This window comes from Gouania willdenowi, chromosome 17, assembly GCF_900634775.1.
Source record: "Gouania willdenowi chromosome 17, fGouWil2.1, whole genome shotgun sequence".
Classification (NCBI taxonomy): Eukaryota; Metazoa; Chordata; class Actinopteri; order Blenniiformes; family Gobiesocidae; genus Gouania; species Gouania willdenowi.
In genome coordinates this window covers 2,538,791-2,593,626 of record NC_041060.1, presented here as the reverse complement: position 1 = coordinate 2,593,626, position 54,836 = coordinate 2,538,791, and the positions used below count along the sequence as shown (strand labels likewise).

Below are 54,836 nucleotides of genomic sequence, written 5' to 3'. Positions count from 1 at the left end.
AACTTTATTATTATTTAGGTATAGTGCATTTTCTGTCACATATTTTGTTATGGAAGACCATTCCTGACAGTTTGCAAAAAAAAGAAAGAAAAACTAGGAAAGGAAAAATAATTTAAAAAAAAAATCTAAGTCATAAATATGAGCTAATCTATTATACTATTTCTTAATTGTCACTTAGTATCTCATATTTATGACTTAGATTTTTTTGTTTTTTTTCCTACAGTTCTAATTATGAGTTACTAACTCATAATTATTATACGTATGATATTGTAGCTCATAATTAAGTCATATTTACAAGATACTAAGTCCTAATTATGTGATAATTAGTATCTCATAATTATCACTTAAATTTTTTGTAATCATTTTACTTTTTCTACTTTTTTTTTTTTTTTACCGTTGGGAATGGTCTTCCATAGTTTGTTGTCAATATATTGCATTGAAAAAAAAAAGATTTTATACATTATTAAAAAGTGATGTAGAAGATCTTTTTGGGTGAAGGTGCATGTGGAAATATTTACAAAAAAAGGAAACAGAATATTTTTTAATTTATTGTTTGTATGTACATTAGAGATCTACTGAGCACATGTGTATATAAATAAAACCCAGTGGTCGCCTTATATTTATGTGGCTGTATGTATCTGTTCTATGTATTTGTTTATACTGGATGTATTTGAACAAATAAAGTGCATGTTGTTCACATCATGTGTGCAGTAGTGGCCTCTGCTGGTGAAGTGGAAACATTACATATGGAGGAAGATGAGAAAAGAAGTGTGATAACTGTGGACAGTATAGAGTAATAACGGTCGTTCACAACAGTGTTTTTTTTTATTTTTATTTTTTAAAGTCAGTTTTCTTTTGTATTTGTAGATTTTACTGCTCACAGATGCTGCTTTTGTTAGCATAGATCTCCAGTGTTTGTTGTTAGAAGTGCTAATGCTAACATGGGGATCACTAAACTGGCTGATTTGATCCGCTCAGACGCTCCTGAGGCTATTTCTCACAAATCGATCACTGACTATGCAGGTAAAACATGTGACTTGACCAGTTAACAAGGATTTAAACGAGGATTATAATTAGATAATGCTAGCTGCTAATGTTAACATGCTAGCACCAGGCTAGTAGCTCTGCTTGCCTTAATTCAGTTTTTATTGTTGTGGTTTTTTTTTGTTTTTTTTTAATTCCAAGTGATTCTTTCTTACATATAAATGCAAACTATGATTATTATTATTATTATCATATTTTTTTTTACGGTCTGAATTAAAACTACAACTGCAGTGAAACAAATGTGCTGTTTAATGCCATAAAAGAAACGAAAACGCAGCAAACGGTGAACAATTTATTTTTATTTTTTCCCTCTGTTTCTGTTATTATTACTGTCGGTGATGACATTTTTACATGTTTGAACACTGCAAACATTAAATAAAGTTTCTAATTAACTAAAGAAAAGTGAACAATTTGACAGTTATTAGTTAATTGTAAACGGTGGGACGATACACTGAGTTCACGATACGATGCAATAGATGATAACGAGCTTTAGATAAAGATACAATATTTTAGAAGAGGAAAAACCCCCAAAACAATTGCAGTTTTTTTAAAACTTTAACTATGAACATAATTACGTACCGGTACTTACTCTAAGTATGAATTGTTCAACTCAATATGAATATTACAAAATATAATAAACCATAACAAACTGTTTAGTCGATCATGAAGTAATTTATTTTTAATTTTAATAATTTGAAATAAATGTAGATTTTTTTTTTTTTTTTTTTACATGACCCCCACTTATTCCTGGCAATACCACTCGTACCCTCAAAAATACATCTTGTGACTTTTTAGTATCACAATATAAAGTCCGATCTTTAGTCATAATTATACTCTATTTGATAAAGTAAAGATGTGTGTGTACAATAACACAAAATTAAAATGCATGTTTGTGCTTAATGACATTTATTCTTCCCACAGAAAAAGTCATTGCGTTTGATGCCGCTATTGTTATGAACCAGTTTAGGGCAGCAACACCATCACTGAGGTAAGTTTTCTGATGTTGTTTCTACTTAATATATTCTTAAACTCTAAATTAGCTCAGTATTTTTAAACTCCCAAACATTCAACATGTGTTTCTCCTTATAAAATGGTCTAATTTTCAAAAGTAAAATTTTTAAAAACGTTTACCATTATTTTATAACAAATAATATTATCATAAAAATACCACAATTTACAGATAACAAGTGTAGACCTTAGTCTGTTGTTTATTTTGTGTGAAATAATAATATATATTTTTTAAATTCCAGCCCTCTGTTAGGACTTTTCTTCCGCACACTCACCTTCCTGGAGCACGACATTAAGCCAGTTTTTGTATTTGATGGAAAACCTCCTGTGGAAAAAACTGCTGTTGTAAGATCTTTTGCATCGTTACTTTTTCACATTTTTGACCTAAATATGTTGTCCTGGCTGCACAAAGTCAGAAAGGTTTGGTGCATTGCATTGTGGGATGTGGAGTCCTTTACTTCATTCTTACTGTGATTTCTTGTGTTTCTTTGCCAGACAAGGAGGACAGTGATTGGTTAGATTCTATTTTTTAGGCCGGGCTATCAGACTCAAAACGCCCTCAGTTTGTTGTTGTTCTGCTTGTTGTTGTTGTTGTGTACACTCGTTAAACTCACGACTCCTCTGTTATTCGTGAACGGATCGGGCTGAAATTTGGTAGGGTGTAATGTAGGGATGTGTACGCATCGACGCTCGGAGCCTAATTTTTGATTTGGGGCCCCGAAAGAAAGAACTAAAGTAATTTGTCATTAATTTGCGAGTCAAATATTACGACTGTTGGTGGTACCGAATCATTGGCACATACCAATATATGAATGGGGCCCATTACTCTGCACGTGTCACGGAGGCCCCAGGGGGGCCCATTTTTCAAATGACTACTCCTTTGTTAGTTCTCGTTAGATCAGAATGCAGTCAGTTTGGTATGAATACTCTATGAATGAATATGATGAGATGCTCGGAGCCCATTTTCTGATATGGGGCCCAGGGGCCCACCCCCCATTTCCAGTAACTTCCAAACTTATGGGAACATAGTCATGTGATATGTCATTTCAAAGGTAATTCAACGTAGATTACGATTATTCCTCGCACAATTTCATATTTGTGAGTCAAATATTGCGACAGTTGGTGGTACCGAATTATTGACACATACCAATATATGAATGGGACCCTTTACTCCTTATTTGCCAAGGAGGCATTTTTCAAATCCTCTGTTAATGCTCGTTGAATCGAGCTGTAATTTGACATGGATATTTTATGAGTGGATGTCAAGAGATGCTCAGAGACCTTTTTTTACTCAGTGGAACCCAGTCATTTGACTGAATTCTCGGGAACGTGGTTCGTGCTATTCAGCACAGAAACGTTTTGCGGGCCTAGGAGGGGACGTGACGTCATGGCACGGGGGGCAGGGGTCATTGAAAAACATGAAAAACACCATATGACTACAGATGTACACCAATGTACACCATATAATTACACAGTACAAATCACATCATACAAGTATTTAATGTTATTCATAGAGTACAGTATAACAGTGTCCTTTACAATTTTTCCATATTTCTATGATTTATATTTTTATAGCTTCTTTTGTATTAAAATACTTGTTTTAGGAGGCATGAAAAGCTCAGTTAGATGAATTTCTGAGTGCGGCCTATCAAAGACTTTCATCTAAACAGAACTCACTCACACGTGCTGTCCTTTATAGGAGAAAAAGCCAAAAGTATCATACATTTGTTAATAAATGTATCTGTGTGGCATTTTTCCTCAGCAAATTTAACCAACAATTGTCTTTCTGGTAAGACTTTATTCAGTTAAAAATATCGAGATTTATATTGTTTATCGGCATTTTGAGAAAAAATATTGAGATATGAGTTTTGTCCCATATCGCCCAGCCCTAGGCCAAACTTTTTTAACAATATCAAGAAGAGAGTGTTTACAGTGGAGATGAAAACTAACTTTGATTTATTGAAGTGTACGGAAACGTATCACTAGACCAGGACTATTGATACGGATGTGTTTTCACCGTGTCAGGATGGCCGAGTGGTTCCTTCCGCTGCCTTGGGTTCGAATTCCGCTTTCGTCATATATATTTTTTCATTTTAACATATTTAACACGCCAAATTCCACCTTTAAAAATACATATACGAAAAAAATTAACAGTTTAGGGTATTTCCTGGGTTAGGGTTAGGACTAAAATAAAAGGGTTAGCGGGATAGCTAAAAATAAATATGTGCTAAAATAAAACTTACGGTACTTTAAGTCACCTGGTGCACCTATCACGTCACCTAAACTGGCCAATGAGGACCGTTACGTATGAATAGACTGGCAGTATATTCATATGTTTCAGTATAAATAGCCACGGCCTTGATTTATTGATCTTCAAGGCCTACACTTTGTCTTTATCTGATTAAAAAATGGTCGTCTTAAGCAATTTTAATAGCGTAAACATTTAAAATGAGGATGTTTCGAGTGATAGACCGTCTATCTGACTGAAAATGTCCTCTGTGCAGCTGGAGAGGCGAGCTGAGGCTATGGGGCGGAGCCCTACAAACAGGACAGGCACACGTACGTTACACAAAAAATGTTCTTTATTAGCGCAGGATTGAGACTTGGTTGTTGTTAGCTAACTGTGCTATGCTCACACCGTAGCATCGTTACTGAGCACAGACTTCGCTCAGCTGCTGACACATCTCGGTGTACCTGTCGTCCAGGTAAAATAAATGTCACTCAACATCATTTAAATACTTTATAGAAATACTACATGTAGTTTTATGTTGCAGGCACCAGGTGATGCTGAGGCGTGTTGTGCCCACCTGGTTAGAGAGCAGACTGTAGACGGCGTGGCCTCAGAGGACATGGACACGCTGCCATTTGGAGGAAATGTTCTCATACGCCACCTGAACGCCAAGAGGGACGGGTACGATCCAATACAGCATGAGTTATTCTTTTGTTTTACATACAAACTGATTAATGGTTGTTGTTTTGTTTTTCACAGTGATATTGTTGAGTATTCCTTACCAAAGCTGTTAGAGAGACTCAACATTCGTCACCAAGAGGTGAGAGTGACATTTTAACCCAGGGGTTCCCATTTCTGCGACGCCTTGATTTGAAGAATAAAAAACTATCAAAACAACACAATTTAAAAAAAGTGTGACCATTTAAAAATAATAATAATAATAATTGGACTATTCTCCTTCAAATATCATAATAATAATAATTTTAGAACAGTAATAAAATAATAAAGAACAAAGAAATTTCTATTTTTATGTTCAAGGTTCATCAAGGACATTCTAACACATACTTTTGCCATTCGGCCACAATTTTGTCAAAAATAACTCCAAGAACACACAAAAGGACAGGCACACACAAAACAAATGGCAGAAATACACAAAATGACTCAAAAAAGATATGGGAAAAATGCAAATAAAGTACAAAAAAAATCTCACAAAACTATAGCAAAAAACACGACAACAACAAATATACACAAAAAAATAACAGAAAACTATACAAAACAACAACAAAAATGCACAATATGACTCCAAAAACACATAAAATGACAACAATAACACACAATGACTCGTAGAATACACAAACCCTGCAAAAATGCAAAAAAACACTCAAAAAAGGATACGTTAGTGCAGAAAAATATATAAAAGTATCACAAAAATACTACCTCTCCCTCCCAAAAAACAGATACAAATGTATGCCAAAATAACAGAAAAAAAAAAAAAACAATGACAAAAATAGTCAAAATGACTTATAACATACAAAACAACAGAAAAATGCACAATAGGACTCCAAAAACACATAAAATACACAATATGACTCCAAGAATACACAACAATCCTTCAGAAATACACAAAATGACACAAAAAAGATACATTATTATGGACAAAAGGATAACAAAAATACACAAAACTACCCTCCCCCCAAAATAAAGAAAAAACTACTATCCCAAAATGAATACAAATCTACACAAAATAACAGAAAATATATATAAAAAACAATGACAAAAATTGCCAAAATAACTAATAATACACAAAACAACAACAAAGATGCCCAATAAACTCCAAAAACACATAAAATTACTAAAATACACAGTAAAAAAAAGACAAAAGGAAACAGTATTACAGAAAAACACATTAAATGACTGCAAAAACACACAAAACTACCTCAAAAACACACTCAGTGACTGAAAATATACAGAAAAATATGAAAATGGCAACAAAAATACACAAAACGACTCAAAAAAGATACATTATTATAGACAAACGGATAACAAAAATACACTAAACTATCTTCCCTTCAAATAAAGAAAATACTACAATCCCAAAATTAATACAAATGTACACAAAAATAACAGAAAATATATTAAAAAAAACAATGACAAAAATGGTCAAAATAACTAATAATACACAAAAACAACAAAATACACAATATTTCCTAGAAATGTATGTTTTAACAATCATGTCACTGAGAGTTCTTGCCATTTGACTCAGGCCTCAGTAATTTTAAAATACAATATATGGAATTAATTTTCCTTCACTTTGAAAATATGTGTATGATTTTTCTTTACTTTTCTAGATAATAGACAACACTGTTAAAATGCTTCACTGTGTATTGATATTTGTTTTATTGATAACATTTACCATTGTCTATTAGCTGGTAGACCTGTGTATTTTACTGGGCTGTGACTACTGCGATAAGATTCCTGGTTTGGGTCCAAGGAGAGCGCTGAGCCTGATCCAGGAGCACCACACTATTGAGAACGTGGTTCTGAACATTAACAGAGAGGTAGAGGATATACTGTATCTTTACACTGTAACTAAATAATACTGTTAGACATTAAGATGTGTTCTCTTTCAGACTCATCCTGTACCAGTTTTCTGGAAGTACAAAGAAGCCAGGAAAATATTCCTAGATGTGCCACAAATCCCAGTTCCACAACTGGTCTGGAAGGAGCCGAATGAGGACGACTTGGTGCGATTCCTCTGTTACAATAAACACAATAAGTACGTATAACACATCTGTGTTTTCCTCACAAAATACAGTAAATCACTAGAGCGTTATCACAGTGGGGGCGGGGGCACAGAAATGTGTCACATGATCAACATTCATGTCATCATTTAGAATAATGACCAATCAGAGCGTTAAGACAGGAACCAGCAAAGAGTTTGTGTGTTTTTGTGGTTATTTTGTGTGTAAATGGAGTCATGCTGTGTATTTGTGTGGCTGTTTTGTGTTTTGGGACACCATTTTGTGTTTCTTCGTTGTCTTTTTGTGTATTTGTCTCTCATTTTTTGTGTTTTTTTAAGTCATTTTGTATTTTTATGTTGTTTCTTTGTGTTTTTAGAGTCATTTTTGTGTTATTTTTCTGTTATTTTGTGTATTTTGGGAGTCATTATGTGCATTTATGTTGTTATTATGTGTATTTTTCTGTAATTTTGTTTTTTTTGGAATAATTTTTGTGTGTTTTGTTGTCTTGTGTCTATTTTTCTGCCACATCTTGTGTTTTTGGAATCATGTTTGTACATTTTGCATATTTATGTTGTTGATTTTGGAGATATTTAGATTCTTTTATGTCTTATTTTGTATTTTTTTTTGGTCATTTTGTGAGTTTCTGGAGTAAATTTTGCACATTTTTGTTGTCCTTTTTTGTATTTGTCATTTCTGTGGGTTTTTGGAGTAATTCTTATGCATTGTAGGGAAGCGAGGGTTCGTCATCGACTGCAGACGTTCCGTGAGACACAGAGAAATAGGCGGGAGGAGAGGAAGAAGGAGAGAGCAGAAGGACGAACCAGGCAGACTCGCATGGAGGAATTCTGGATGGTTACCAGAAAGAGAGAGCAGGTGCACAACACAGACGCACATTCAAGTTAAATTTAGTACAACAGGAATGGAACATTTACCTGCTTTGTACATTTTTCCTTTTGTTTTCCAGTCTGTGGAACCTAAAGAACCTTTGGGCAGCGAAAAAAAAAAAAAAAAAAGTCGATGAGTAACCCACTGATTCCATCTTCACCAGAAAACAAACAATAATGTCTTTTGTTCTTATCTTCCTGTTGAGATAATAGGGGATAAACGAACGATCATTTATTTCAAAATAGAATTCCAATTATGTACAGAATTCCAATTATGTACAGAATTCCAATAAACAATCATAAACTTTTGTAAATAACAAGATTTGTCTATTTTCTTACTTCACCTGTCATTTCAAAACTTCTAAAGTACACTTAATAGCGTAACACATATGTTGTCATTTTGTGTGTTTTTGGAATCACTTTTGGTTTTGGGAGTCATTGTTTCAATATTGTTGTCCTTTTGTGTATTTTTTTTTTTCATTTTGTGTGTTTTGGAAGTCTTTGTGTATTTATGTTGATTGTGTTATGTATTTTTATGCCACATTGTGTAGTTTTGGAATCATTTTTGTGTCTTTGTGTTGTTTCTGGTTTTAGGAGTCCTTTTTTCTTTTTTAAATGTCTTTTTGTGTATTTTTCTTTCATTTTGTGTGTTTTGAGAGTCATTTTGTGTATTTATGTATTTTTATGCCACATTGGGTGTTTTTGGAATCATTTTTGTGTATTTGGATTGTTGTTTCTGATTTTTGGAGTCCTTTTTAAAAGAAAAAAATATTTAAAGTATTTTTCTGTCATTTTGTGTGTTTTGGGAGTCATTTCGTGTTTTTATGTTGGTTATTTTATGTATTTTTATGCCACATTGTGTTGTTTTGTAATCATCATTCTTTTTGGTGTATTTTTGTTGTTGGTTTTGGGAGTCATGTTTATTTCTGTTGTTATTATACACACTTAATAGCATAACATACAGGGTTTTAAACAACGCTGTCTAATTCGTGAGACACTTTGTCTGAGCGTCCAACAGTGCAGTAAAAAAAAGTGGATGAAGGCAGAGGAGGAAGAGGAGGAGTGTGGCCATGAAAGAGAACACTGTGATCGTTGTCTTGGAGGAAGTCTCATCACCAGACAGTCAATGAGCACCTGTTCTATTCTGCAAAGGAAGCCAACGCTGATGCCAAAGACTTGAATTTAAAACATGCAAAGGGCAGACAACGTGGTAAAAAGGGTAATGTCATTTAAAAAGTAGGAACAATTAGTTTAAACTGGCAAATAATTGGCATGCCAAATCATGAATGTGGTTAAATTGACAAAATATAACCATGAAATATCATGAAAAAAGGATAAAGTGGCAGTAATTGTTCAACATATGCGACATTAGGTGGAAAGGTTTTATTAGTGCCAAAATTGTCTTAAAAGTGGGGGAAAAATGTGCAGAAAATGCATTGAAATGTGATGAGAAGTGGGAGTAATGCCGCAAAAATGCATTAAAAGGAGCAAAAATATGGCAAGAAAGAGTGATGAAAATGACAAGTTTGGTGTAATTGCAGAAAAAGTGTAAAAATAAGCAAAAATGGGCTGAAAATGTTTAGAAATATATTCTTAGTTTCTTGAAATTGGCAAAAAAAAAAAAAATAAGCATGGCATATGGTGGAAAGAGATTAAAAATGACTAATAGGTCAACACGTGTGACATTAGGTGGAAAAAGTGGTGGAAAGAGTTTATAAGTGCTAAAAATGTCTTGAAAGTAGAAATAATATACAGAAAGACATTGGAGAGGCAAAAACGGGCTTAAATTGTTAAAAATATATATTTTTTCTTAGTTTTTTGAAGGCATCTGGGACCCTCTACTAGTGTCCCGCGATCCCAAATAGGGTCCTGACCCCAAGGTTGACAACCTAAAGCAAGAAAACAGTAATCGTGTTGTCTGACCGACAGGAGGCGCTGTAGTCTATGGAGCTGGTGGCTTTGCGGGTATTACTTGTCGAAGAAGCAGTTTGAGAGCAACCCTATCTGGACTCTCCCAGTGCTCCCAGTGAGGTGGTGTCTCCCCGTCCATAAGACCCCCACCCTACCCCCAGGCCCCCGTCCTCCCCGACTGTGTGCTCTTATCCCCGGCGTCAGCGGCGACTGTTCGGGGCCATGGCGACCAGCGCGAAGCGAAAGCAGGAGGAGACCCATCTGAAGATGCTCCGGGAAATGACTAGCTTACCCGCCAATAGGAAATGCTTCGACTGCGACCAGCGCGGCCCGACCTACGTCAACATGACGGTGGGGTCGTTCGTGTGCACCACCTGCTCCGGGATCCTGTGAGTCTCACTCTGGGCTTCTTTAACCCGGGGTTTTATCACACTGTTCAGCTCTCTGAGGAGCTTTACCACCGCTATGAATCAGCGGTTACCGTTAGCCTGTTAGCTAGGGGCGTCTCAGCCCCCCGGACAGACAGGTAACGTAGACGGTTCCTCGGGCTGGGTCTGGTACTCATTAACAGTTAGATAGTGAGTTAGCTTGGTTGGCCTACTTTAGTGTGTTGCTCACCGGTTACACACACATTTGGTCTATGGTGAAACAACTTATTTCACAAAGACTGGAAACAGATTCCCACACCGGGAATACAGTCCTACTACACCCTGTGTAACCTAGCAACCGAGAAAAGTAGTGCGCTGCAGCTTCATGAATGTTAAATGTTGTACCGGTATTTTACTCAAAAGTTGATTTTTTACTGGATTTTTTTTTTTTTTTTTTTGTCATTTTATGTGTTTTTGATGTGTTTATGGAGTAATTTCACGAGTTTTCGTTGTCCTTTTATGTGTTTTTCTGTTATTTTGAGTATTTTTGTGTGTTTTTGTTGCTGTTTTTTGTATGTATTTTTGTCGGTTTTTGTGTTTCAATTTTTTTTGTGTTCTGGTTGCTCTTTTATGTATTTTTGTGTCATTGTTGTCCTGTGTTTTTGTCATTTTGTGTATTTTTCTTAAATGTTGTTTTTTGTGCTGTTATTTTGTGTTTATAAAGTTGATTTATGTATTTTTGTTGTCTTTTTGTGTATTTCTGACGTTATTTTCTATGTTTTTGTAGTAATTTTGTGAATTTGAGTAATTTTGCGTATCTATGATATCATTGTTGTCTTTATTTTTGTTGTCATTTTGTATGTTTTTCTCAAACTTTGTGTGTTTTGGTTGCTCTTTTATATATTTTCTGTCATATTGTGTTTTTAGTGTCATTGTTGTCTTGCATTTTTTGTTGTCATTTTCTCAAATGTTTTTGTTGTCATTTTATGTGTTTTTGTTGTTATTTTGTATATTTAATTTTTTTTAATTTTATATTTTGTACATATTGTTTTTTACTGTAACTATAGTACTTCTCTATATTTTTGTTGCTGTATTTTGGTTGTTCTGTGTATTTCTGTTGTCATTTTGTGTTTTTCTCAGATTTTGTGTGTTTGTTTTATGTTTTCAAATTTTGTGTGTTCTGGTTGCTCTCTTATTCTATTTTTCTGTCATCTTGTGTGTTTTTAGTGTCATTGTTGTCATGTATTTTTGTTTTTTAATGTATTTTTGGTTGTCATTTTGTATTTTTTGTTTTTATACTTATTTTTTAGATACTAAAAAGTATATCATAAACTATTTCAACATGTCTTTATCTTTTGTCTGTTGACCTGCTTCATATGAGCACATAAAGCAACATCTAAGGCTTTTTCAGAGGTTTCGTTTTTGGGGATTTTATTGTGGCTTTCGTTAGAGCCGACATTATGAACTTGTGCTTCATGAATACAGCCAATAATGTTCTTTACTGTGAGCTGGTATGCTGCAAGCACAGTCACGTACTAATAGTGTTTAAAGACACCTGGGTGAATGAAATGTTTGGGTAAAAATGTTTATTTACTTGTGGAGCTACTTTCTATGGCTCGCTGGTTTAGAACATGGACTGCTATTACTGATGCTATGTTCTTTGTGTTGCCTTTTTACACTTGGGACACATTAGAATACACCTCTATTTACACTCCTGTCCTGTTCCAGTGGTTGTTAACCTTTGTGAGCTGGGACCCCCAATGTACAAAGCAGCCCGGGGCCCATTCAAATATAAACATGGTAGTAGTTCATGTAACTGATCTCACCTTTACATTTAGAATTACAAAATCAAGTCCACTTGTAGCAGTGGATCTCAGTTTTACCAATTTGAAGAGGAACATTTTTGAAAAAATATAACCTTTATTGAAAAATTGGTAAAAAATTTGATTATTATTTGTCAAGTCATTTAAAATCATAGCATGTGCAACCACATATACCATAACAGCAATGATACCTTACTCAAATGTTTGTATTTTTTTACTGTCATTTTTGGGGTCATTTTGTGTTTATGGAGTCATTTCATGTTTTTTCGTTGTCCTTTTGTGTATTTTTCTGTCATTTTGATTATTTTGAGTAATTTTGTGTGTTTTGGTTGCTATATTTTTGTAGTCATAGTGCACATTTTTCTCACTCTTTTATACATGCTTCTGTCATCTTGTCTGTTTTTAGTATAATTGTTGTCATGTATTTTTATTTCATTATGTATTTTTATTGTTTTAATGTGTTTTTGTTGTCATTTTGTATATTTTTCTGAAATTTTGTTGTTTTTGTTGTCATTTTTTGAGTCATATTGTGAGTTTTTGTTACTGTATTTCTTTTGTTTTGTGCATTTGTCATTTTATATATATCTTTCAAATGTTGTGTTTTTGTGAGTTATTTTATGTATTTTCATTCTGCTTTTGTGTATTTTCTGTGTTTTTGTTGCTGCATTTTTGTAGTTTTTTGTATTTTTGCATGTTTTTCTAAAATTTTGTATGTTCTTGTAGCTCTTTCATCTATTTTTCTGTCATCTTTTGTGTTTCCACTATCATTGTCGTGTATTTTTATTTTGTATGTATTTTTTTGTCATTTTGTATATTTTTCTCAAATATTGTTTTTGCTGTCATTTTTTGAGTCATATTGTGTATTTTAGTTGCTGTATTTGTGTTGTTGTGTGTATTTGTAATTTTGTATATTTTTCTCAAAAATTGTGTTTTTGTTGTCATTCTTTGGGTCATTTTATGCATTTTTGTTGTCCTTTTGTGTATTTTTCTGTCATTTTGTGTGTTTTTGGAATCAGTTTGTGCGTTTTTTGTTTGGTTGCCGCAGATAATTAGTCCGAGACCCTCATCATAACAGTTAGTGACGCAGCCCTTGTTTTGTAATTTCTCTGTGAAAAGCAGCTGTGGTGTTTTCATGGGTGGTTGTTTGTTTTCTGTGGTTTTTTAGCTAACATGTAGCTCCTCCACCCACAGGCGAGGGTTGAACCCCCCACACAGAGTGAAGTCCATCTCGATGACCACGTTCACGCAGCAGGAAATCGAGTTCCTACAAAAACACAGCAACGAGGTACGACACAAAGGTTTCTGCACAGAATGGATGATGTTTTCAAATCTGCTTGAAGTGGCATTTTTCTTTTCTTGGCCCCGTTCAGTCACTTTTTTTACTCTCGTTTCTCACCCACCCTTCCCCCTCCTTTTCTTGTCTTTACTATGTTCTACCTCTCTTTCCCGGCTGTGCCACCCCACCCTCCCCCTACCCCGTGTCTGTCTTTGCCTCCCACTTCTCTCATTCCTGTGCCCCCCCCCCCACCCACCCCTGCAGGTCTGTAAACACATCTGGTTGGGCCTCTATGACGACCGAACGTCAGTCGTTCCAGATTTTCGAGAACCACAGAAAGTAAAAGAATTCCTCCAAGAAAAATATGAAAAGAAACGATGGTAATGAAAAACAACGCTTTCTTTTTTTTCTGAGTTTATAAAAGATTCAAAATTGTAATTGATTATGTCAAAACATCAGTTACTGTACAAATGGGTCAAATTTCCATTTGGGGGAAAGTGTGTGTTGCTCAATTAAGCAAAAAAAAAATCTTAGCTTTCTAGTTTTACAACTTTTTTTGTAATGCTGGTTTGATAAATGATTTTCAGCACTTTTCCTTTTCCTTTCCACTTCGTTATCATCAACCGTATCCATGGAAACCCAAGGACAACTTTTTTATGTCAGTTTTTAAAAAGGCGTATTCCAGATGAAAGGTGGGTCCTTAAAAAGTCCTAAATATTTGTCTTAAATTCATATCAGATTGGTCTTAAATGTGCTTTAGTCACGTGACCACGAGAATTTCTGTTGAGCACGCACTGAACGCTCTTCTTATTCCTTTCCATCTCGCTCCGTCATTTAGATTACGTGACTCAATAAGTCTGCTGCCTCCTTGCTCGCTAACCCGTCCTTTTTGGTTGCTCCAAATGGGAAAATGTCGATTTAGTGACAAGTGGCTTGAAAACCCAGTTTAATTATTTACATTTTCTTAGAAGGCCTTATTATAGATCAGTGTTGCACATATGGAATTACATGGTTTTTGGTGTTTGCTTTGCTCACAGGTTCCAGTCAAGTTTGGTTTCTGGGACGTTATTGTTCACTGATATTAAATGTTTCATAAATAATAAAATTCAATTTAGGACAATGTTGATATCTTTGTTCTCTTTCCACATCAATAAACACATTTGAAGAATGTTCTTGAACAACTGATTTATTTTAATTTTTCCTTATTGTACATTATTAACTGACATCAATGCCTTTAATTGTGAAATAATATATTTTCCTTTTGGTTTGTATTTCCATCGTACGTTTGGGCTTAAATTTTCTTTAAGGTAGTATTAAAAACTCTTATATATAACTTGTTCCTACATGTAGTCACCCTGTTCCTGGAGATAAGATTAGATACGTTTATACTTCTTCCTACTCCTCGTTCACGTAAACTGAGTTACGTAAGAATTTGGATATGCAAATGTTTTATTTCTTGATGTTAATTTATTTTAATTGTATTTTAAACTGTTTTTAAGTCATTTACATAATCTAAATAAATAAATCAATCAAATCAAATACTTGCTAATTTGCATCATAATTACAACTCAAACTGATGCTTTTATTTATTTTTTAATGAATACCTGCAGGTATGTTCCTCCTGACCAAGTGAGGGCAGTAGTGAGCGTACAGGCCTCGGTTTCTGGCTCCTCAGCGAGCAGCACTGGCAGCACCCCGGAAGTCCAACCCCTGAAAACCCTTCACCTCAACAAGACCCCGCTGCGCCAGGTGAGACGGACAGGGTTGGGGTCAATTACAATTGTAATCGCCTCATTTATAATTAATTGCAGTTATGGTATAGTTATATTTGTAATTTAAAAAAAAATGTTGCTGTTTTAATCAAAATTGAACTGTAATTGACTTCAGATAATTGACTTTGTAATTGTTATAGAAATTATATATAAAAACTGTATTATATATTGATTAAACGCAAACATGTGTCTCTAGGTTACAGTTCTATATCGTACAGATATGTAGGTAATAAATATTAAAAGATGTTTCATATCAACTTTCCCATTACCTGGCAGTTCTCTTGAGGATAATTTTTAGTATTTAAAAAAAATGTATAAATCAAGGGGTAAGGCTCAGACGCCCACACCAAAAATATGAATACCAATATTTTAATTGATTAGGAAGTCTAACAATGAAACCAAGAGATGGAAAAACAAATATATTATTGTAATAAATATAAGATAATGATAATATTTTTATTATTCTGTTTTCTATTGTAAAGTGTCCTTGGGTGACCTGAAATGTGCTTTTAAGTTAAATGTATTATTATTATTATTATTATTATTAATAATAATATAATTTTTTTGTGTATTTTACATATGATTTAAGACAGTGGTTTCCAATCTTTTCACAGTCCCGTACCCCTTCAGACATTTAACCTGAAGCCATATACCCCCTACTCCTGCACACTTAAAAAACATAAAGTATAATGTCATATACAATGTAGCCCTACGGTTAATTTTACGTATCCTGTTAAGGAATAATATATAATAATCATGATAACTAGATGCAGGATGCAGATGCTGGCCCGTGTCGCACTGCATTAGCTTATCATTGGCATTAGCGAGCATTAGCATTAACCTTAATTGTAATCTTACTTGTATCTGTTGTAATTAAAGACGTAATTGAAAAATGTAATTGAGCACATTCCCCCACCCCTCCACCCATCACACGTCACAGTGTTTGTATCTGGTTGATAAAACTCATCCCTATGTTTGCGTCCAGTCTCCAGGGCTTTCTCGCTCCCAGGCTCACGCCACCGCTCAAGAAAAGAAGTTTGATCTGCTTTCAGACCTGGGCGGAGACATCTTTGCTGCTCCGTCCTCACAAACTGCCAGTGCTACCAATTTTGCCAACTTTGCACAATTTCCAGGCCAATCAGGTATTGTTTTTTTTCCATTTTTTTTTCAACCATTATTGATTATAAAAAGCAGAATGTCCTCCTGTATGGAAGTAAATCTATTAGGGATGTAACGATTCACCCAACTCCCGATACGATTCGATTCACGATACTGGGTTCAGGATACGATTCTCTCACGATTTATTCTACAAAATGGGACTGTAGACAAATATTCCTTTATTTTTTTGCGGAAAAAAACTAGAAAATACTGTACTATTTTCCTTTTATGTTTAATTGTCAAAAGAATCCCTTGATAAACTATTCAAAACAATGCAGTTTAACTAAAAATAAATCTTGAATGAAATTAAGGAATAATACAAATGAAGAAGAAGCCTATTAATTTAAATTCTGGTTCTATAGTAAACAATGCAAAACTCCATAATAGTTCCTTTTCTTTTTAAAAGTGCAACTGAAAATGTATGTTGTGCCTTAATAATTGGACTTAAAAAGAAAAGAAGAAAAAAAACAGTCCGCTGTATTTACGTCAGATATTTGTTTGGACCAGCAGAGGGCGCTGGTAACCCAGTGGTCGGTTGGCATGCAGATATTATTGCAGTGAAGAAGAGATACTACGCGCTAGCAGACAGAGCTAATAGAAAAACGTGACTTTTACAGATATTCTTTCGGTGCTAAAGGGGTAAGGAATCATTTATGAACATGTTTAAGAGTAGATGGCGGCCAAAAAGAAAGTAGTAGGATATTCCGCCCGCCGCCTCCACTTTTAGACGAGAACGATATATAGCGCCCTCTGCTGTTTATAAAAGTACTGCGATTGAATTTTCAGATGTGAACCGTGATACCTATGAATCGATTTTTAACTGCCTTACAATTAATCGTTCCATCCCTAAAATCTGTATCATTGGATTTTGAGTTTGAATTTCTAGCAGTTAATTTTTTTACATCAAATTTTTTTTGCACTAAATCAGACTTTTAATTTTAAAAACCATTGAATATCTAGCACTGAATTTATTTCTTCCATTGGTCATGTGACGGTGGGGTGCGTTATACACTACTGTATCATATATTGAATGTAAAGTTACGTGGGACACATAATATTAGGTCAATGAAAGTGCACAGCATGAATCTCTGTGTAAGACACGTCTTCTTCATGATGTTCAAAGTGTTTAATGTCATTTCACTTGCTTAACTTTTACCACTGATACATTCAAGTCAATGTACAAACAATGAAATCACATCTCATAATCATGTTTAGTCAGATGTACTCAAATTCAATGTAAAAAAAAAAAAAATCAGTGCTAAAAATTTGAAATCATAATGTGATGGCACAGATTTACTTCCATACTCCTGACCTCATCATGACCCCACCTTTCCTTTTCATTGTTCCACCTGAGCACGTCACCTCCCTCAAAGTCCTTTCCATCAGGTAGCTCCTTCATACCTTTGTTCACGTGTCCAGCCTTCTTCACATAACCCTCACCTCACTTTATGTTCCTGTGTCCATCCGTTTTCATCAATGATTAGATTATTATTTATTGTGGTCTGTGTTCAGACAGGTAATAATTATTTGGATGAATATTGTTAAAGGAAGGAAACGATCGGTCCCAAAATGCTTTAACCAGAGACTGTGGGTGGCTTCTTGAAGTCAATGGACAAAACGGCAAAAATACACAAAATTACTCAACAAGTACACTTAAAATTATCATAAAAAATACACGAAACACACAAAATGACAACATAAATGGATAAAATGAGAGTAAAAAAACTCAAAATGGGAACAAAAATAAAGAAACTATAAGAAAAATCTGCAAAATGACTCCAAATATACACTTTATTATGGAAAACTACTCAAAAGGATGATGAAAAATATTCAACACACACACAATGACAAAACATGACTCCCAAAACACACAAAATAGACAACAAAAATATGCAAGGAAATTACAAAAATAAACTCCAAAAACACACAAAATGGCTACAAAAATACACTATTTTTCTTCTCCTTTTGTTTAATTTACTCTCATATAAACTAAACCTTGAGAAGAATATACAAAACAACAAGAAAACAGAGAATATTACTCCAATGTACACTGAATTACACAACAATACTTTAAAGGATGATGAAAATATACAAAATGACAACAAAAATGCATAATGTGTGAGAAAAATTTACAGAATGACTCCAAAATGGCAATAAACACACATTAAATTACAGTAAAATAGACAAAATGAGAACAAAATTTTACAAATTTGGGGAAAAAACGATAACAAAAAAAAGAATATTACTATAATGTACAATGAATTACAGAATAATACTCAAAATGACGATGAAAATATACAAAACACAAAATGACAACATAAATGGACAAAATGAGAGTAAAAAACAAAATGAGAACAAAAATAAAGAAACTAAAGGAAAAATACACAAAATGACTCCAAATATACACTTAATTGTGGAAAACTACTCGCTTGGATGATTAAAAATACACAAACCACACAAAATGATGATAAAATTGGAAAAAATGACTCCACAAATACACAAAATGGACAACAAAAATACATAAGATGCGAGGAAAATATGCAAATAGACTCCAAAAACAAACAAAATGGCAGCAAAAACACACAATGTGAGAGCAAAATAAACAAAATTAGAACAAAAATAAACTAAACCTCGAGAAAAATATTCAAAACAACAAGAAAACTGAGAATATTACTCCAATGTACACTGAATTACAGAAGAACACTCTAAAGGATGATGAAAATATATAAAATGACAACAAAAACACATAACATGTGAGAAATATATACAGAATGACTCCAAAATGGCAATAAAAACACACAAAATGACAGTAAAATAGACAAAATGAGAAAAAAAAAAATTAACAAACGTGGGGGAAAAACATACAAAATGACTACTAAAAAAGTATATTACTACAATGTACACTGAATTATGGAAGAATACTCAAAATGACAATGAAAATACATGAAACACACAAGATGACAACAAGAATAGACAAAATAAATCCAAAAACAAAAAAGAAAAAGAAAATGCGCAAATTGCGAGAAAAATATAGAAAAAAGTAAACCACACAAACCTTTTTTTTCCTTTCCTGTATTAAAGCTCTGATTGGTCAGTATTCTAAAGAATTTCATAAGTGTTGATCATGTGACCTTCACATCAGATACAATCACGTCTCCCATTGTGATCAAACTGTGTCTGTGTGCGTGTGCGTGTGTGAAAGGCTGTTGGTGTTCTGTCTTTTTTTAATTAAATATAATTCCATTGAAAGGAGGCATCCCTATACCATCACTGTCCAGTTCGACTGCTGCCCATTCCCATTCCCATTCCCATTCTGGGAGCAGCGCACAGGACCGCTACGCTGCACTGGCTGAACTGGACAACGAGCTCAGCACTTCAGCCTCCTCGGTTAGCAGCGTGCAAGGGTAAGACATACACACACGTGCACACACACGCGCACACACACAGGAGGAAAATATAATAAAATCAGATTGTGTAAATACATTTTATCGGTTCATTTATGTTGAAATGAAAACAACAAACAAAACAAATGTCAAATATATTTCTTTATTTTTATAATTTATATAATTTATAACAAGGAGAAGCTTTGGTGTTTCAGTATAGTGGAATAAGATTCTGGAACAATTTGCCAATGGAAAGTAAATATCAAGCAATTTGAAAGAAAATATCTTCATATTGTCTGACAATTTTCAAAGCGTGTATTATATATTTTTTTGTGTGTATTACAATCAAAAGCATACAAAGATGAGACAATATTAATTAACAGCAGCAATGGTTAGAAAACAGAATGCTGAATATTAGAATATTTGTTTACTGTAATGTAGGAAAAGGTATGTGTATGCAGTAATATATGTAATTATTGTTTTTTTTTTGTGCTTTTTTCTGGAGGGAAGCCATCTGCATCAAATCTTTTGTGTATTGTAATACTGCATTTGCAATTTGTTTATTATACTTTTTTATTTTGTGCGTTTTCGGAGATATTTTGCATATTTTTCTCACATCTTATGCATTATTGTTGTTTGTGTTTTGTAGTGATTTTGTTTTTTTGTGTTGTCATTTTATGTATTTTTTTATCAACCTTTTGAGTATTTTTCCATAATTCCGTGTACATTAAAGTAATATTCTCTTTTTTCGTTTTAGTTTTGTTCTGATTTTGTTTATTTCACTCTCATTTTGTATGTTTTTTGTTATTTTTTTCTCAATTTGTGTATTTATTTTCTAGAGTCATTTTGTCTCTGCACATTTGATTATTTGTTTACTGTAATGTTGGAAAACACCAAAAGTATGTGTATGCTGTAATATACAGTATGTAATTATTGTGTTTTTTTGTGTATTTTTCAGTATTTCAGTGTATATTTGAGTAATATTCTTTGTTTTTGTTGTTGTTTCATACATTTTCCCTAAGTTTGTTTATTTTTGTTCTCATTTTGTTGATTTTACTCGAATATAGTGTGTTTTTATGGCCATTTTGTGTGTGTTTCTGTTGTAATTTTGTGTGTTTTTTGTTATTTTTCTCACAATGTGTGTATTTTTTTTTTCATTTTGTGTTTTCTGAGTTATTTTGCACATTTTTCTTACATGTTTTTGTTGTATATTTGTGTGTTTTTGCAGTAATGTTTTCTATTTGTGTTGTCATTTTGTGTATTTTTATCGACCTTTTGAGTATTTTTCCATAATTCAGTGTACATTGGAGTAAAATTGTTGTCAATTTGTATGTTTTTCCCCACGTTTGTTTAGTTTTGTTCTCATATTGTTTATTTCACTCACTTAGTGTATTTTTATTGCCATTTTGTGTTATTTCTCTCTCAATTTGTGGATTTTTTTTAATTTTGTATTATTTTGGAGTCATTTTGTCTCTGAAAATGTAATTATTTGTTTACTGTAATGTTGGAAAACACAAAAAGTATGTTTATGCAGTAATATATGAAGTTATTGTTTTGTTTTTCTGGTAAATATTTTGTTAATTGTAATGTAGCATTTGCATTTTTTTTTCGAAATAAACAGTATAATCAATGATTTATAGATTCACGATTATTAATCCAATCCTTTTCTCTACAGGAACATATTTGGGCCAGCGCTGGGCTCGTCCCCAGCCCATAACACGTCCGTGTTACCCAGCATGCAGCCTGGCTTTGGAGGTGGCGAGTTGCATTCACTGTCTATCAGCATTTTTGCACGACTTCTGTTTTTTTTTTTTTTTTTTTTTTTAATGCCCTGAAGGTTGACTTTTTTATTTTGTTTGTTTGTTTGTCTTGATTTGGTTCAGCCGTTCCCTCCACAAACCCTTTTGTTGCTGCAGCCGTCCCCCCAGACATGGCAACAAACCCTTTCCAAACTAATGGCAGAGCCCCCCCTGCAGGTGAGAAGGCTGTAGTGTCGGTTGCTTTTTGTGTTGCTCAGATGTGTGTAGCAGCTCTGTGCATTATTAGCAGGGTTGGGGTCAATTACATTTTTCAATTACAGTTACTTTTTAAATTATCCATTTTCAATCACAACTCAATTACAATTACAGTGACCAACATTTTTTTCATTCACAATTAAAATTATTTTTTCCCCCTTCAAAGTCAATTACAATTATGTTCTCAATTTCTAAAGTTCAAATTCAATTAATGCCTGAAATAAATAAGCCCCAAAATGTTCACCATATTTTTGTGTTAGCTTCCTGTTAGCATCGCTAATGATAACGGATCAGTTTTGACCCATGTCTTAAATCAGCTGTAAAATACACAAAAAAATATTATTTATCATCAAAAATATTCAAAACAACAAGAAAACTGAGAATATTACTCCAATGTACACTGAATTACAGAAGAGTACTCTAAAGGATGATGAAAATATACAAAATGACAACAAAAACGCATAACATGTGAGAATAATATACAGAATGACTCCAAAATGGCAATAAAAACACACTGTCACAAAATGACACACAAATACACAATACGAGTCCAAAAAACATATATTTTACAGGAAAAATACACAAAAGGACAACAGAAATGCACAAAATGCTTCACAATGAGCAAGACAACAACAAAAATACACAGAATGAGAGAAAAACACACAAAATTACTGTAAAAACTCTTTCTTTCCTGTATTAATGCTCAGATAGCTCATTATTCTAAATCCTGACATGATTGTTGATCATGTGACCCTCTTCGATCAAACAAACACATTTTATTTCGGACCTGCTGAACTGTAACATGATTCCACTGTTTTGTGTTTAATAAATTGTAATTAACCGTTTTTGTAGAATTTCCATGAAATTCCATAGAAATTTTCATAGACTTAGAATTACAAAGTCATTTAAAGCTGCAGGCAGCATTGGACGAGCCTTCGCTACCACACGCATGTCAGTGCGTGGCACACATTGAGGTGTGTTGCATGTCGGTGTGTGGCAGAAATGTTAAAGTGTTGAGACGTAGCTGAACATTTTCAAGGATTATATCACAAACTTTCCTACAATGTTCTGTGCAAACATAATGTCTATGATTTCCTTTTACCAATAGGTGGCGCTATGACACTATGATTGACGGTTGGGTTAAACAATAACTCATTTTTTTGGGCAAACTCTTAATAACTACCAAAAGAGTCGCACTCACTCGTGCTCCACACGATCCCCTTATGCTGAAAAAAACTCCCGGTGAGAACCTTGTTGTGGTCGAAAGAAATAACAGAACTTACCCAGATCAGGGAAATCCTCAGTGTACTGAAGTAATAGTTCTTCAGTACACTGAAGAATTCTGACATCATCACTCTCTACAATTACAAGTAGAATTATGCCATAATTGTAGTTAATGATCAATTACTCAATTATAATTGACCCCAACGCTGATTTTGTGTGTGTGTGTGCGTGTGCGTGTGTGCGTGTGCGTGTGTGTGTGCGTGTGCGTGCGCGTGTGTAGCCTCCTTTGGTACTGGCTCTATGAGCATGCCTGCAGGCTTTGGGAATGCCTCCTCCTTCTGCCTCCCGACCAGTTTCAGCGGAAACTTCCAGCAGCAGTTTCCTGGTCAGACCCCCGTCCCTTACTCTCAGCCTGGGGTCTACCACCCTCAGTCCAATGGTTAGTGGTCCCTCCCCCTCTTTCCTTTTGCACATGTGCAGTACCTGCTCCTATTTCTGGCATGGTTTGCTTGTAATTTTTTTCCTCTATGATGATGATCTTCTTTATTCCTGCATAAATTCTAACGTCAGTGGCAGTTACTGCACAGTGATGTGGGATTACATTCAGGATTACATTTCCTATCTGGTTTTTTCCTACTTTTACTAAAGTTCTACCTAATCCTGAATGCAATCCGTCTTTACTAGACAGCTAACAGTCTCTTTTTGTATATTTTTCACACATCTTATGTGTTTTTGTTCTCTATTTGAATGTTTTTGGAGACATTTTGTGTGTTTTAAGAGTTATTTTGTTGGTTTTTGGATATTTTCAGTGTACATTGGAGTCATATTTTCTTTTTTTTGTCTTAATTGTCTTTATTTTACTCTCATTTAGTGTGTTTTTATTGTTATTTTGTGTGTTCTTGGTTATTTTTCTCTCAATTTGTTTATTCGTTTTTTTCATTTTGTGCGTTTCTGGAATTATTTTGTATTTTGTATTATTTGTTTGTTATCTAGTGTTGTATTGTTGCTATTTTGTGTTTTCTTAGTCATTTTGAGTTATTTTATATATTTTTCTCACATCTTATGCATTTGTGTGTTTTTAGAGTCGTTTTGTTGTCGTTTTGTATATTTTCCCCCAAGTTAGTTTTTTTTCCCTTGTTTTGTTTATTTTACTGTCATTTAGTGTGTTTTTATAGCCATTTTGTGTGTTTTTGGAGTCATTTTGTTTATTTTTGTCATTAGTTTGTGTGTTTTGTGTATTTTTTATCATCCTTTTGAGTATTTCTCTGTATTTCAGTGTATATTTGGAGTAATATTGTTCAGTATTGTTTTTTGCTTATGTAAATTTGGTTACAATAATTATTATTTATTTATTTTATACTCATTTTAATTATTATTATTTTATTATTATTAATTTTACTACAGCTATTGTTATTATTATTTAGTTTATTTATTTATTTTTAACTTAAAAAACCGCAAATTTTCTGTAATATTCTCTGCACTTTAAAATGTAATAGAATAATCAATATCTTGTTAAATTATTATTATTTTTTGATAAATATCCAAAGGCAATCAGTTACTGTTCATGCAAAGTTACTGAAAACAATAAAACCTTAAAATACGCCAACTTTCGCAGCAATTTCATACATAAAAAAAGTTTCAAAATCAGCCGTTTTAGGCGGCGACGATCAAACAAAGTGGGCGTGATATTGTGGAGGAACTGACCTTTGACCTTTGATGTGGTGATGTCACACACACAGGCCCAGCGTTCCCAGTCTACGCTCAAAACAAACCTTCAGTCGCTCCCTTCGGGCAGCCTGTGGCCATCCCCGGTATGACCAATAATCCCTTCATGGTGAGCATTACAACGCTGTAAAGCAGTGTTTTTCAATCTTGGGGTCGTGACCCCTGAAATTTAAATAGGGTCGCCTGAAATGTCTAGTAATCGATAAAAAAAAAAGACTGATTAAAATATTTTTTATTGCTTAATTCTTATTATATTATTTTCCAAATTAAAACAGACAATTTTAAACACTGTATATTATAACTGTATAAATACAAAAACACTGTGGAAGGTTTGTGTCAAAATGATTCAATCAACAACAACAAAAAATAGCTTTTATTCTTTGAAGTGTATAAACGCCATTCTTTTGGGGGCTCAAATTTTCTTTTGAATGATTTTTTTTGATTGAATTTTTTTTTTAATTGAAATTTAAAGACACAAATGTACTAACATAATATGGCCCAAATACAAAAAATATCTAAAGATAACCCAAACCTTTTCAATCAAAGAAAAAACGAGTACAAATGCAATTATTTGGGTCTCAACATTTTTTTTCTTTGCATTTGAACACTTTTTTCTTTGATTGAAAATGTTTATTTTTGATTGAAATATTCTTTTTTTAATTTTTTTTTTTGAATAATATAGACACAAATGTACTATCTATAATATGGCCCAAATACAAAAATTACCAAAAAAAAACCTTTTTAATCAAAGAAACAAATACTTTTTTTTTTTTTTTTGCATTTAAACATGATTAAATGTTTTTTAATTGAAATTTTCTTTTTTTTTTTTTGATTTAAATGTAAAATTTTTTTATTGAATGCAATTATTTGGTTCTCAAATATTTGTTTGCATAAATATGAATAAATGTTTATTTTTGATTGAAAATAGTTTTTTGATTGAAATGTTTTATTCGTTTTTATTGAATAATAGAGACGAATGTACTACCCATAATATGGCCCACATACAAGATAAGAAAAAAAAAACATTTTCAATCAAAGAAAAATGTGTTAAAATGCAATTATTTATGTCTCAAATCCTTTTTGCATTTAAACACTTTTTTCTTTGATTGAAATGTTTTTATTGAATAATGGACACAAATATACTACCCATACTATGGCCAAAATACAAAAAAAAAAAATCCCAGAAAAAGTATTCAATTTTTTAAAACTTTTTCTTTGATTGAAAATATTTACTTTTGATTGAAATAAACTTTGTTTTGATTGAAATATTTTTTTTTTAATTAAATGATAAAGACACAAACCTTCCTTCATACAAATACAAATATATATCTAGTTCAAATTTGTCACTAATTCTGTATTTGTTAAATAAAATGTGATCAAATTTGTCTGAAAATTGTGATATTGAAATGGGGTCACGATCCACTGCTACAAATGCTGATAAATACCTGCGTTCAGTCAGATATTTATTGATTGTTGTGCTTCTACGTCAGGCTGGAGCCCCAGCCGGGTCGTTTCCCTCTGGAGCTTCTTCCACCAACCCTTTCCTGTAGCACAGCTTCCACTCTGTGACCACTAGAGGGCAGCATGCAGGTCATATTTAACGCATCATCGTTTACGTCACAAGCAAACACACGCACACACACACACAGACTTTAATCTTTTTTTTTTTCTTACAAAGTTTACAACATTATGAAGGAGTGCAAGAGTTTTATGTGAAGACTGGGTCAGTTTATGGCAGTAAATGTACTGCTTGGACTATATATACAAACACATTAATATTATTATTATTATATGCTTTTAAAATATATATACATACACATATATATATTTGTTTATGACTGTAAGATCTGTGCATAAAACAGTTTGTAATCTCAGTTAATGTCAGTACACATTTAAGGACTGAATGAACATGTTTGATTGTAATTTTACACACACACACGCACACACACACACGTGAAAATAAAACCACTACAGTTGCTTTTTCTAAGCTGATGAACAGAGTTTCATCTACTCAGAGGTCTTTCATTTCAAAAGGGATCTAATTTGTCATTTCAGCATATTTTTTTTTATATACTTCATCATTGTCACTAATTAATTTAAAGTGCAAACATTTCCTGAACTAAAACCCAAAGCTTCTGTTTATATATGTGTGTATATGAAAAGCCTCGTGGTTTATACTTATTATTGGTTTGAAGCACGTCTGACAGAGCACAAATATCAGAAATACAGTGGCTGTGCTGTAAATGTCACACTAACGTACGAATAAACACTACAAACTCAATGAGTATTGTATATACTGTCTACCAGGGTTGGGCTCAATTATATTAAAATTTAAATTATTATTTTTCCACTGAAAGTCACAATTACTGAGCCTTTAATAAATAAGCCCATAAAACTTCCTCTTGTGTTAGCTTTCTGTTAGCATCTCAAATCAGCTGTAAAATACACTAACAAATATTATCTTTCATCCAATTTTTCTCTCATCTCTTGGTTTCCTTGTTAGGCTTCCTAATCAATGAAAATATTGGTATTATTAATATTTATCAAAGCTTTTTTTTTCTGTCAGTATACCTTTTCAGTTTAAATTTATTTAAAAAAAAAAAAAAAATTAAGAAGAAGGGACAGGTATTGGGAAAATAAGATATGAAACGTATATTTTAATAATTAACTACATATGTGTAATCCATACAACTCTAACAGGGTTTTTTTATTGTAATTTTTATAGAATTTTCATGCCGACATTTTTAATTACAAAGTCAATTATTTGTACTCAATTATAATTCAGTTATTACAATAGCAACAGATGTTTTCAGTTGAAATAATTATAATTAATTATAAATTATGTGATTACAATTATAATTGACCACACCCCTGCTGTCTACTATATACTATAAGTATGATTGGGATGATGAGCATTCCCACTGAAGTATACTTCCAAGCAGGGGCGGGTCTAGGAAATCTTGTGTATGGGGGGCCTGCAGGAGTGGCTCACTAAATTTCAAATAATAATAAAACAACCAAATAAAATCCCAGTTAATAATACTGTTATATATTTGCAAAATGGGCATTTCCCTTATATGTTGAAGCAACAAAACGTGTTAAACATCTAAAGAAAAAAATACATGACATGTAGTTAATGTTATAAAATATAAGGTCTGGATCAAATGCCTGCTCCCAAACTTGCTACCCAGTATAAAGGTTTAAATCTCCACCAGATTAGAGTAATAAATGCATGACTATTTATTTTAAAAGCATAAAAATAGTTTATTCTGACAAAAAAAAAATATATATATGTATATATATATATAGAGAGAGAGAGTTGTGGTTGTAAATGTATCACTATTTCCATTTTTTTTTTTAATTTACAAGCTACAAATTAATTTGTTTTATGTAAATCTGGATTTTTGGCCCCGCCCATGCTTTTAAGTTTCTTAAGAGGCATTTGGAACCTATAACAACAAAACCCTTGTTCACACTGAGACTAAATATCTGTCGGTTCTTCACCTTTGAAAGTTCTGAAAGCATTAGAAATGAGAAAGTGACCAAGTAGAATATCAACATGTGCTCATTTGATCCATAAAACTCACGTAGACACATTTAATTCTGAAATTTTGGAGATTCCCGCCATTATGTTACTGAGGAAACTTCTGGTTAATTTCAAAACAAGAGCCCTATTTACAAAAAGTGTTAAAAAAAACTAATGGAAGACGAGAAGAGATGCCTTTGTTTTGAAAAGCGGATGTTTGATTTTTTTTTTTTTTTTTTTACTGAAGCCGATCTGGGCCCATTTTGATGGAGAAAATAATTTTGAGCAAATCCAGAATAAAGTCAAAATGTCAAGATTAAAGTAGAAATTTAATTTAATATTTAAATTACAACATCGTGATAAAAGTCGAAGGTCCTCGTCAGCTTCCATAGATTTGACTTTATTAGCAAACCATTGATTATGTATTACGGTTTATTTTCGAAATATCGACCTTAATCTCGTCTTTTCAACAAAAATCTCCACATTAAATTTTGACTTTTTCTCGACTTTTTGACTTTAATCTGAAATTATTTTCTCCATCAAAATTGTCCCTAATTCGCATACGTGATTTTTTTTTTTTTATTTTGAAGCCGGTCCAAGGACCATTTTACGTTCCACTCGCAATGCATCATGGGATTGTTGAGTATGACTAAGCGTGCACATCCGGGTATTTCTCACATACTTTTCATACTATCTAATGTGAACACACTACTGCTATTAATTAGTCAGACTTAGTGTGAGTAGTACGTTAGTGTGACATTTACAACGAGCTCAAATAATGGTAAAAACTGTTCCGTATACTATAGTAACCTTATATTTGTTAGGTGAGCATATTTCAAATATTCACTGTATTGTTATGACTTTAGCATAATAACAAATATAAGACTGTTAATGAATGCTTTGAGGATTGGGGGGTGGGGGGGGGGGGGGGTTCTCTGACGCTCTTCTTAACTTTATCCTTGTTATTGAAAACATGTGATCAGCAGGAATGTTTAACTACGTTTGTTTTTAAAATCAGGCAAAGAGAGAAAAAAAAAAACAGCGATTTCAGGGATTTGAACCAGAACACTCTGGATATCTGTTGTTGTGCCACCTCAGACTAACAATGAATTTGACTAAAATGTTTGTTTGTTTGTTTGTTTGTTATTTCAAGAAAAAGGGTAACTGAATGTGTACATATATAAATATATATACATATAAATATATAAATAAATTAAAAGATTTTTAACTACGGTTGGACTCGGTGTTTCACTGGTGTGACATTCATTAACGTTTAATCCAACAAACACCTCACCATGGGGAATATACTTCATGTGCCCAGAAATATAAAAATGAACACGCAACACATCAAACATACTATATCTATAGCAGATCAAAGATCTAGTAAAAAAATAGGATTTAAAAGTATCCGGAGAAAGGTCATTTCCATTTATAAACCCATTTTTTTACACACTCGTTTTTACCTCCAAGTGCAGTATTACAGTGGGTTTTCATTGAATCATTTGCAATTAATTTGTGAAATTGATTTATTCGACTCATTAAGGCCCAACAAGCATGTCTTTGGCCAGGTGGAGGGACATGGAGCAATCCAGAGAACATGCAAACTCCTCAGAAAGGTCATTTAGTTTAAAATTTATATTTTTCAAGGTCAGTTTTTGCGTATATTTGTAGTCACTTTTTGTGTTTTTTAGGGGTAGTTTTGTGTATTTTTGGACTCTTGTTGTTTACTCAGTATATTGTTTTTTTTTTATGTGTACATTTGTTGTCATTTTGTGTGCTTTTGGGGTAGTTTTGTATTTATATTTTAGTCATTTTGTGTGTTTTTGGACTCATATTGTGTATTTTTCTACAAGAAAATACACAAGACAACAACAAAAATACAAAACATAACTCCAAAAATTACATTTCAACAACAAAAATTCACTAAATGACAACAAATGTACACATGAACAGAATAATATACAAAACAACAAGAAATTTGTTTTGTATATTCTGTTTATGCGTACATTTGTTGTCATATTGTGTGTGTTTTTAGGGGTACATTTGTATATATTTTTTTGATCATTTTGTGTGTTTTTGGACTCATTGTGTATTTTTCTTGTTGTTCTGTCAACAAAAATACACAAAATTATAACAAAAATACAAAATTATGATTCCAAAAAATACAATTCCACAACAAAAATTCACAAATTGGCAATGACAAAATATACAAAACCAGAAGAAAATCAGACTAAGCCCTTTTATGTTTCCTGTATCAATGCGCATTGGTTTTGATGTAGTTGTACCCACTGTTCTTATATTTAAATGTATTCACATACTATTTCATTACATTCCCACACTTCCCACAGGAAGGTTTTCCACCTCTGGTCTGGGTTTGGGGTTGAGAAAGGCCGTATACGAGGATTGTATCCGACCACTTAATGGAGCTTGTGGAGAGAGGATGAGAACGCTCTGCTCATCCTAACCCGTACGACTCCTCCTACTCATTTAATCATGTCTAGGTTAAAGGAACAGGTGGTTCACAAAATAAATCTTAGAGTTAAAGAAGATAAAAACACCAAACGATGAGAAATAATGAAGAGTTATGGAGCAATTTTCCACATGTTGAAGGCTTCATGTCAGAGCAGTTCTTTTTACCCTCCTATTATCCTTGGGGTCAATTTGACCCCATTCAGTGTTTTTTATTTAAAATATTATAGTTGACCTAATTTTTTATTTACTAGTGTAGTGCCCGTAGTAAGTATGTATTGCTATAGAAAAGTGGGAGGTTTAATATTTAGCACTGTAATATGGGCTAGCATACATCTGCAGCTTGTTGAGAGAGAGGGGTGTGTGTGTGCGCACATGCGCGCGGCTGGCTAGCGGCTAGTTGACTAAATGAACTGTGCGGAGCACAATTTTTAGGACTGTAATATAGGCTACATATACTGTATATAGTGAATGCCTATTTTTATTTTTTTTATTATTATTACCTTAGTTACGAACGTTGCTCACTGGTCAATATTTACGGGGTGTTTTTTTAGGCCATGGCTTTTCACACAAAAACGTAAGAATAGCCTGCCAATCTATCCGTACACAACACCCCTCATTGGCCAGTTTAGGTGACGTGATAGGTGCACCACGTGGCTTAAAGTACCATCAGTTTTATTTTAGCTCATATTTATTTTTAGCTACCCCGCTAACCCTTTTATTTTAGCCCTAACCCAGAGAATACCCTAAAATGTAATTTTGTTCATATGTGTTTTTAAAGGTGGATTTTGGAGCGTTAAATATGTAAAAATGAAAAAATGTATATGACAAAAGCGGGACTTAAACCCAAGGCAGCGGAAGTACGAATTCTTGAGTCAAGCGCTTAGAACACTCAACCATCCTGACACAGTGAAAACACACAGGCACATTACACTTATGCAGAAAAGATCCGGAAAAACGTACATTTCCGTATCAATAGTAATTTTTTTTAAGGTTATTAGACACACTTTAGTCGTTTTTAAAAGCCCTTTCTGCAGTCACTCCTGTAGATTCTACGCAGTTATCCTGAGTTACCATGACTACCTGTCAACATTGAGCTGTTCTGCAAAGCGTCAGATTGACCCAAAGGGTAAAATGTGTTAGCTTAAGAAACGTAACAATTCCACACGCACAAGCATCAAAGGAAAACGACAACAAAAATGACTCGACAAACACAAAGGGCCTATACTACTGATCTAGATTAGATTCATCTACGTTAGCTGGCTTCAACTAACCAAACATTCCGTCAGACAGGAGCTGTACTACGAAATCACCTATGATCACAACATGCTAATTTAAGCCAAGTGATTACAGCCTCGCTACGTGCGCGACGCTTGCACATGAAAGGGGTGGAGTTTGCAGCGTTTGACCAATCAATGGAGAGATGATCTTAAATAAATATAATGAATATAAATTCATGATGACAGTGAAGAGCCAGTGTTAGTGCAGTGCACACCAGGAGGCGGAGCTTTTATACTTGCTAAGATCTGATCCACTTCATAACTTGGTACCGACCAGGTTGCTGAAGTTTAAAATGATGAATAATTAAAATCCATAATTCAGACCAAAGACAACACTGTTGTTACAGAAAAGGCAGGAATGAGAGAACTCAGACAGGAAGCTGCTGATACTGTTAATGCGTAAAAGCGTGAGATTATTTATGATATTAATCCATTGGATGATAAACGGGCTCTGCAGTTAAACTTTATTACAGCACACACATGTTTCTATTCAAGTAGACCTCTATCACACACTGGGATGAGAACACATTGTGCATTTTCCTGCTGATAATTTCAGTCCCAGAGTATGAATTAATGACTTCAGCCATCCACGCACACGGATTGACACACAGGCTTCATCAGCTGACTGTAGATCATTCCATTAGATATGAATCTATATCTGTCCTAAAGGATGTCATCGGTAAATGAAAAGATCACATTTATAATTAATAATCCTGTTTCCTAAACTCAGCTGTTAGATCTGCACCATTCAGGATCATCTAACAATGGGCGGGTTGTTTTCTAAGAAATCTGATTGGTCAGGAGGCGGGGCTTTAGGACTTGCCAACATCCAAGACAGAGAAAACCTGGTCGGGACCAGGTTAGCTGTTCAGCATTAGTTGCCATAGTGATTAAGCTCCAGCAAATTTTGTAGTCCAGCACACACTGATTAAATCCCGGAAGTTAGCGTGATAAAAGGTCATCTAGTTTCATAGCTTACCCCCCAAAAGACAACAAAAATACACAATATTTCTCCGAAAACCCACAAGACAACTACAAAAATAACCCGACAAACACAAAATGACAACAAAAATACACTATTCAATTTAATTTAATTCAACTTTACACACAGTGCTAATCTTGAAGCGCTCATCACAAAATATAAAATTGTGAAGAAAAAAAACAGTGTAATATTTGAGTATAAACTTATTCCCACAATGATCTATTGGTTTTATAGCTGTAGTCAGAATAGAAGTTTTAACTAGTGTTTTCTCGCTCATGATGACACCACTGATGGAAGATCCTTAGTGGAGTAAAAGTAGACCCTCCCAGTGACGTGTGAGCTCCCAGCTTAGCTCCTGTGTTGCTCCCTGACCTGGTAAAGATGAGACCCTAGAGCCTTTTCATCCTCTCAGGAGGATTAAGGGCTTCACGGTCGCTATGATCCATTTACAATATGATTGACTTTTGACTTGTTCCATATTCCTGGCTGTTGTCTTAGTGACTTTGCTAATCTTTTTTTAACATCATTCTTAAATGGTAAATAAGATGTCACAACAGTTAAACCTTTTTAAAATTGGGTATTCTTTCTCTAATAGTCAAAGTCAACTGGTGGTCCGGGTGCCACATGCAGCACTTGGTAAAAATTTTGCACGGCCGTCAAAGTAACTGAACGAATACAGAAATGTACAATATTTCTCCAAAAACCCAAAAAATAATTACACAAATACAGAAAAATGACTCGACAAACACAAATTGACTACAGAAATACACAAAATGACAATAAAAATACACAATTTAATTCAAGTCAACTCAACTTTATTTATACAACGGTAATTACAACAATAAATTATCCAAAAACACTCATCACAAAATAAAAAATGATTAAGAAACACAAACAAAAATGACTGGACAAACACAAAATGACAACAAAAACACTAGAAAATACACAAAAATACGTGAAATACACAATATTTCTCCAAAAACCTACAAGACAAAATGACAATAAAAATACACAAATTAATTACATTCAACTCAACTTTATTTCTAACGCATTTCATTTCGAAGCGCTCGTCACAAAATGTAAACTTGATAAGAATAAATCCATAACATGGACAAAAATGACTGGACAAACACAAAATGACAACAAAAATACACAAAAGCACAACAAAAATATGTAAACGGAAAGCTAAAATAACAATATTTCTCTAAAAACCCATTAGACAACTATACAAATGCTCAAAAATGACTTGACAAACACAAAATGACCTCAACAATGACAATAAAATACACAATTTAATTATATTCAACTGAACTTTAATTATACAGCGCTAATTTCAACAAAAATTCATCTCAAAGCACTCAGCGTAAAATATAAAATTGTTAAGAAAAAATCCAACATGAACAAACATCAAAGAAAAATGACTGAACCAACACAAAATGACAACAAAAATAAGGAAAAATACACAAATAAACAACAAAAATACATAAACTGACAGCTAAAATACAAAATATTTTTCCCAAAACCCACAAGACAACTACAAAAATTATGCACAAATGACTCAACATACACAAAAGGACAACAAAAACACACAAAAGCAAAACTAAAATATACAATATAACAAAATAAGTTACACAGAATGTTAACAAAAACACAGAAATGCTTTGTTTGTTTCTTGTATTAATGCTCAGATTGATAAAATTTGCTTACCTCTGCTCTAGAATGAAACACATACAGATCTTTATTATTTTACACACAAAATCAATTCTTCCTTCTTTTGTGTTCTTTTGCAAATCAGAAGTTTAAAATGGAGCGTTAAACCTTGATCTTGTTAGTTAAGAAACAATTAACCAATCATGTTGTCGGTGTCTAGCGTACTTCTTATTTAGCTCATATATTCACTCAGCTGAATGCTAGGCTCACTGCCAACGGCAACAAAGCTAATTGAGCTAACAGTGCTAACAGAGCTAAAGGCTACAGCGGTGAAAATGTTTGCAAGCTGTTTCTTTAGTACAGCCTAATTCCCCCAAATAACTTGAGTAAGAGAAAAGAACAGATTAACACTGGTAGTAATGTCGCTCAATTAGAAGAATATCTTTGGCTTTTCTTTACTTGTCCATAGTGTCACTGTCAGGTATCAAGAGTCAGTTTAAAGTCAGTCTGTCACATGATCCAGGTCAACACTCCCTGGGCTTTTTAGAAACGGGCCAGTAAAAAATAATCTCTGCTGCCTTAGTATGTGTGTTGAGTCTAGACACAAGTACGCAAGACAATGTGTCTTTAAACTAATAAATAAACCGTGTCTGTTTTTGCTTTTGCAAATCAAAGTTTTGATAAATACATTTGTATGATATTCTTATCTAGATTAATCAAAAACCATGTGTTTGTATAAATTATTGCACTAAAGTTGTATTTTTCAATACTCCATTTTTTATAGTTTGAACTGTTTTTAATCTCAGTTGTGACTTTTCTCAACAATTCATGACAATGTGAGAAAGCAAGAGCAGAAAATGAAAGGGACGGATTAGCAGTCATGTCACTGAGATAGGCAGCCCGGAGATATAGGGTTGTACTATTATCACCAACGTTTATTTGTTTGTCTGTTAGCAGGAACGTCAAAAGTTACTACCTAAAGTCAGACCTTATGTCATGAAAGATTCCATTAAATTTTGGAGGGGATCCGGATCAATATACTGTTTTCAAAACTGAAAAATCCCTATCTCTCGTCATTGACGAAATTTAAAAAATTGCTATTGATACTTTCTCTTTTAACATTGACACTTGCTGCTGATTTTTTTTTTTTTACCTCTTGCCTCCTGGTCGTCACTAGATGTGTAGCCACAGGTTTCACTTCTTCACTATTAGACTACTGAACTCTGAACAAATTTAGAGGAGCACAAAGCTTCTTACCCCAGAGCCTGCTTACGATTCCCTTTCCGTGCACAGCATCCTTGAATAAACCACACAAAGATCCTTAAGCTAAAATCCCTCCCTGGTATTTAATTCTAAATGAGTAATTACTGGGTGTGTCAGTGTGTCTTACTTTTGCAGGTAGGGTGGGTGAGGGAGCTTATTCGCAAGCTGGCTTTAGAAGAAATTGCATTCCCGCACACAGACGCATTGAGCGGGTGAGAACGTATCCCTCAGCAGGCGCTGAAGAACCCAGTCACGTAGCGGGGAGAGAACACATACAGCCGCCAAGATGTGTGACATGGGGGGACTGGACAACCTGGTGGCCAACACGGCCTACCTGAAAGCCCAGGGTGGCGACGACAAGGAGATGAAAAAGCGCCGTCGTAGCTTGTCTCTTCCCAAGCCGGAACAATGTGCCGCGGTGCGAGGCACGGTCCAAAAGGACTTCACGATGATGTGCGAAAGGGAGCCAATTGGGAAAAAGATTTTTCGTGAGTTCCTGGCAAATACTCCAGATTTCAAGAACGCTGCTGACTTCTTGGATGACTTGTACGACTGGGATCTCGCTGAAGGTCCAGCGAAAGACAAGGCACGCAAAAGTATCCTCACCAAATACTGCAAAGCCGATGCTGCGACCTTCCTGTCTTTTCTCACTGGAGAGGCAGCTGATAAATGCAAGTCGGTTACTGATGCCACCTTTGATGAAGTGATGAAAAGCAAGGTCCAGGTAGGCGTGCACGACTATCTGAAAGGAAAACCCTTTACAGACTACCAGGCCAGTCCATTCTTTGATAAATACCTCCAGTGGAAAGAGTATGAGAAGCAGCCCATCAGCGACAAATACTTCTATGAGTTCAGGACTCTGGGAAAGGGAGGCTTTGGAGAGGTAAGCATGAATATATTTATAGCATGGATGTTCAGAAATCTACTGGTTTTATTCTGACTCTCAGACTGAATATAGTTATTTTATTTTAGACATGTTGCAGTACAAAGTAACAGTAAAACCTCATTGATATTAACCACCAAGCATGGGAAATTATGTAATAATCTCAAGGTGACCACAAAGTTCAGTGGCGTACAGTCAGGCTGCTTAAGAACTCAGTAACTTTACAGCAGCTAAGAATAAACAGGCCGTCTGTTTGAAAGTGTGACTGAATGATTGGGATGTGAGGGAGTGGGGAATTTTGCAAAGTGGAGAAAATAAATAATACAATCTAGTCAGTAAAGGCATGCTAAAAGGAAATCTGAGATGTACGTACATCGTGCAAATAGCACAGACAGGCTAGCTTTGTATCTGCTCGTCTGTGGCCTGTGTGTCCTGTTGACATCACCTGGTCCTGCCTCTAAGGAAGAGAGGATGTGACAAGTAGATGTTTACTTAACGATCTGAGAGAGACAGGTGGCAAAATTGGTGCCAAGTCACAGCTGGCATAGGTCAAGTCGGGGTGACATCTTGAACCAATTTTCTTAAGGCTCTTATACCCTTTCACTGATTCTGAATCAATGTTGTGTTAGCAAGATGATGAACATTTGTTTGTATGATATGCTATGTGTTTATTATGAATACAAAATCAACAATTCACATTTGCTTTAGGACTCTATGTGCATTGATACTAGTTGCAAACCTTTTATCCAAGATGAAAAAGGTTTTTACAAACACTCGTCCTTCCTTCAGGTATGTGCCGTTCAGGTGAAGAACACGGGTCAGATGTACGCCTGCAAGAAGCTGTGTAAAAAGCGCCTGAAGAAGAAGGGAGGCGAGAAAATGGCGTTGCTGGAGAAGAAAATCTTAGAGAAGGTCAACAGCCTGTTTCTGGTCAACTTGGGATACGCTTACGAAAGCAAGACCCACTTGTGCCTTGTCATGACCTTGATGAACGGAGGCGACCTGAAATACCACATTTACAACATTGGCTACGACGGAAAGGGCGTGGATAAGGGCATCGAGATGAAGCGCATCATCCACTACACGGCACAGATCACCACCGGTATCTTGCACCTCCACGCCATGGATATTGTATATCGCGACATGAAGCCGGAGAACGTACTACTGGATAGCCAGGGTCAGTGCCGACTCTCTGACTTGGGTTTGGCCATCGAAATCGCACCTGGCAAGACCGTCACCCAGATGGTAAGTGGAGGCACACACAAGGACAGCACATGCTCGTTGATTCATCCCATACAAATTGGAGCGACGTCAAACTTTGTACAAAGATGTCCATCAAGTGACAATGGAATATCTTTGGCATTTCACAACCAAATACATCCAACGTCCCTGCGTCCGTTAAGCACATCCCCAATCAACCTTCCCCCTCCCCCTCCCCCTCCATCGTCTACATCCACACAGATGATGATGATGAGGCTGTAGCTAAAAACTGACCTTATGTTCTGAACCACTATCAGACTAAGTTGGTGTGTACTTCTTTAAATCCGGACAGGGATTACTAGATTGCTTCAAAGAACTGTTCAATTTCAGCTGAGAAGCCATTATGTAACACTTTTGATCCTTTAGCAGTCAGATTATGGCTCGGCCATTTATAGGTAACTTCGGAAACCATGCAGCTGTCAGTCAAATGTAGGGTTTTGTTAGCAAAAAAGGTCACGGCTCAGCTACGTTTAGCTATTTTTACCTTCCCCTAGCTTTTCTGTGGCTTATGGACTTCATTCTTCGTCCTTGCTTCATTTCATCTTAACACTACACTTTTCTCTAACATCAAGTATTCATTGATAAGTTTTATTTTAAGAACAACAGATAGATCTTCATGTAGCTGTACATACACAATCATCAGCTAATGGGAAAAGAAACAAACATGGCAGTTTGAAGTCAAAGGTACAAAGGTCACCATTTTTACTGAACTTAGAAAACTGTGGTCTTTTTAAATCACTGTGAATATGACGTACAGACAAAAGGAACAGCGAGAATCATTTGTCTTCTTTTAGAATAGTTTTTGTTTATTCAGACAAAGTTTTTCAGGACTTTTTGTTAAAATTTTTTTTTTGAAAAATCTTGTTTCAATAAATGAAACCTCAACTCAATATATTAGTCAAAAGGAAGTTGTTTGCAGAAGCAAAGCGTAAGCTCTCGGCTCTATGAAAGTCCACTAAGCTCATTATCATGCACTCTGATGCTCCCCGGCTCGCCAAAGTGACTGGACTAACCTCGTACAGCCAGGACTTGCTTTGGTTTCCTAATCCTCTTAGTGGGCATTACACAAGTCTGCCTCTAATTAGATTGACGGATTCAGGTAAAAGTTACACAGAATAAATTTGGAGCCGATAGTTTACAAACAAAGTGGCTCAAAGATGGGCTGCAAGTTAGCAACGACATTAGCTTAGATGTTAATGCACTGAAAGGTCTAGTTTTCCTAGTTGTTGCAGTGATTCATGCTTCTTTAAGGTTTGTTTGCTTTATGAGTAACTTCAGCACAATATTATAGTTGCATTTCCATCATGTTTGATAGAATGAGGCCCTTCCTTCTGGGTAATATGTAGAAAACTCAGGGCTCGTACAAAGTTCCTCACTGAGTAATTTTGATCCATCAGAAGCATGGCTGTATGTAGGCTGGATCTTTATACAAGATCTCGGTCGACTCTGGCCACGAGTAGACGCATACAACTCTTAACAGGCAGCAGGCTTAGCATTAGGATTAAGTTCCTGCTCCGAGGTTGCAGGTGAGGTCGCACAGGGGTAGAAAATAGCTGAGACGTTGTGAAACAGAAGAGAGGGAGAAAGTGAAGCGACCGCTCAAGCAGTAAAGTCTACCAAATGCGTAGATGCATGGTTTTAATTCGTAGTCGTTGAAAGTTTGAAAAACATGTAAACGTCACCTTGTACAGATTGGGCTAACTTCTTCTTCTTCCTCTAGGCTGGCACTGGAGCATACATGGCTCCTGAGATCTTGACCAAAACCCCCTACAGGACATCCGTGGACTGGTGGGCCCTGGGCTGCAGTATCTATGAGATGGTGGCTGGCTACACGCCTTTCAAGGGCCCAGACAGCAAGAAGGAGAAGGTGGAGAAGGAGGAGGTGCAGCGTCGAATTCAAAACGAGGAGCCAAAGTGGGAGCACAAGTGCTTTGATGCAACCACCAAAGACCTCATTCAGCAGTTCCTCAAGAAGAAGATAGAAGAGCGCCTGGGCATGAAGTAAGATGTTCCTCTGTGAGATGTTGTATGTTGTAGTGTAGTGGAGGTTCTCGGTGCATCACTTTGCCTGTTTTCCAGGAATAACATAGAGGATCCCAGGAAACATGAGTGGTTCAAGACCATCAACTTCCCCCGGCTCGAGGCAGGCCTTGTGGACCCTCCATGGGTCCCCAAGCCCAACGTGGTCTACGCCAAGGACACCGGCGACATCGCTGAGTTCTCCGAGATCAAGGGCATCGAGTTCGACGCCAAGGACAATAAATTCTTCAAGGAGTTTAGCACAGGCGCCGTGCCAATCCAGTGGCAGCAAGAAATGATTGAGAGTGGACTGTTTGATGAGCTCAATGATCCCAACAGGAAAGAGGGTGGAGGAGGCGGTGATGACGATAAGAAGTCAGGCACGTGTATAGTCCTGTGAACGGCCACGCATGGCAATAAAGTCCAACTATTTCATCTTTTCTCAGTCACAAAACCAGCGATGCAAACAGGAAGTAAAGATCAGGCTTTTTTCGAGGGACGAGTGTTTACACAGAGAATGACGTACCGTCCTCTGGTGTCTGGAAAGCGCAGCCGAGTCTAGAGATCCGCTGCTCTTTAGCCAAGTTGGGAAATATATTAAAGGATGGAAGATTTCTGTTCAGCGTCCTCTGTCGGCTGAAACATAAATGTAATATTTTAGAGTTTGAATGATGAGCATAAATGATTGCTAGGAGTAAGATTTACCAATTCTGAGTTAGAAAATGAGGAGTTCAGGGCGTTGGGGCCAGACAATGTTACTGTGAAAATGACTAAACAGAAAACAATACCTCAGTAGAAGAAAAACCATGTGTACGATTGATAACGTGAGTGATGATTATATAGATTTCCAAAATGGTTTTCGTAGCACTTGCCATTCCGTCAACGTGACCACGATGAGTCTGCACTTTCCCCAAGATGGAATATCCCCATTAGCCACTGGACGGCAAATGTTATCAGAATCCGCTCTGATTTCTGTATTTATTATGTATAAATATAAATATAAATATATATGCAAGGAAATCGGGGAGGGAGGGTGTATAGTTAAGAAAAAAGAGTCCCTAACATCTCCTCACTGAGTCTCTCTACTGTTGGTGCTACGAGGCTCCACTTACGATGGAATGGCCACGTCTACAGACAGCGACGCACTGCTGCGCGTTCACTGGAACACTCAGAGGAGTCGGGCGATAAATTCCTGTACCAGGAATGCACAGGTTGCTCTGAAACACGCTCTTAGTTTTTGGGATGAATGTAAATAACAACACGAGTCTATACTGTAGACTTTGGTTAGTTCAGAGAAAGATCTTATTGTAGGTTTTTTAATGTCCAGATTCTGACAGATATGAGTTTTTACAGTATTGTGAATATACCTGCAGAAGAATGACTTTGATAGAAATATCCAACATTTAGCAGGACATTCCATAAATTATGACTTATTGGAATTAAAGGTGATGTTTTGAGATGGATGTGTGCGTCTGTTTATTTCATTGTTGCCTCGCGCTTTAAAAACAAGATCTGGTCGTGATCCTGATCATGGTTCCATAATTGTTCACACTTTAAGAGCTTGGAATAATTTTCTATTCCCATTAATAACGATACAGTAGGTCCAAATACGGAAGAGGATTAGGGCCACTGGGGAAAAAAACAGATCCAGTAGTGGAAGAATAAAAAAAATCAATTGTAGAACAGATTTTTATCCTTTTTTTTTTTTTTTCTAGTGATATTTGTTTTTTTTTCTTTCATTTTCATTTGTTACTATTTTGGGAGGCCTAGATGCTCCTCCCACACAAACCACAGTTGGAGGTAGGCAGTGGTCTTCTGAGCGGCTAGAGGAAGAAACTAGCTAGGCCTCCAGAAATAGTAACAAATAAAAATGTAAACAAAGTAAAGACCAAATAAAACCCAGACAAAAAAAAGACTAAAAGAAAAACAAAATCAAGACAAAAAAAAAGATAACCATATAATTTAAAAAAGTGTTCTTCCACTACTGGATCAGTTTTTTTTTTTTTGTTCTTTTTCCAATGGCTGTGTTATTTTGTTTTGTTTTGTTCTTTTTGTCAGTGGACCTAATCTTCTTTCGTATCCCAAATGCATGGGCAGTGGCACACCCAAACTCGTTAGGGTAATTTAGAAACCAACCCGACATAAGTGAGTCAAATTTCATAAAGGTCCACTCAATTACGAAATGAGATATTGTTTTTTAATTTCACCAATGCTGAGTGATGTTTTTGAACTGATCCAGACTCAATATATGGATTCAAAACCTTCATAATGTAATGGCGATGAAAATATTACCTTCTCGGTGGAGACTTTTGCATTTCACAGCTCACGATATGAGACGCAGACGTGCCTTCACTGAGGGTCAAGGAGTCGAATTTTAAAAATGTCTTCTGCTTTAATCCCCTCAGGATGCTGACAGCCAGCCTGTGCTCTAGGCCACTGCAAATTGGCAGCTCCAACCTTTAGCTGATAAGGCGATAACCAGCGTTATCCTTGTGCCTTCTTTGCTTAAATCAACTTCAAATCCCTGCAGGTTTAGAGGCATCACCATGTTAAGGCAGCCAGGCAAAGATTCTGAAGTGAAAAGTATCTTTAGACATACAGAGGAAAGCGAAGGGTTATTATAGTAACAGGAATTCTACGAAACTTTTTTATTTCCATTTTGACTAAATAGTTGTGAAAAACTTCTAGAACCCAAGGGTTAATGTCGTTAAAATTAGTCCCTGGATGCTGGAGAAATGAGAAGAATTCAGGATCGGCTCGTGCCGAATGTAAAATCTCTCACTTTTTCCTCGTCGACATACATTGAACATTTTGCTAATATTTCTTTCATTTGAGGCAGAAATTAATGTATGTACTATATCACTGTTAAAATGTTAAAATTTAAATATAAACATAAATGTACATATTGATTATAAATATAAATGCAAATGTTAAACATAAATCTAAATGTTGTATAATTTCTAAACATTTTCTTGAACATTTGACTAATTTTTCTTTCATTTGAGACAGAAATTCATGTAAAACAACATGTTCTATATCATTGTTAAAAATGTGAAAAATACATCTAAATGTATTTATTAAATATAAATGTTAAATCTAAATATAAATGGTAAATGTAAATCTGAATGTTATATCTAAATTTTAAATGTAAATCTAAATGTATAATTTCTGAAAATGTTTTGAACATTTTGCCCATTTTTCTTTCATTTGAGATAGAAAATCATGTAAAACAGTTAAAATGTGTACACATGAAAAATGAATCTAAATGTAAATATAAATTATAAATCTAAATGTTGAATCTAAATGTAAATGTTGAATATAAATGTAAATGATAAATCTATTTGTTGTATAATTTCTAAAAAAATGTTTTAACATTTGGCTCATTTTTTTCATTTGAGACAGACATTCATATAAATATAAATGTTAAGTCTGAATGTAAATGTTAAATATAAATCAAAATGTTAAATATAAATTTTAAATGTAAATGTTAAATCTAAATGTAAATGTTGAATATAAATGTAAATGTTAAATATAAATCTATAAATCTGAATGTAAATGTTGTATAATTTCTAAACATTCTTTTTACATTTAGCTAATTTTTTTCTTTTGAGACAGAAATTCATGTAAAAGAGCATGTTCTATATCATTGTTAAAATGTGAACACATGAAAAATAAATCTAAATGTAAATATTAAATATAGATATAAATGTTAAATCTAAATGTAAATGTTGAATATAACAATAAATATTAAATCTAAACGTTAAACAAATCTAAATGTTGGATAATTTCTCAACATTTTCTTGAACATTTGGTTCATTTTTCTTTAATTTGAAACGGAAATTCATGTAAAACAGCATGATCTGTATCATTGTTAAAAATGTGCACACATGAAAAATACATGTAAATGTTAAATGTAAATTATGAATATAAATGTTTAATATAAATCTAAATGTATAATTTATAAACATTTTCTTGAACAATTGGCTTATTTTTATTTTATTTTAAACAGAAATTCATGTAAAACAGCATGTTTTATATCATTGTTAAAATGTGTACACATGAAAAATACATCTAAATGTAAGCCCCCCACCACCACCACCACCCGGCTCCTGTTTTTGGTTTTCTCTTGTGTCCGTAGATGTGTACTGCATGAAAGCAGACAACACAACATCAAAGTCAAGCACGGTTGTTTCCATTCCAGTCTCACAATTCTACAAACTGCAGCTTTATGTGGCTTTTCTTCCACAGTTTGGTTAATTCGAGGCTCTAAAATGTCAGTAGGAGTGATTTTCTGTGTGAGATTTAATCAAACAAGACCCAAAAACGTCCTCGCTTTTTTTTTTTTTCTTCAAAATCACTTTTATTCCACAATTTTTTTTTTCATCAGGTCTTAAGGCACCCTGAAGAGATGTTACAAGTTGTTCTTTCAAACGCGGGTTCCTTTTAAGACTGTGTAAACATAGCTTTTTGAATAAGATAATTTTCCTGTAAATTTTTGCTTAAATTATTTCTTTACAGTGCACAGACATTTGTGTTTTTTGACAAAAATACAGTGTGAAGTAAATATGGTAGATAGTGTATATATATATACATTGAAGAAGAGTAATATATTGGCAGACAATCAGATCAACAGGCTGAAGAAGAAGAAGAAGAAGAAGAAGAGAGAGAAAACTAACAAACAATCTTTGAGAGACCCCAGATAGATATACAGATCACGTAGAGATATACAGTACATAGTTACAGTGAACTCTTTATTCCATTTTGTACACTTTCCCTCAGAGAGTGTCGCCTCCTGCACCATGGTGGAGAGGCTCCACGTTTTTCCTATAGTCCTGAACGCCTCACCCACATGTTGGCTATTGCAGTGGAGAGTAAACAGGAAGACGAGTAGACAGACAGACAGACATGCAGACAGACGAACAGACAGACAGCACGAGACTCAGGTTGTGGCCACACAGATCTATCTATAACTCCCTAAATATGAGAAGGATCACCATGTATTTATTTATAGTAGAAAGGGACTTTTGTAGTTGGCATTTCATATACAAGGGTACAGTGGCTATACTTGATTATCAAGATACGGAAAGTTCGTTTTTGTCGTCTTTTTGAAATAATATGTCATGGTTTCATAAATTCAGACAATGTTTTTCCAGGTAGTGTACTTTGATCTCTAGATATGTTTCGACTGTCAACTGTCAGTTTTCCACAGAGGCATCTGCTAATCGCTTTGATGTGTCCTTATGGAAGAAATAACTCATAAGGACATGTCAGCAGACATCAAAGCGTCTACTGATAGCCTTGATGTGTCCTTATATAAGAAAAAATAACTCAAAGCAAACACATCAGCAGACATCCAAGCGTCTGCTGATCGCTTTGATGTGTCCTTATGAAAGGAAAAACTATTAACGACACATTAAAGCGGAAAGTAATAAAATAAAACATGGTGGCGATATGCACCTATTCAATGTGTCGTTATGAGTTTTTTCTTTCATAATGACACATCAAAGAGATCAGCAAATGCCTCTGAGGAAGACTGGCAGCTGACAGTCAAAACATGTCAGGAGATCAAAGTAAAATTTCCTGAAAAACAGTTGTGTGAATAAATTAAACCTTAACATATTATCAAGACACGTTCCTATGGAGTCTTCGTGAAATGCGATGTGCGCGGTGTGAATACTCGGCAATGGTTCAATAACACTCTCAGTTATACTAGACAGCAAAAAGGTAAAAATCTCTCAGCGGCGGCGGCGGCCTCCGTAACGCCAAGAAAGAGATGAAAGCAGCTCAAACAGCTTGCTCTTTTCTAACGCCCACCAACGAAATCACTTTCAAAAACAAGCCGCGTCAGCATTTACAGCTTGGAAAGGCTTTCACTGCAATGGCTATAACTTACTCCAATCACATCAGTCTATGACAAAATGAAAAAACGAGCTAAGTAAAGGGTGAGCAGTGCAACGAGTGGATGGATGGATGATGTATGGATGATGGATGGATGGATGGATGGATGGATGAGGAGCAGAGCCTGCGTTCTGTTCCGATGGATCTTTGAGGAGGTCACTAAGGAATCAGGAAGGAAAGAAGGGTCAGAAAAGTCATCAAAGAAGCATCTAACTCTCGCCACCACGACCGGCCCCTCGTTAAAAATGGGCGGAGTCTAAACTCGCTCAGACACGCCTTTTCCACTAAAAAAGCCCTCTTTGCGACCATTTCAATGACACTTCCTTCCTTTGTTTTTGTTTTTTTTTTCTAATTCTTAAACATAAATCCTTAGCAAACGTCGGCAGCCTCGTGGAGTTTTCCTTTGGGGGGGGGGGGGTTGCCTAGCCTTTTTACACTTCGACCTTGACCCTGAAGGTGACGCGGCCCAGGAACTTGTCCCTCTCGTCGTTGTTGCGCAGGTTGGATCCTTCTACCCTGCACTCCACCGTCAGCTCTTTGTTGTAGTCCTCCTTGGAGATCAGCAGCTTCACGGCCACCAGGGGCTGCACGTAGGTCTCCTGGGGGGCGGAGCCACAACCAGGGTTGGGGTTAAGTACATTTTTACATGAAAATTAAATCTTCAATTATCCATGTTTAATTACAACTCAATTATGATTAAGGTGACCAGCATTTTTTCCAATTAAAATTACAATTAAAATTACAATTATTATTTTCCCCCTGCAAGCCAGTTACTAAATTAATTACTAAAGTTCAATTACAGTTAATCACAATTACTGAGCCTTTATTAACCCTCGGGACACCTTTGAAAAAAATTTGTCCAAATTGGTCCCGAACTCAAAGAATATCGGTACATTTTATATCTCCTGTTCTATACATCTTGCAATAAAAGTGATCATGTTATGAACATGATATTCAAAGAAAACTCCTAGTCAATGTTCATAAAATCAGTTTTTGAACTGCATGAGATATTGAGAATTAAAAAAATGAATAAACATAATTTACACTTCTGGAAGAAAGAACTCATAAGGACACATCAAAGCATCTGCTGATCGCTTTGATGAAAGAGTTTTTTTCTTTTTTATGAAAGAAAAAGTTCATAAGGACACATCAGCAGACATCAGAGGGTCTGCTTATCGCTTTGATTTGTCCTCATGAAAAGAAAACCTTGTAAGAACATATCAAAGCAAACAGCAAATGCTTTGATGTGGCCTAATGAGTTTTTTCTTTCATAAGGACACATCAAAGTGTCTGCTGATTGCTTTGATGAAAGAGATATTTCTTTATTATCAAAGAAAAAACTCATTAGGACACATCAGCAGGCATCAAAGCGTTTGATGATCGCTTTGATGTGTCCTTATGAAAGAGAAAAACTCATCAGCAGACATCAAAGCGTCTGCTTTGATGTCATAAAATGTAACCTTCCTGTTGTGTCAGCTTTCTGCTACCATCTCCAATGATACCTGGTCAGAATTGAAATGGATACTCACGTGGGCTTTCTTGCCGTAGTAGGGGAAATACATTTTATCAAAGCGTCCCTCACTGGGGAAATAATGCATGGAGATGGGGTTGTCCTTCTGCAATAAAAACGCACAAAGAAAGACGTGAGCGTGTGAAGATATCAGCATTTCTATGTAAATTAAGTGTCAAACTGTACATGTTTACACAACCACATGAGACACGACAGAAAAAAACACAAACACAAAGACTCTCAGGGGTTAGGGAAGACATTTAAATAAAGCAGAATACACTGAATCAGAGATGGGCAACTTTTATCACAGGGGGCGGGGCCACAAAACTGTAATTGTATCTGATCTGAGTGTCACATGATCAACGCTCGTGTTAGCATTTAGAATAAAAACCAATCAGGTAAATTAATACAGGAAAAGATGTGTTTTTGTTGTTGTTTTGTATATTTTCTTCACATTTTGTGTTTTTGGTCATCTTTTGCGCTTTGCGAGTGATTTTGGGCATTTCTTTGTCGTTTTGTTATTTTTTCTGTTATTTTGGGTATGTTTTGTGGTTTTATTTTTTCTTTAGTAATTGTATACATTTTTTCAGTACTTTGTGGTCATTTTGTATATTGGAGTCAGTTTTGTTGTTGTTTATTTTGTGTCATTTCATGTTTTTTTGAGTAATTTTGTGTATATCTTCTGGTCTTTTTGTTGTCATTTTTATTTTGGAGGCAGTTTTTTGTCATTTTATTTATTGTTCTGTTATTTTGTGTATTTTTGTAGTCATATCATGTTTTTTGAGTAATTTTGTGTATATCTAGTTTTTTTTGTGTTTTTGTTGTAACTTTTTTTTTGTCATTTTATTATTTATTTTTCTGTTATTTTGTGTATATACTGTATGTTTTGTGCTTTTTTTGTAATTGTGAATATATTGTGGGTGTTTATTCTGGGGTGTGTTTTTGAGTCATTTTGTGCATTTATTTTGGGAGGCCGCACAAAAAACAAACCGAGGGACATGTGGTGACCCCCTGGCCGCCAGTTGCCCATGTCTGCAGTATTAGTTAAAAAAAAAAGGATATTTCTACACTTAATTTATTGGATTTTTTGAGGTGTGATTCCTGTTTCATCATCATAAACATGTAAACACACTTCCTATAGGCTTTATCCTTAGTAGTGGCGTATTCATCTTACCCTAAAGCCGTCAGTGACAGCATGCAGAAAGATACGAGACACAAAACATACAAAAAGAAGGAAAAAATGAACACGAGATAGACAGAAAGAAAACATCATGGTCATCATTGCTTCTCATGGAGTGAAGATAAAATAAAATACACATAAAAAAGGGCAGGCAACGCGTGTGCAGAGGAGTGTTTACTTTGATGGTGCAGTTGATGTAGGGATCACCGAGTGGCTTCAGACCAATGATCTACGACGGCAGAGAAAAAACACACTAACATTAATATCTGAAAGACTCAATGGGAAACAAACTAATTTTTCTACAAGGAACATACAAACCCAATATTTATACAGCAAAAAAGTTATTAAAAGTTCATAATTTGGTAGAATACAACATTTAAAAAAAAAACATGTACAAAGCTCATTTAAAAAATGTTACGCACAAATATATATATATATTAAGAGAGAAAGTAATTAGAACTTAAGCTGCAAAGAATAGAGATTTTCGAAAAACCCAAATTGAGAACAGTGGCAAAAGAAAGGTGCATTTCAGACTATGGAACAATCTAATTGATGACATTAAATTATTAAGATCACTTAATATGTTCAAAAAGAATGTGAAATGAATTATGTTGAAGAAATATGAGCGTAAAATGTAACTGTATTGTTGTTTCAAATGAGTAGTAACCAGTTGTAAACGTAGCGGACTGGACCAGCCCACTTTTGGGTCGATGGCCAGTCCACCCCTGGTTGTGACAATAACTGTGTTGTAGTTTGTCTTTGTTTAATGTAATTATTTCTTAAAGTGGGGGCAGATATTATTAGTTTTACTTCTTTCTGCTTCTTTTCATTCATCTTTTCTTTCTATTTTTCCGTTGTGGAAGAGAAAGAAATTAGTTTTAATGTCTTGAATGAAATAAACAAACAAACACAAGTGTTTTAGAAAATGTGGGCGTTACCCGATTCATCTTTAGCAGAACACACGGTTTTCCTTCGTGATAGCCGAAGTTTGTGTCGGAGAGGCCGGAGCAGACGCTCAGCGAGGCTCTCTTAAAGCGACACGCCTTCTTGCTCATGTCGCTGCTGTCGTCCTGCATGAAATACTCCCCTGGATTGCACTCCTCGTTCTGCTCCTGTTGGGAGTCATTGTATCCTGACGGGACACAGAAAACCCTCAGATTTACAGTCGACACCAGTGAAGGACAAATAAAAAGATCTGGGAGTAGGTGGAGTGGAGTGCCATTCATTTGATTAGAGCCATTTATTAAAGTGTTGTGAGAGATGAAGAAGTGCTCTTACTTTGCAGGAACGCCTCCAGCTCGTCAACAAATGGCTTGTACTTCAATGGCTCGGATATGTTGAACGTGATATCCAGAGAACGCGGACGAATCACCAGCCCTGCAACCAGAAACCAAAACAAACACGTGCCATCCCATTAACCTGCACCAATATTTGTACTTCAGCAAACAACTTCCAGCGCTGATAGCACCAAAGAGTTCAAAACAGATCGATACAAAAAGCAGCTGTAATGTAGCACTTTATTGTGACAGCGGCTCATTGGGGAGAGTATGAATAATGGATGCTTGGAAGAGGAAAGAAGGGCTGCCAGTTACAGTTAAAGGAGAAGAACTTTCCATTTGGTACGGCAGTGGTTCTCAACCCTTTTTTGCCTGCGACCCCCAAAATAGAGGTGCCAGAGACAGGGGACCCCCACTCTAAGGGGGAATAAAGGGGAGAGCTTTTTGGGGCCCATCCATGAAGTCAGCAAAATGATTGTTCATCGTTCTATGAATCTGTGATAACCACATTTATTTATTTATTGATCTGAATAATATCCACTGATATCCAGGAGGTTTAGTTATATTTGGGCCATAGTATATAGTCATCTTAAAGATGTAAATCCATGTTTCAATCAGAACTAAAATGGGTTAAAAGTGACAAAACAAATGGTGGAAAAGGTGGTGAAATGGGATTTTAACAAATTCAGATGAACTACCCCCGGGCCCGCGGAACGTCTCCGCGCCGAATAGCACGTACCACGTTCCCGAGAATTCAGTCAAATGACTTGGTTCCACCGAGTAAAAAAATCCGCTCATAGAAAATTCATGTCAAATTACAGCTCATACGTTAATTACAGTATTAACGTAGGAGTTGTCATTTGAAAAATGGGGCCCCCTAGCGTCCCCGTGGCACATACGGAGTAATGGGCCCCATTCACAATAAGTAATAATAGTAATCGTACTCTACGTCGAATTATCTTTGAAACGATATATCACACGACTATGTTCCCATAAATTTGGAAATTACCGGAAATGGAGCTTCCGAGCCCCATTTTAAAAAAAATGGCTCCGAGCGTCTCATCGTATTCATTCATAGAGTATTCAAACCAAGCTGCATTCCGATTTAACGAGACCTAAAGGATGGAGTAGTCATTTCAAAAATGGGGCCTCCTGGTGTCCCTGTGGAACGCACGGGGTAATGGGCCCCATTCATATGTTGGTATGTGCCAATGATTCGGTACCACCAAATGTCGTAATATTTGACTCACAAATAAATGAGAAAACGATTTTAATGGAAATTGCTGAAAAAAGGGGGCCCTCTAGCTCCTAATCAAATTGTGCGAGGCATAATCGTAATGAGAAATTGACTTTGGTTTTTTTCACCGAGCACCGAGCATTGATGCGTACACATCTATAGATTAAACCTACCAAATGTCAGCCCAATCCGTTCATGAATAACAGAGGAGTAGTGATTTTAATTAGTGTACACAACAACAAGAAGAACAACAACAAGTGAGGGGCGTTTTCAGTCCGGTAGCCTAAATGGTAAAAAGGGTTCAGTTTCAATATTGGCTTAAAAGTGGCAGAAAAAGTAAGAACAATTAGACTGGCAAATGGGTAAATTAGCTAAAATATGGTTAATATAGAGGTTAAAAGTGACAATAATTGCGACGTTAGGTGGGAAAAATGGTGCAAAGGGTTTGTAAAAGTACTGAAAATGTCTTGAAAGTGGAAAAAAAATGTGCAGAAAAGGCATTGAAATTTAATGAAGAAGTGGCAGAAATGGGAAAAATTCAGCAAAAATCCATTAAATGGAGCAAAAATATGGCAAGAAAAAGTAGTGAAAATAGGTTGAAATATGGCAAGTTTGGTGTAGTTGAATTAGTGAAATAAAATTTCAAAAATCACAGAAATTTGTTAAAAGCTGCAAATGAAAATGGCCAAAAGTGATGAGAATGGTTCAAAGTGATGTTAGAACGATTAGAACCCCTGCCTCACGATACAGGGAGAGACTATAGAGAGACTGACCTGGAGTGGGAACGCGGTCCCTGTACCTCGGAACGTAGTCGTCCAGCGTTAGCAGCATCACCCACATGGTCAGGGCGAACATCCCGGCCAGGAAACAGTAGAAGACCAGGTAGAAGAGCAGGATGAGAGCTGGATGGAGCAGGAGGAGAAACGCATCAAACACATGTTACACTTGGTTTTATATTTCATCTGTATACTAAACCTCAAGTAACCCGAACCCTAAAATAAAAATTTCAACAATATTTTGAAGTTTTCTTTTATTGAGACGATTGAAATGTACTTTGATCCCTTGATATGTTTTGACTTCCTCAGAGGCATCTGCTGATTGCTTTATTGTGTCCACATGAGTTATTTCTGGGCGTGGCCAACTTGTCAGTTGACAGACGAACCATCTCAGGACAGCAAAGTATATATGTCAATATAGGTGATGTCTCCAATGTTATTAATATGATTAGGGCCCGAGCACAACGGTGCGTAGGACCCTATTGCACCTCTTTTTTTATTATTATTTTAAAGAGGTGATTGCATTTTTGAGGGCCTAAACACATTCACAAACTCATGAAATTTTGAACGCATATTAGGAGTGGCAAAAAATTAGATATTTTGGGGGAATTAGACATGTGAATGGCAAAATGACTCAATGGCGCCACCTTGAAATTTGTATTTGCTCCCAGCTGGCAGTGATGACATCATCACTGTGGAACTTCTGCAAAATTCTGACATCATCTCTTTCTACAGATGACATCATCATCACAGACAGACGCGATACGTCTTGCATCCAACAATGCACTGTTAACGTACTTCACACATTCATATTTTTATTTTAAACATACGTGTTTATTTGGTTGTGTTATAAAACAATCTTGATAATAAAGTTGAATGTTTATAGATATAAATATTCCTCTTAGCAGCCTGTTCACTAGGATGATGTGCTACACTTATGGAAGGTATGAAGAGTTTGTAGAGCTAAGTAGATGCTAATTAATTATAGTAGCTTTCATTTGTATGCCAAAAAAATGAGTTATGGTTTAACCCAACCGTCATTCATAGTCATAGCGCCACCTATTGGTAAAAAGGAAATCATAGACATTATATTTGCACGGATCAATGCAGAAACGTTTATGATATAATCCTTGAAAATGTTCAGGTACGTCTCAACATTTTAATATTTCTGCCACAGCCCGACATGCAACTGGCAGTTTTTTGTAGTTTTATTTTGTGTGTCTTTGTTGTCATTTCTTGTTTTTTGAGTAATTGTGTGTACTTTTATTGTCATTTTGTATTTTTGAGTTAATTTTATTGTCATTTTATTGTCATTTTTCTGTTATTTTGTGTATATTTGTAGTCATTTTAGCAAACACTTTTGCTGCAAATACAGCAGAGAAACATGAAATTAAAGACAATAGTTAACTCAATTAACCATATTAAAATATTATGGCTAATATTGAGAAAATTACTTTTGCATTGAACCAGAAGATGAGTAAATGTTATGTTACTTGGGAAAAATGTATTTTGTATGTAACCTTGATAAATAATCGTTGAGCCATTTATGTACGAACTGACTTACTGTATATTTCCTTTTGTTTTTCTACTTTCATAATTACAAATGGATGACCAAATGTATGTTGTGAAATGAAAATAAAGTTAAAAATGTACATTAATAACCGTATTGAGCATGTTTGGCACAATTTGAGGAAGTTAAGAAGACAGTTGTGTCATCTGATTGGGGAAAGACAAAACTGAAAAAGGTAAACTCACGTGGAAATGGGTGAACTCTGAAATTAAATTCTGGAATTTTTAAAATGTTAAATCAGAGACTCAATATGCCCAAAATTTTCATTAAGGGCACATTTGGGATGTTGAAAATCATGGAATTTAAAGGTTGCAGTAGATCACTTAATATTCCATGTTAGCAGTGCTGAATTCTTCCTAATTGTTGTGTAAAATGGGGTTGAATGATGAAGGTCTTTCCACTCCGTTACCACAAAAAAGTAACAGGAAAGTTGGTCACACACTGAGCTACAACTCAATAGTTCCTGTTCTAATGCCTAATATCCTTCATTGCCCTTTTAAAGATTTACATCAAAAAGTTGTTCTCGGGTTTCCATGGTTACAGTTGATGGTAACGGACTAGAAAGGAAAAGGAAAAGTGCTGAAAATCGTCAATCGAACCTGCATTACAAAAAAAGACGAGCAGAACTAGAAAGCTGGAATTTTTTTTTTTTACTCGGCATTAAGTGGGTAAAAACTTTACTGAAAAAATAGATTAAAAAGTATCATTTTTTACCCAAATGCGGCTCCAATCAAAATTTCGCCCTTATCGTAAATACTATCTCAGTCAGCCATTTCTCAGAGATATTTTGACGTGCTGGAATTCTGGAACACAGACAGGATTTTGAACTTGGAAATTCCCATTTGCCAGACTTGTATTAAATGCAGCATAGTTTTAGGCTGAGGCTGTCAAACACATTTCAGTTCAGGGGGCCAAATACGACCAATTCGGTTTCAGGTTTGCCACACATTTTAGGCCAGAAAACCAGCAATTTTAACGTTAATGTGCCCTTGTTTGTACCTCCACGTATAAATGATAAATGGGTCAAAGACGAATAAGGATTTTCACTGCATGGTATTTCATTAAAATTGTCACCATCGGGCAAGGTTTGCATGAATATTATGATGGAAATAAAAATGCATAAACAGAAAAACATTAAACGTTGAGCGTAAATGACCAAATAATACACAAGTTTAATTAAACTCCACAAAATGTGCAGGACTCACAGTTTTTCCATGAAAAACCAGCAATTTTACCACAAATTATTCTACCAAATTTCCCTAAATCAAATAAAAATTGGTATATTGTCGGCGCCTTACATACTTAACATATTTTTTATTTCATCATCAGGCAAGGTCTACATGAATATTATGATGGAAATGAAAATAAAAACACTTTGTAACCTTTACAGGACTATAATATAATTAAAATAGGGCAGAAAATAATAATTTTTAAGATTTTTTCAAGATATTTGAAGGATTCTTATGCTTACATCATATGATATAAGCATCATTT

At 35.1% G+C, this 54,836-nt stretch overlaps 4 protein-coding genes across 5 annotated transcripts in view; 3 read left to right on the top strand and 1 right to left on the bottom strand.

Annotated features, from left to right (window-relative positions):
• The first annotated feature begins 724 nt into the window (after positions 1-724).
• On the top strand, positions 725-8,127 carry LOC114479302 (probable flap endonuclease 1 homolog). Its single transcript, XM_028472911.1, has 11 exons — positions 725-1,023; positions 1,966-2,032; positions 2,295-2,397; positions 4,557-4,611; positions 4,696-4,757; positions 4,827-4,963; positions 5,042-5,102; positions 6,709-6,840; positions 6,913-7,058; positions 7,752-7,896; positions 7,988-8,127. The coding sequence occupies exons 1-11, from the start codon at positions 942-944 to the stop codon at positions 8,042-8,044; spliced, it is 1,047 nt and encodes a 348-aa protein (XP_028328712.1). The 5' UTR covers positions 725-941; the 3' UTR covers positions 8,045-8,127.
• A 1,757-nt stretch (positions 8,128-9,884) lies between these two features.
• Positions 9,885-28,295, top strand: agfg1b (ArfGAP with FG repeats 1b). Of its 2 annotated transcripts, XM_028472680.1 has the most exons (11): positions 9,885-10,207; positions 13,201-13,294; positions 13,550-13,665; positions 14,896-15,034; positions 16,043-16,199; positions 19,466-19,619; positions 21,274-21,353; positions 21,482-21,574; positions 23,118-23,276; positions 24,577-24,671; positions 26,053-28,295. In XM_028472680.1, the coding sequence occupies exons 1-11, from the start codon at positions 10,041-10,043 to the stop codon at positions 26,110-26,112; spliced, it is 1,314 nt and encodes a 437-aa protein (XP_028328481.1). In that variant the 5' UTR covers positions 9,885-10,040; the 3' UTR covers positions 26,113-28,295. The 2 variants fall into 2 exon arrangements, with proteins under 2 accessions (XP_028328481.1, XP_028328482.1); XM_028472681.1 differs by lacking the exon at positions 23,118-23,276 and having other exon boundaries at positions 10,041-10,207.
• A 7,723-nt stretch (positions 28,296-36,018) lies between these two features.
• On the top strand, positions 36,019-41,351 carry grk7a (G protein-coupled receptor kinase 7a). The gene is made up of 4 exons (XM_028472363.1): positions 36,019-36,615; positions 37,405-37,860; positions 39,596-39,876; positions 39,955-41,351. Exons 1-4 carry the CDS (start codon positions 36,019-36,021, stop codon positions 40,292-40,294), a joined length of 1,674 nt encoding a protein of 557 aa, XP_028328164.1. The 3' UTR covers positions 40,295-41,351.
• A 2,844-nt stretch (positions 41,352-44,195) lies between these two features.
• atp1b3a (ATPase Na+/K+ transporting subunit beta 3a) overlaps positions 44,196-54,836 on the bottom strand; it is a 13,433-nt gene continuing 2,792 nt past the window's right edge. The window contains exons 2-7 of the mRNA XM_028472364.1: positions 51,770-51,898; positions 49,761-49,859; positions 49,421-49,614; positions 48,661-48,711; positions 47,322-47,408; positions 44,196-46,391 (exon numbers count right to left, since the gene is read on the bottom strand). Of these exons, the coding sequence (XP_028328165.1) occupies positions 46,224-46,391; positions 47,322-47,408; positions 48,661-48,711; positions 49,421-49,614; positions 49,761-49,859; positions 51,770-51,898 (728 nt within the window). The 3' untranslated portion in view covers positions 44,196-46,223. The remainder of the gene's footprint in view (positions 46,392-47,321; positions 47,409-48,660; positions 48,712-49,420; positions 49,615-49,760; positions 49,860-51,769; positions 51,899-54,836) is intronic.

Bases quoted from the DNA above. Each gene is read 5' to 3' on its own strand.
- LOC114479302 (XM_028472911.1), top strand. From the start codon at position 942: ATGGGGATCACTAAACTGGCTGATTTGATCCGCTCAGACGCTCCTGAG. The intron at 2,398-4,556 runs GTAAGATCTTTT...TCCTCTGTGCAG, and splicing joins CTGTGGAAAAAACTGCTGTT to CTGGAGAGGCGAGCTGAGGC. The intron at 5,103-6,708 runs GTGAGAGTGACA...ATTGTCTATTAG, and splicing joins TCAACATTCGTCACCAAGAG to CTGGTAGACCTGTGTATTTT.
- agfg1b (XM_028472680.1), top strand. From the start codon at position 10,041: ATGGCGACCAGCGCGAAGCGAAAGCAGGAGGAGACCCATCTGAAGATG. The intron at 19,620-21,273 runs GTAAGACATACA...TTTTCTCTACAG, and splicing joins TCGGTTAGCAGCGTGCAAGG to GAACATATTTGGGCCAGCGC. The intron at 21,354-21,481 runs GTGGCGAGTTGC...GATTTGGTTCAG, and splicing joins CATGCAGCCTGGCTTTGGAG to CCGTTCCCTCCACAAACCCT.
- grk7a (XM_028472363.1), top strand. From the start codon at position 36,019: ATGTGTGACATGGGGGGACTGGACAACCTGGTGGCCAACACGGCCTAC. The intron at 36,616-37,404 runs GTAAGCATGAAT...TCCTTCCTTCAG, and splicing joins GAAAGGGAGGCTTTGGAGAG to GTATGTGCCGTTCAGGTGAA. The intron at 39,877-39,954 runs GTAAGATGTTCC...CCTGTTTTCCAG, and splicing joins GAAGAGCGCCTGGGCATGAA to GAATAACATAGAGGATCCCA.